A 68323-nucleotide genomic window follows, 5' to 3' on the forward strand; every position below is an offset into this window, starting at 1 on the left:
GGGTAAAGGTTTGAATCGGGTAAAGGTTTGAATAGGGTAAAGGTTCGAATAGGGTAAAGGTTCGAATAGGGTAAGGGTTTGAATAGGGTAAAGGTTCGAATAGGGTAAAGGTTTGAATCTGAGTAAAGGTTTGAATAGGGTAAAGGTTCGAATAGGGTAAAGGTTTGAATCGGGTAAAGGTTTGAATAGGGTAAAGGTTCGAATAGGGTAAAGGTTTGAATCGGGTAAAGGTTTGAATCGGGTAAAGGTTTGAATAGGGTAAAGGTTTGAATCGGGTAAAGGTTTGAATAGGGTAAAGGTTCGAATAGGGTAAAGGTTTGAATCGGGTAAAGGTTTGAATAGGGTAAAGGTTCGAATTGGGTAAAGGTTCGAATAGGGTGAAGGTTTGAATAAGGTAAAGGTTTGAATCGGGTAAAGGTTTGAATAGGGTAAAGGTTTGAATAGGGTAAAGGTTTGAATCTGGTAAAGGTTTGAATCTGGTAAAGGTTTGAATCTGGTAAAGGTTTGAATCTGGTAAAGGTTTGAATAGGGTAAAGGTTCGAATAGGGTAAAGGTTTGAATTGGGTAAAGGTTTGAATCGGGTAAAGGTTTAAATAGGGTAAAGGTTTGAATCGGGTAAAGGTTTAAATCGGGTAAAGGTTTGAATCGGGTAAAGGTTTAAATCGGGTAAAGGTTTGAATCGGGTAAAGGTTTGAATCGGGTAAAGGTTTGAATAGGGTAAAGGTTCGAATAAGGTAAAGGTTTGAATCTGGTAAAGGTTTGAATAGGGTAAAGGTTTGAATAGGGTAAAGGTTTGAATCTGGTAAAGGTTTGAATAGGGTAAAGGTTTGAATAGGGTAAAGGTTTGAATCTGGTAAAGGTTTGAATAGGGTAAAGGTTTGAATCTGGTAAAGGTTTGAATAGGGTAAAGGTTTAAATCGTGTAAAGGTTTGAATGGGGTAAAGGTTTGAATAGGGTAAAGGTTCGAATAAGGTAAAGGTTTGAATCTGGTAAAGGTTTGAATAGGGTAAAGGTTTGAATAGGGTAAAGGTTTGAATCTGGTAAAGGTTTGAATAGGGTAAAGGTTTGAATAGGGTAAAGGTTTGAATCTGGTAAAGGTTTGAATAGGGTAAAGGTTTGAATAGGGTAAAGGTTTGAATAGGGTAAAGGTTTGAATCTGGTAAAGGTTTGAATCGGGTAAAGGTTTGAATCTGGTAAAGGTTTGAATAGGGTAAAGGTTTGAAAAGGGTAAAGGTTTGAATCGGGTAAAGGTTTGAATGGGGTAAAGGTTCGAATAGGGTAAAGGTTTGAATAGGGTAAAGGTTTGAATCTGGTAAAGGTTTGAATCGGGTAAAGGTTTGAATCTGGAAAAGGTTTGAATAGGGTAAAGGTTTGAATAGGGTAAAGGTTTGAATAGGGTAAAGGTTTGAATCTGGTAAAGGTTTGAATAGGGTAAAGGTTTGAATAGGGTAAAGGTTTGAATCTGGTAAAGGTTTGAATCGGGTAAAGGTTTGAATAGGGTAAAGGTTTGAATCTGGTAAAGGTTTGAATAGGGTAAAGGTTTGAATAGGGTAAAGGTTTGAATCAGGTAAAGGTTTGAATAGGGTAAAGGTTTGAATCGGGTAAAGGTTTGAATCAGGTAAAGGTTTGAATAGGGTAAAGGTTTGAATCTGGTAAAGGTTTGAATAGGGTAAAGGTTTGAATAGGGTAAAGGTTCGAATAGGGTAAAGGTTTAAATCGGGTAAAGGTTCGAATAGGGTAAAGGTTCGAATAGGGTAAAGGTTCGAATAGGGTAAAGGTTCGAATAGGGTGAAGGTTCGAATAGGGTAAAGGTTCGAATAGGGTAAAGGTTTAAATCGGGTAAAGGTTCGAATAGGGTAAAGGTTTGAAAAGGGTAAAGGTTTGAAAAGGGTAAAGGTTTGAATAGGGTAAAGGTTCGAATAGGGTAAAGGTTTGGATCGGGTAAAGGTTTGAATAGGGTAAAGGTTTGAATAGGGTAAAGGTTTGAATAGGGTAAAGGTTTGAATCGGGTAAAGGTTTGAATAGGGTAAAGGTTTGAATCGGGTAAAGGTTTGAATGGGGTAAAGGTTTGAATCGGGTAAAGGTTTGAATAGGGTAAAGGTTTGAATCGGGTAAAGGTTTGAATAGGGTAAAGGTTTGAATCGGGTAAAGGTTTGAATAGGGTAAAGGTTCGAATAGGGTAAAGGTTTGAATAGGGTAAAGGTTCGAATAGGGTAAAGGTTTGAATAGGGTGAAGGTTTGAATAGGGTGAAGGTTTGAATAGGGTAAAGGTTCGAATAGGGTAAAGGTTTGAATCGGGTAAAGGTTTGAATCGGGTAAAGGTTTGAATAGGGTAAAGGATTGAATAGGGTAAAGGTTTGAATAGGGTAAAGGTTTGAATCGGGTAAAGGTTTGAATAGGGTAAAGGTTTGAATAGGGTAAAGGTTTAAATCGGGTAAAGGTTCGAATAGGGTAAAGGTTTGAAAAGGGTAAAGGTTTGAAAAGGGTAAAGGTTTGAATAGGGTAAAGGTTCGAATAGGGTAAAGGTTTGAATAGGGTAAAGGTTTGAATCGGGTAAAGGTTTGAATAGGGTAAAGGTTTGAATCGGGTAAAGGTTTGAATAGGGTAAAGGTTCGAATAGGGTAAAGGTTTGAATAGGGTAAAGGTTCGAATAGGGTAAAGGTTTGAATCGGGTAAAGGTTTGAATAGGGTAAAGGCTCGAATAGGGTAAAGGTTTGAATAGGGTAAAGGTTTGAATAGGGTAAAGGTTCGAATAGGGTAAAGGTTTGAATCGGGTAAAGGTTTGAATAGGGTAAAGGTTCGAATAGGGTAAAGGTTTGAATAGGGTGAGGGTTTGAATAGGGTAAAGGTTCGAATAGGGTAAAGGTTTGAATCGGGTAAAGGTTTGAATAGGGTAAAGGTTCGAATAGGGTAAAGGTTCGAATAGGGTAAGGGTTTGAATAGGGTAAAGGTTCGAATAGGGTAAAGGTTTGAATCTGAGTAAAGGTTTGAATAGGGTAAAGGTTCGAATAGGGTAAAGGTTTGAATCGGGTAAAGGTTTGAATAGGGTAAAGGTTCGAATAGGGTAAAGGTTTGAATCGGGTAAAGGTTTGAATCGGGTAAAGGTTTGAATAGGGTAAAGGTTTGAATCGGGTAAAGGTTTGAATAGGGTAAAGGTTCGAATAGGGTAAAGGTTTGAATCGGGTAAAGGTTTGAATAGGGTAAAGGTTCGAATTGGGTAAAGGTTCGAATAGGGTGAAGGTTTGAATAAGGTAAAGGTTTGAATCGGGTAAAGGTTTGAATAGGGTAAAGGTTTGAATAGGGTAAAGGTTTGAATCTGGTAAAGGTTTGAATCTGGTAAAGGTTTGAATCTGGTAAAGGTTTGAATCTGGTAAAGGTTTGAATAGGGTAAAGGTTCGAATAGGGTAAAGGTTTGAATTGGGTAAAGGTTTGAATCGGGTAAAGGTTTAAATAGGGTAAAGGTTTGAATCGGGTAAAGGTTTAAATCGGGTAAAGGTTTGAATCGGGTAAAGGTTTAAATCGGGTAAAGGTTTGAATCGGGTAAAGGTTTGAATCGGGTAAAGGTTTGAATAGGTTAAAGGTTCGAATAAGGTAAAGGTTTGAATCTGGTAAAGGTTTGAATAGGGTAAAGGTTTGAATAGGGTAAAGGTTTGAATCTGGTAAAGGTTTGAATAGGGTAAAGGTTTGAATAGGGTAAAGGTTTGAATCTGGTAAAGGTTTGAATAGGGTAAAGGTTTGAATCTGGTAAAGGTTTGAATAGGGTAAAGGTTTAAATCGTGTAAAGGTTTGAATGGGGTAAAGGTTTGAATAGGGTAAAGGTTCGAATAAGGTAAAGGTTTGAATCTGGTAAAGGTTTGAATAGGGTAAAGGTTTGAATAGGGTAAAGGTTTGAATCTGGTAAAGGTTTGAATAGGGTAAAGGTTTGAATAGGGTAAAGGTTTGAATCTGGTAAAGGTTTGAATAGGGTAAAGGTTTGAATAGGGTAAAGGTTTGAATAGGGTAAAGGTTTGAATCTGGTAAAGGTTTGAATCGGGTAAAGGTTTGAATCTGGTAAAGGTTTGAATAGGGTAAAGGTTTGAAAAGGGTAAAGGTTTGAATCGGGTAAAGGTTTGAATGGGGTAAAGGTTCGAATAGGGTAAAGGTTTGAATAGGGTAAAGGTTTGAATCTGGTAAAGGTTTGAATCGGGTAAAGGTTTGAATCTGGTAAAGGTTTGAATAGGGTAAAGGTTTGAATAGGGTAAAGGTTTGAATAGGGTAAAGGTTTGAATCTGGTAAAGGTTTGAATAGGGTAAAGGTTTGAATAGGGTAAAGGTTTGAATCTGGTAAAGGTTTGAATCGGGTAAAGGTTTGAATAGGGTAAAGGTTTGAATCTGGTAAAGGTTTGAATAGGGTAAAGGTTTGAATAGGGTAAAGGTTTGAATCAGGTAAAGGTTTGAATAGGGTAAAGGTTTGAATCGGGTAAAGGTTTGAATCAGGTAAAGGTTTGAATAGGGTAAAGGTTTGAATCTGGTAAAGGTTTGAATAGGGTAAAGGTTTGAATAGGGTAAAGGTTCGAATAGGGTAAAGGTTTAAATCGGGTAAAGGTTCGAATAGGGTAAAGGTTCGAATAGGGTAAAGGTTCGAATAGGGTAAAGGTTCGAATAGGGTGAAGGTTCGAATAGGGTAAAGGTTTGAATAGGGTAAAGGTTTAAATCGGGTAAAGGTTCGAATAGGGTAAAGGTTTGAAAAGGGTAAAGGTTTGAAAAGGGTAAAGGTTTGAATAGGGTAAAGGTTCGAATAGGGTAAAGGTTTGGATCGGGTAAAGGTTTGAATAGGGTAAAGGTTTGAATAGGGTAAAGGTTTGAATAGGGTAAAGGTTTGAATCGGGTAAAGGTTTGAATAGGGTAAAGGTTTGAATCGGGTAAAGGTTTGAATGGGGTAAAGGTTTGAATCGGGTAAAGGTTTGAATAGGGTAAAGGTTTGAATCGGGTAAAGGTTTGAATAGGGTAAAGGTTTGAATCGGGTAAAGGTTTGAATAGGGTAAAGGTTCGAATAGGGTAAAGGTTTGAATAGGGTAAAGGTTCGAATAGGGTAAAGGTTTGAATAGGGTGAAGGTTTGAATAGGGTGAAGGTTTGAATAGGGTAAAGGTTCGAATAGGGTAAAGGTTTGAATCGGGTAAAGGTTTGAATCGGGTAAAGGTTTGAATAGGGTAAAGGATTGAATAGGGTAAAGGTTTGAATAGGGTAAAGGTTTGAATCGGGTAAAGGTTTGAATAGGGTAAAGGTTTGAATAGGGTAAAGGTTTAAATCGGGTAAAGGTTCGAATAGGGTAAAGGTTTGAAAAGGGTAAAGGTTTGAAAAGGGTAAAGGTTTGAATAGGGTAAAGGTTCGAATAGGGTAAAGGTTTAAATCGGGTAAAGGTTCGAATAGGTTAAAGGTTCGAATAGGGTAAAGGTTTGAATAGGGTGAAGGTTTGAATAGGGTGAAGGTTTGAATAGGGTAAAGGTTCGAATAGGGTAAAGGTTTAAATCGGGTACAGGTTCGAATAGGGTAAAGGTTTGAATCGGGTAAAGGTTCGAATAGGGTAAAGGTTTGAATAGGGTGAAGGTTTGAATAGGGTAAAGGTTCGAATAGGGTAAAGGTTTGAATAGGGTAAAGGTTTAAATCGGGTAAAGGTTCGAATAGGGTAAAGGTTTGAAAAGGGTAAAGGTTTGAAAAGGGTAAAGGTTTGAATAGGGTAAAGGTTCGAATAGGGTAAAGGTTTAAATCGGGTAAAGGTTCGAATAGGGTAAAGGTTCGAATAGGGTAAAGGTTTGAATAGGGTGAAGGTTTGAATAGGGTAAAGGTTCGAATAGGGTAAAGGTTTAAATCGGGTAAAGGTTCGAATAGGCTTCAATAGGGTAAAGGTTTGAATAGGGTAAAGGTTTGAAAAGGGTAAAGGTTTGAAAAGGGTAAAGGTTTGAATAGGGTAAAGTTTCGAATAGGGTAAAGGTTTAAATCGGGTAAAGGTTCGAATAGGGTAAAGGTTCGAATAGGGTAAAGGTTTGAATAGGGTGAAGGTTTGAATAGGGTAAAGGTTTGAATAGGGTAAAGGTTTGAATCGGGTAAAGGTTTGAATAGGGTAAAGGTTCGAATAGGGTAAAGGTTCGAATAGGGTAAAGGTTTAAATCGGGTAAAGATTCGAATAGGGTAAAGGTTCGAATAGGGTAAAGGTTTAAATCGGGTAAAGATTCGAATAGGGTAAAGGTTTGAATCGGGTAAAGGTTTAAATCGGGTAAAGGTTCGAATAGGGTAAAGGTTTGAATAGGGTAAAGGTTTGAATAGGGTAAAGGTTCGAATAGGGTAAAGGTTTGAATCGGGTAAAGGTTTGAATAGGGTAAAGGTTCGAATAGGGTAAAGGTTTGAATAGGGTGAAGGTTTGAATAGGGTAAAGGTTTGAATAGGGTAAAGGTTTGAATAGGGTAAAGGTTTGAATCGGGTAAAGGTTTGAATAGGGTAAAGGTTCGAATAGGGTAAAGGTTTGAATAGGGTGAAGGTTTGAATAGGGTAAAGGTTTGAATCGGGTAAAGGTTTGAATCGGGTAAAGGTTTGAATCGGGTAAAGGTTCGAATAGGGTAAAGGTTCGAATAGGGTAAGGGTTTGAATAGGGTAAAGGTTCGAATAGGGTAAAGGTTTGAATCTGAGTAAAGGTTTGAATAGGGTAAAGGTTCGAATAGGGTAAAGGTTTGAATCGGGTAAAGGTTTGAATAGGTTAAAGGTTCGAATAGGGTAAAGGTTTGAATCGGGTAAAGGTTTGAATCGGGTAAAGGTTTGAATAGGGTAAAGGTTTGAATCGGGTAAAGGTTTGAATAGGGTAAAGGTTCGAATAGGGTAAAGGTTTGAATCGGGTAAAGGTTTGAATAGGGTAAAGGTTCGAATTGGGTAAAGGTTTGAATAGGGTGAAGGTTTGAATAAGGTAAAGGTTTGAATCGGGTAAAGGTTTGAATAGGGTAAAGGTTTGAATAGGGTAAAGGTTTGAATCTGGTAAAGGTTTGAATCTGGTAAAGGTTTGAATCTGGGAAAGGTTTGAATCTGGTAAAGGTTTGAATAGGGTAAAGGTTCGAATAGGGTAAAGGTTTGAATTGGGTAAAGGTTTGAATCGGGTAAAGGTTTGAATAGGGTAAAGGTTTGAATCGGGTAAAGGTTTAAATCGGGTAAAGGTTTGAATAGGGTAAAGGTTTGAATCGGGTAAAGCTTTGAATAGGGTAAAGGTTTGAATCGGGTAAAGGTTTGAATAGGGTAAAGGTTCGAATAGGGTAAAGGTTTGAATAGGGTGAAGGTTTGAATCTGGTAAAGGTTTGAATAGGGTAAAGGTTTGAATTGGGTAAAGGTTTGAATCGGGTAAAGGTTTGAATAGGGTAAAGGTTTGAATAGGGTAAAGGTTTGAATAGGGTAAAGGTTTGAATCTGGTAAAGGTTTGAATAGGGTAAAGGTTTGAATCGGGTAAAGGTTTGAATAGGGTAAAGGTTTAAATCGGGTAAAGGTTTGAATAGGGTAAAGGTTTGAATCGGGTAAAGGTTTGAATAGGGTAAAGGTTTGAATAGGGTAAATGTTTAAATCGGGTAAAGGTTCGAATAGGGTAAAGGTTTGAAAAGGGTAAAGGTTTGAAAAGGGTAAAGGTTTGAATAGGGTAAAGGTTCGAATAGGGTAAAGGTTTAAATCGGGTAAAGGTTCGAATAGGGTAAAGGTTCGAATAGGGTAAAGGTTCGAATAGGGTGAAGGTTCGAATAGGGTGAAGGTTCGAATAGGGTAAAGGTTCGAATAGGGTAAAGGTTCAAATCGGGTAAAGGTTCGAATACGGTAAAGGTTTGAATCGGGTAAAGGTTCGAATAGGGTAAAGGTTTGAATAGGGTGAAGGTTTGAATAGGGTAAAGGTTCGAATAGGGTAAAGGTTTGAATAGGGTAAAGGTTTAAATCGGGTAAAGGTTCGAATAGGGTAAAGGTTTGAAAAGGGTAAAGGTTTGAAAAGGGTAAAGGTTTGAATAGGGTAAAGGTTCGAATAGGGTAAAGGTTTAAATCGGGTAAAGGTTCGAATAGGGTAAAGGTTCGAATAGGGTAAAGGTTTGAATAGGGTGAAGGTTTGAATAGGGTAAAGGTTCGAATAGGGTAAAGGTTTAAATCGGGTAAAGGTTCGAATAGGGTAAAGGTTTGAATAGGGTAAAGGTTTGAAAAGGGTAAAGGTTTGAATAGGGTAAAGTTTCGAATAGGGTAAAGGTTTAAATCGGGTAAAGGTTCGAATAGGGTAAAGGTTCGAATAGGGTAAAGGTTTGAATAGGGTGAAGGTTTGAATAGGGTAAAGGTTTGAATAGGGTAAAGGTTTGAATCGGGTAAAGGTTTGAATAGGGTAAAGGTTCGAATAGGGTAAAGGTTCGAATAAGGTAAAGGTTTAAATCGGGTAAAGATTCGAATAGGGTAAAGGTTCGAATAGGGTAAAGGTTTAAATCGGGTAAAGATTCGAATAGGGTAAAGGTTTGAATCGGGTAAAGGTTTAAATCGGGTAAAGGTTCGAATAGGGTAAAGGTTTGAATAGGGTAAAGGTTTGAATAGGGTAAAGGTTCGAATAGGGTAAAGGTTTGAATCGGGTAAAGGTTTGAATTGGGTAAAGGTTTGAATAGGGTAAAGGTTTGAATAGGGTGAAGGTTTGAATAGGGTAAAGGTTTGAATAGGGTAAAGGTTCGAATAGGGTAAAGGTTTGAATCGGGTAAAGGTTTGAATAGGGTAAAGGTTCGAATAGGGTAAAGGTTTGAATAGGGTGAAGGTTTGAATAGGGTAAAGGTTTGAATTGGGTAAAGGTTTGAATCGGGTAAAGGTTTGAATCGGGTAAAGGTTCGAATAGGGTAAAGGTTCGAATAGGGTAAGGGTTTGAATAGGGTAAAGGTTCGAATAGGGTAAAGGTTTGAATCTGAGTAAAGGTTTGAATAGGGTAAAGGTTCGAATAGGGTAAAGGTTTGAATCGGGTAAAGGTTTGAATAGGGTAAAGGTTCGAATAGGGTAAAGGTTTGAATCGGGTAAAGGTTTGAATCGGGTAAAGGTTTGAATAGGGTAAAGGTTTGAATCGGGTAAAGGTTTGAATAGGGTAAAGGTTCGAATAGGGTAAAGGTTTGAATCGGGTAAAGGTTTGAATAGGGTAAAGGTTCGAATTGGGTAAAGGTTCGAATAGGGTGAAGGTTTGAATAAGGTAAAGGTTTGAATCGGGTAAAGGTTTGAATAGGGTAAAGGTTTGAATAGGGTAAAGGTTTGAATCTGGTAAAGGTTTGAATCTGGTAAAGGTTTGAATCTGGTAAAGGTTTGAATCTGGTAAAGGTTTGAATAGGGTAAAGGTTCGAATAGGGTAAAGGTTTGAATTGGGTAAAGGTTTGAATCGGGTAAAGGTTTGAATAGGGTAAAGGTTTGAATCGGGTAAAGGTTTAAATCGGGTAAAGGTTTGAATCGGGTAAAGGTTTAAATCGGGTAAAGGTTTGAATCGGGTAAAGGTTTGAATCGGGTAAAGGTTTGAATAGGGTAAAGGTTCGAATAAGGTAAAGGTTTGAATCTGGTAAAGGTTTGAATAGGGTAAAGGTTTGAATAGGGTAAAGGTTTGAATCTGGTAAAGGTTTGAATAGGGTAAAGGTTTGAATAGGGTAAAGGTTTGAATCTGGTAAAGGTTTGAATAGGGTAAAGGTTTGAATCTGGTAAAGGTTTGAATAGGGTAAAGGTTTAAATCGGGTAAAGGTTTGAATGGGGTAAAGGTTTGAATAGGGTAAAGGTTCGAATAAGGTAAAGGTTTGAATCTGGTAAAGGTTTGAATAGGGTAAAGGTTTGAATAGGGTAAAGGTTTGAATCTGGTAAAGGTTTGAATAGGGTAAAGGTTTGAATAGGGTAAAGGTTTGAATCTGGTAAAGGTTTGAATAGGGTAAAGGTTTGAATAGGGTAAAGGTTTGAATAGGGTAAAGGTTTGAATCTGGTAAAGGTTTGAATCGGGTAAAGGTTTGAATCTGGTAAAGGTTTGAATAGGGTAAAGGTTTGAAAAGGGTAAAGGTTTGAATCGGGTAAAGGTTTGAATAGGGTAAAGGTTTGAATCTGGTAAAGGTTTGAATCGGGTAAAGGTTTGAATCTGGTAAAGGTTTGAATAGGGTAAAGGTTTGAATAGGGTAAAGGTTTGAATAGGGTAAAGGTTTGAATCTGGTAAAGGTTTGAATAGGGTAAAGGTTTGAATAGGGTAAAGGTTTGAATCTGGTAAAGGTTTGAATCGGGTAAAGGTTTGAATAGGGTAAAGGTTTGAATCTGGTAAAGGTTTGAATAGGGTAAAGGTTTGAATAGGGTAAAGGTTTGAATCAGGTAAAGGTTTGAATAGGGTAAAGGTTTGAATCGGGTAAAGGTTTGAATCAGGTAAAGGTTTGAATAGGGTAAAGGTTTGAATCTGGTAAAGGTTTGAATAGGGTAAAGGTTTGAATAGGGTAAAGGTTCGAATAGGGTAAAGGTTTAAATCGGGTAAAGGTTCGAATAGGGTAAAGGTTCGAATAGGGTAAAGGTTCGAATAGGGTAAAGGTTCGAATAGGGTGAAGGTTCGAATAGGGTAAAGGTTCGAATAGGGTAAAGGTTTAAATCGGGTAAAGGTTCGAATAGGGTAAAGGTTTGAAAAGGGTAAAGGTTTGAAAAGGGTAAAGGTTTGAATAGGGTAAAGGTTCGAATAGGGTAAAGGTTTGGATCGGGTAAAGGTTTGAATAGGGTAAAGGTTTGAATAGGGTAAAGGTTTGAATAGGGTAAAGGTTTGAATCGGGTAAAGGTTTGAATAGGGTAAAGGTTTGAATCGGGTAAAGGTTTGAATGGGGTAAAGGTTTGAATCGGGTAAAGGTTTGAATAGGGTAAAGGTTTGAATCGGGTAAAGGTTTGAATAGGGTAAAGATTTGAATCGGGTAAAGGTTTGAATAGGGTAAAGGTTCGAATAGGGTAAAGGTTTGAATAGGGTAAAGGTTCGAATAGGGTAAAGGTTTGAATAGGGTGAAGGTTTGAATCGGGTGAAGGTTTGAATAGGGTAAAGGTTCGAATAGGGTAAAGGTTTGAATCGGGTAAAGGTTTGAATCGGGTAAAGGTTTGAATAGGGTAAAGGATTGAATAGGGTAAAGGTTTGAATAGGGTAAAGGTTTGAATCGGGTAAAGGTTTGAATAGGGTAAAGGTTTGAATAGGGTAAAGGTTTAAATCGGGTAAAGGTTCGAAGAGGGTAAAGGTTTGAAAAGGGTAAAGGTTTGAAAAGGGTAAAGGTTTGAAAAGGGTAAAGGTTTGAATAGGGTAAAGGTTCGAATAGGGTAAAGGTTTAAATCGGGTAAAGGTTCGAATAGGGTAAAGGTTCGAATAGGGTAAAGGTTTGAATAGGGTGAAGGTTTGAATAGGGTGAAGGTTTGAATAGGGTAAAGGTTCGAATAGGGTAAAGGTTTAAATCGGGTAAAGGTTCGAATAGGGTAAAGGTTTGAATCGGGTAAAGGTTCGAATAGGGTAAAGGTTTGAATAGGGTGAAGGTTTGAATAGGGTAAAGGTTCGAATAGGGTAAAGGTTTGAATAGGGTAAAGGTTTAAATCGGGTAAAGGTTCGAATAGGGTAAAGGTTTGAAAAGGGTAAAGGTTTGAAAAGGGTAAAGGTTTGAATAGGGTAAAGGTTCGAATAGGGTAAAGGTTTAAATCGGGTAAAGGTTCGAATAGGGTAAAGGTTCGAATAGGGTAAAGGTTTGAATAGGGTGAAGGTTTGAATAGGGTAAAGGTTCGAATAGGGTAAAGGTTTAAATCGGGTAAAGGTTCGAATAGGCTTCAATAGGGTAAAGGTTTGAATAGGGTAAAGGTTTGAAAAGGGTAAAGGTTTGAAAAGGGTAAAGGTTTGAATAGGGTAAAGTTTCGAATAGGGTAAAGGTTTAAATCGGGTAAAGGTTCGAATAGGGTAAAGGTTCGAATAGGGTAAAGGTTTGAATAGGGTGAAGGTTTGAATAGGGTAAAGGTTTGAATAGGGTAAAGGTTTGAATAGGGTAAAGGTTTGAATCGGGTAAAGGTTTGAATAGGGTAAAGGTTCGAATAGGGTAAAGGTTCGAATAGGGTAAAGGTTTAAATCGGGTAAAGATTCGAATAGGGAAAAGGTTCGAATAGGGTAAAGGTTTAAATCGGGTAAAGATTCGAATAGGGTAAAGGTTTGAATCGGGTAAAGGTTTAAATCGGGTAAAGGTTCAAATAGGGTAAAGGTTTGAATAGGGTAAAGGTTTGAATAGGGTAAAGGTTCGAATAGGGTAAAGGTTTGAATCGGGTAAAGGTTTGAATAGGGTAAAGGTTTGAATAGGGTAAAGGTTCGAATAGGGTAAAGGTTTGAATCGGGTAAAGGTTTGAATAGGGTAAAGGTTCGAATAGGGTAAAGGTTTGAATAGGGTGAAGGTTTGAATAGGGTAAAGGTTTGAATCGGGTAAAGGTTTGAATCGGGTAAAGGTTTGAATCGGGTAAAGGTTCGAATAGGGTAAAGGTTCGAATAGGGTAAGGGTTTGAATAGGGTAAAGGTTCGAATAGGGTAAAGGTTTGAATCTGAGTAAAGGTTTGAATAGGGTAAAGGTTCGAATAGGGTAAAGGTTTGAATCGGGTAAAGGTTTGAATAGGTTAAAGGTTCGAATAGGGTAAAGGTTTGAATCGGGTAAAGGTTTGAATCGGGTAAAGGTTTGAATAGGGTAAAGGTTTGAATCGGGTAAAGGTTTGAATAGGGTAAAGGTTCGAATAGGGTAAAGGTTTGAATCGGGTAAAGGTTTGAATAGGGTAAAGGTTCGAATTGGGTAAAGGTTTGAATAGGGTGAAGGTTTGAATAAGGTAAAGGTTTGAATCGGGTAAAGGTTTGAATAGGGTAAAGGTTTGAATAGGGTAAAGGTTTGAATCTGGTAAAGGTTTGAATCTGGTAAAGGTTTGAATCTGGTAAAGGTTTGAATCTGGTAAAGGTTTGAATAGGGTAAAGGTTCGAATAGGGTAAAGGTTTGAATTGGGTAAAGGTTTGAATCGGGTAAAGGTTTGAATAGGGTAAAGGTTTGAATCGGGTAAAGGTTTAAATCGGGTAAAGGTTTGAATCGGGTAAAGGTTTAAATCGGGTAAAGGTTTGAATCGGGTAAAGGTTTGAATCGGGTAAAGGTTTGAATAGGGTAAAGGTTCGAATAAGGTAAAGGTTTGAATCTGGTAAAGGTTTGAATCTGGTAAAGGTTTGAATAGGGTAAAGGTTTGAATCTGGTAAAGGTTTGAATAGGGTAAAGGTTTGAATAGGGTAAAGGTTTGAATCTGGTAAAGGTTTGAATAGGGTAAAGGTTTGAATCTGGTAAAGGTTTGAATAGGGTAAAGGTTTAAATCGGGTAAAGGTTTGAATGGGGTAAAGGTTTGAATAGGGTAAAGGTTCGAATAAGGTAAAGGTTTGAATCTGGTAAAGGTTTGAATAGGGTAAAGGTTTGAATAGGGTAAAGGTTTGAATCTGGTAAAGGTTTGAATAGGGTAAAGGTTTGAATAGGGTAAAGGTTTGAATCTGGTAAAGGTTTGAATAGGGTAAAGGTTTGAATAGGGTAAAGGTTTGAATAGGGTAAAGGTTTGAATCTGGTAAAGGTTTGAATCGGGTAAAGGTTTGAATCTGGTAAAGGTTTGAATAGGGTAAAGGTTTGAAAAGGGTAAAGGTTTGAATCGGGTAAAGGTTTGAATGGGGTAAAGGTTCGAATAGGGTAAAGGTTTGAATAGGGTAAAGGTTTGAATCTGGTAAAGGTTTGAATCGGGTAAAGGTTTGAATCTGGTAAAGGTTTGAATCGGGTAAAGGTTTGAATCTGCTAAAGGTTTGAATAGGGTAAAGGTTTGAATAGGGTAAAGGTTTGAATAGGGTAAAGGTTTGAATCTGGTAAAGGTTTGAATAGGGTAAAGGTTTGAATAGGGTAAAGGTTTGAATCTGGTAAAGGTTTGAATCGGGTAAAGGTTTGAATAGGGTAAAGGTTTGAATCTGGTAAAGGTTTGAATAGGGTAAAGGTTTGAATAGGGTAAAGGTTTGAATCAGGTAAAGGTTTGAATAGGGTAAAGGTTTGAATCGGGTAAAGGTTTGAATCAGGTAAAGGTTTGAATAGGGTAAAGGTTTGAATCTGGTAAAGGTTTGAATAGGGTAAAGGTTTGAATAGGGTGAAGGTTTGAATAGGGTAAAGGTTTGAATAGGGTAAAGGTTCGAATAGGGTAAAGGTTTGAATCGGGTAAAGGTTTGAATAGGGTAAAGGTTCGAATAGGGTAAAGGTTTGAATAGGGTGAAGGTTTGAATAGGGTAAAGGTTTGAATCGGGTAAAGGTTTGAATCGGGTAAAGGTTTGAATCGGGTAAAGGTTCGAATAGGGTAAAGGTTCGAATAGGGTAAGGGTTTGAATAGGGTAAAGGTTCGAATAGGGTAAAGGTTTGAATCTGAGTAAAGGTTTGAATAGGGTAAAGGTTCGAATAGGGTAAAGGTTTGAATCGGGTAAAGGTTTGAATAGGTTAAAGGTTCGAATAGGGTAAAGGTTTGAATCGGGTAAAGGTTTGAATCGGGTAAAGGTTTGAATAGGGTAAAGGTTTGAATCGGGTAAAGGTTTGAATAGGGTAAAGGTTCGAATAGGGTAAAGGTTTGAATCGGGTAAAGGTTTGAATAGGGTAAAGGTTCGAATTGGGTAAAGGTTTGAATAGGGTGAAGGTTTGAATAAGGTAAAGGTTTGAATCGGGTAAAGGTTTGAATAGGGTAAAGGTTTGAATAGGGTAAAGGTTTGAATCTGGTAAAGGTTTGAATCTGGTAAAGGTTTGAATCTGGTAAAGGTTTGAATCTGGTAAAGGTTTGAATAGGGTAAAGGTTCGAATAGGGTAAAGGTTTGAATTGGGTAAAGGTTTGAATCGGGTAAAGGTTTGAATAGGGTAAAGGTTTGAATCGGGTAAAGGTTTAAATCGGGTAAAGGTTTGAATCGGGTAAAGGTTTAAATCGGGTAAAGGTTTGAATCGGGTAAAGGTTTGAATCGGGTAAAGGTTTGAATAGGGTAAAGGTTCGAATAAGGTAAAGGTTTGAATCTGGTAAAGGTTTGAATAGGGTAAAGGTTTGAATAGGGTAAAGGTTTGAATCTGGTAAAGGTTTGAATAGGGTAAAGGTTTGAATAGGGTAAAGGTTTGAATCTGGTAAAGGTTTGAATAGGGTAAAGGTTTGAATCTGGTAAAGGTTTGAATAGGGTAAAGGTTTAAATCGGGTAAAGGTTTGAATGGGGTAAAGGTTTGAATAGGGTAAAGGTTCGAATAAGGTAAAGGTTTGAATCTGGTAAAGGTTTGAATAGGGTAAAGGTTTGAATAGGGTAAAGGTTTGAATCTGGTAAAGGTTTGAATAGGGTAAAGGTTTGAATAGGGTAAAGGTTTGAATAGGGTAAAGGTTTGAATCTGGTAAAGGTTTGAATCGGGTAAAGGTTTGAATCTGGTAAAGGTTTGAATAGGGTAAAGGTTTGAAAAGGGTAAAGGTTTGAATCGGGTAAAGGTTTGAATGGGGTAAAGGTTCGAATAGGGTAAAGGTTTGAATAGGGTAAAGGTTTGAATCTGGTAAAGGTTTGAATCGGGTAAAGGTTTGAATCTGGTAAAGGTTTGAATCGGGTAAAGGTTTGAATCTGCTAAAGGTTTGAATAGGGTAAAGGTTTGAATAGGGTAAAGGTTTGAATAGGGTAAAGGTTTGAATCTGGTAAAGGTTTGAATAGGGTAAAGGTTTGAATAGGGTAAAGGTTTGAATCTGGTAAAGGTTTGAATCGGATAAAGGTTTGAATAGGGTAAAGGTTTGAATCTGGTAAAGGTTTGAATAGGGTAAAGGTTTGAATAGGGTAAAGGTTTGAATCAGGTAAAGGTTTGAATAGGGTAAATGTTTGAATCGGGTAAAGGTTTGAATCAGGTAAAGGTTTGAATAGGGTAAATGTTTGAATCTGGTAAAGGTTTGAATAGGGTAAAGGTTTGAATAGGGTGAAGGTTTGAATAGGGTAAAGGTTTGAATAGGGTAAAGGTTCGAATAGGGTAAAGGTTTGAATCGGGTAAAGGTTTGAATAGGGTAAAGGTTCGAATAGGGTAAAGGTTTGAATAGGGTGAAGGTTTGAATAGGGTAAAGGTTTGAATCGGGTAAAGGTTTGAATCGGGTAAAGGTTTGAATCGGGTAAAGGTTCGAATAGGGTAAAGGTTCGAATAGGGTAAGGGTTTGAATAGGGTAAAGGTTCGAATAGGGTAAAGGTTTGAATCTGAGTAAAGGTTTGAATAGGGTAAAGGTTCGAATAGGGTAAAGGTTTGAATCGGGTAAAGGTTTGAATAGGTTAAAGGTTCGAATAGGGTAAAGGTTTGAATCGGGTAAAGGTTTGAATCGGGTAAAGGTTTGAATAGGGTAAAGGTTTGAATCGGGTAAAGGTTTGAATAGGGTAAAGGTTCGAATAGGGTAAAGGTTTGAATCGGGTAAAGGTTTGAATAGGGTAAAGGTTCGAATTGGGTAAAGGTTTGAATAGGGTGAAGGTTTGAATAAGGTAAAGGTTTGAATCGGGTAAAGGTTTGAATAGGGTAAAGGTTTGAATAGGGTAAAGGTTTGAATCTGGTAAAGGTTTGAATCTGGTAAAGGTTTGAATCTGGTAAAGGTTTGAATCTGGTAAAGGTTTGAATAGGGTAAAGGTTCGAATAGGGTAAAGGTTTGAATTGGGTAAAGGTTTGAATCGGGTAAAGGTTTGAATAGGGTAAAGGTTTGAATCGGGTAAAGGTTTAAATCGGGTAAAGGTTTGAATCGGGTAAAGGTTTAAATCGGGTAAAGGTTTGAATCGGGTAAAGGTTTGAATCGGGTAAAGGTTTGAATAGGGTAAAGGTTCGAATAAGGTAAAGGTTTGAATCTGGTAAAGGTTTGAATAGGGTAAAGGTTTGAATAGGGTAAAGGTTTGAATCGGGTAAAGGTTTGAATAGGGTAAAGGTTTGAATAGGGTAAAGGTTTGAATCTGGTAAAGGTTTGAATAGGGTAAAGGTTTGAATCTGGTAAAGGTTTGAATAGGGTAAAGGTTTAAATCGGGTAAAGGTTTGAATGGGGTAAAGGTTTGAATAGGGTAAAGGTTCGAATAAGGTAAAGGTTTGAATCTGGTAAAGGTTTGAATAGGGTAAAGGTTTGAATAGGGTAAAGGTTTGAATCTGGTAAAGGTTTGAATAGGGTAAAGGTTTGAATAGGGTAAAGGTTTGAATCTGGTAAAGGTTTGAATAGGGTAAAGGTTTGAATAGGGTAAAGGTTTGAATAGGGTAAAGGTTTGAATCTGGTAAAGGTTTGAATCGGGTAAAGGTTTGAATCTGGTAAAGGTTTGAATAGGGTAAAGGTTTGAAAAGGGTAAAGGTTTGAATCGGGTAAAGGTTTGAATGGGGTAAAGGTTCGAATAGGGTAAAGGTTTGAATAGGGTAAAGGTTTGAATCTGGTAAAGGTTTGAATCGGGTAAAGGTTTGAATCTGGTAAAGGTTTGAATAGGGTAAAGGTTTGAATAGGGTAAAGGTTTGAATAGGGTAAAGGTTTGAATCTGGTAAAGGTTTGAATAGGGTAAAGGTTTGAATAGGGTAAAGGTTTGAATCTGGTAAAGGTTTGAATCGGGTAAAGGTTTGAATAGGGTAAAGGTTTGAATCTGGTAAAGGTTTGAATAGGGTAAAGGTTTGAATAGGGTAAAGGTTTGAATCAGGTAAAGGTTTGAATAGGGTAAAGGTTTGAATCGGCTAAAGGTTTGAATCAGGTAAAGGTTTGAATAGGGTAAAGGTTTGAATCTGGTAAAGGTTTGAATAGGGTAAAGGTTTGAATAGGGGAAAGGTTCGAATAGGGTAAAGGTTTAAATCGGGTAAAGGTTCGAATAGGGTAAAGGTTCGAATAGGGTAAAGGTTTGAATAGGGTAAAGGTTTGAATAGGGTAAAGGTTTGAATCGGGTAAAGGTTTGAATAGGGTAAAGGTTCGAATAGGGTAAAGGTTTAAATCGGGTAAAGGTTTGAATAGGGTAAAGGTTTGAATCGGGTAAAGGTTCGAATAGGGTAAAGGTTTGAATAGGGTGAAGGTTTGAATAGGGTAAAGGTTCGAATAGGGTAAAGGTTTGAATAGGGTAAAGGTTTAAATCGGGTAAAGGTTCGAATAGGGTAAAGGTTTGAAAAGGGTAAAGGTTTGAAAAGGGTAAAGGTTTGAATAGGGTAAAGGTTCGAATAGGGTAAAGGTTTAAATCGGGTAAAGGTTCGAATAGGGTAAAGGTTCGAATAGGGTAAAGGTTTGAATAGGGTGAAGGTTTGAATAGGGTAAAGGTTCGAATAGGGTAAAGGTTTAAATCGGGTAAAGGTTCGAATAGGCTTCAATAGGGTAAAGGTTTGAATAGGGTAAAGGTTTGAAAAGGGTAAAGGTTTGAAAAGGGTAAAGGTTTGAATAGGGTAAAGTTTTGAATAGGGTAAAGGTTTAAATCGGGTAAAGGTTCGAATAGGGTAAAGGTTCGAATAGGGTAAAGGTTTGAATAGGGTGAAGGTTTGAATAGGGTAAAGGTTTGAATAGGGTAAAGGTTTGAATCGGGTAAAGGTTTGAATAGGGTAAAGGTTCGAATAGGGTAAAGGTTCGAATAGGGTAAAGGTTTAAATCGGGTAAAGATTCGAATAGGGTAAAGGTTCGAATAGGGTAAAGGTTTAAATCGGGTAAAGATTCGAATAGGGTAAAGGCTTGAATCGGGTAAAGGTTTAAATCGGGTAAAGGTTCGAATAGGGTAAAGGTTTGAATAGGGTAAAGGTTTGAATAGGGTAAAGGTTCGAATAGGGTAAAGGTTTGAATCGGGTAAAGGTTTGAATAGGGTAAAGGTTCGAATAGGGTAAAGGTTTGAATAGGGTGAAGGTTTGAATAGGGTAAAGGTTTGAATAGGGTAAAGGTTCGAATAGGGTAAAGGTTTGAATCGGGTAAAGGTTTGAATAGGGTAAAGGTTCGAATAGGGTAAAGGTTTGAATAGGGTGAAGGTTTGAATAGGGTAAAGGTTTGAATCGGGTAAAGGTTTGAATCGGGTAAAGGTTTGAATCGGGTAAAGGTTCGAATAGGGTAAAGGTTCGAATAGGGTAAGGGTTTGAATAGGGTAAAGGTTCGAATAGGGTAAAGGTTTGAATCTGAGTAAAGGTTTGAATAGGGTAAAGGTTCGAATAGGGTAAAGGTTTGAATCGGGTAAAGGTTTGAATAGGTTAAAGGTTCGAATAGGGTAAAGGTTTGAATCGGGTAAAGGTTTGAATAGGGTAAAGGTTTGAATAGGGTAAAGGTTTGAATCGGGTAAAGGTTTGAATAGGGTAAAGGTTCGAATAGGGTAAAGGTTTGAATCGGGTAAAGGTTTGAATAGGGTAAAGGTTCGAATTGGGTAAAGGTTTGAATAGGGTGAAGGTTTGAATAAGGTAAAGGTTTGAATCGGGTAAAGGTATGAATAGGGTAAAGGTTTGAATAGGGTAAAGGTTTGAATCTGGTAAAGGTTTGAATCTGGTAAAGGTTTGAATCTGGTAAAGGTTTGAATCTGGTAAAGGTTTGAATAGGGTAAAGGTTCGAATAGGGTAAAGGTTTGAATTGGGTAAAGGTTTGAATCGGGTAAAGGTTTGAATAGGGTAAAGGTTTGAATCGGGTAAAGGTTTAAATCGGGTAAAGGTTTGAATCGGGTAAAGGTTTAAATCGGGTAAAGGTTTGAATCGGGTAAAGGTTTGAATCGGGTAAAGGTTTGAATAGGGTAAAGGTTCGAATAAGGTAAAGGTTTGAATCTGGTAAAGGTTTGAATAGGGTAAAGGTTTGAATAGGGTAAAGGTTTGAATCTGGTAAAGGTTTGAATAGGGTAAAGGTTTGAATAGGGTAAAGGTTTGAATCTGGTAAAGGTTTGAATAGGGTAAAGGTTTGAATCTGGTAAAGGTTTGAATAGGGTAAAGGTTTAAATCGGGTAAAGGTTTGAATGGGGTAAAGGTTTGAATAGGGTAAAGGTTCGAATAAGGTAAAGGTTTGAATCTGGTAAAGGTTTGAATAGGGTAAAGGTTTGAATAGGGTAAAGGTTTGAATCTGGTAAAGGTTTGAATAGGGTAAAGGTTTGAATAGGGTAAAGGTTTGAATCTGGTAAAGGTTTGAATAGGGTAAAGGTTTGAATAGGGTAAAGGTTTGAATAGGGTAAAGGTTTGAATCTGGTAAAGGTTTGAATCGGGTAAAGGTTTGAATCTGGTAAAGGTTTGAATAGGGTAAAGGTTTGAAAAGGGTAAAGGTTTGAATCGGGTAAAGGTTTGAATGGGGTAAAGGTTCGAATAGGGTAAAGGTTTGAATAGGGTAAAGGTTTGAATCTGGTAAAGGTTTGAATCGGGTAAAGGTTTGAATCTGGTAAAGGTTTGAATCGGGTAAAGGTTTGAATCTGGTAAAGGTTTGAATAGGGTAAAGGTTTGAATAGGGTAAAGGTTTGAATAGGGTAAAGGTTTGAATCTGGTAAAGGTTTGAATAGGGTAAAGGTTTGAATAGGGTAAAGGTTTGAATCTGGTAAAGGTTTGAATCGGGTAAAGGTTTGAATAGGGTAAAGGTTTGAATCTGGTAAAGGTTTGAATAGGGTAAAGGTTTGAATAGGGTAAAGGTTTGAATCAGGTAAAGGTTTGAATAGGGTAAAGGTTTGAATCGGGTAAAGGTTTGAATCAGGTAAAGGTTTGAATAGGGTAAAGGTTTGAATCTGGTAAAGGTTTGAATAGGGTAAAGGTTTGAATAGGGTAAAGGTTTGAATAGGGTAAAGGTTTGAATCTGGTAAAGGTTTGAATAGGGTAAAGGTTTGAATAGGGTAAAGGTTTAAATCAGGTAAAGGTTTGAATAGGGTAAAGGTTTGAATAGGGTAAAGGTTTAAATCGGGTAAAGGTTTGAATAGGGTGAAGGTTTGAATCTGGTAAAGGTTTGACGAGGGTAAAGGTATGAATAGGGTAAAGGTTTGAATAGGGTAAATGTTTGAATAGGGTAAAGGTTTGAATAGGGTAAAGGTTTGAATAGGGTAAAGGTTTGAATAGGGTAAAGGTTTGAATCGGGTAAAGGTTTGAATAGGGTAAAGGTTTAAATCGGGTAAAGGTTTGACGAGGGTAAAGGTATGAATAGGGTAAAGGTTTGAATAGGGTAAAGGTTTGAATAGGGTAAAGGTTTGAATAGGGTAAAGGTTTGAATAGGGTAAAGGTTTGAATAGGGTAAAGGTTTGAATCGGGTAAAGGTTTGAATAGGGTAAAGGTTTGAATAGGGTAAAGGTTTGAATAGGGTAAAGGTTTGAATAGGGTAAAGGTTTGAATCTGGTAAAGGTTTGAATCGGGTAAAGGTTTGAATCGGGTAAAGGTTTGAATCAGGTAAAGGTTTGAATAGGGTAAAGGTTTGAATAGGGTAAAGGTTTGAATCAGGTAAAGGTTTGAATAGGGTAAAGGTTTAAATCGGGTAAAGGTTTGAATCGGGTAAAGGTTTGAATAGGGTAAAGGTTTGAATTGGGTAAAGGTTTGAATAGGGTAAAGGTTTAAATAGGGTAAAGGTTTGAATAGGGTAAAGGTTTGAATAGGGTAAAGGTTTAAATCGGGTAAAGGTTTGAATCGGGTAAAGGTTTGAATCGGGTAAAGGTTTGAATTGGGTAAAGGTTTGAATAGGGTAAAGGTTTGAATAGGGTAAAGGTTTGAAAAGGGTAAAGGTTTGAATAGGGTAAAGGTTTGAATCGGGTAAAGGTTTGAATAGGGTAAAGGTTTGAATCGGGTAAAGGTTTGAATAGGGTAAAGGTTTGAATCGGGTAAAGGTTTGAATAGGGTAAAGGTTTGAATCGGGTAAAGGTTTGAATTGGGTAAAGGTTTGAATAGGGTAAAGGTTTGAATAGGGTAAAGGTTTGAAAAGGGTAAAGGTTTGAATAGGGTAAAGGTTTGAATCGGGTAAAGGTTTGAATAGGGTAAAGGTTTGAATCGGGTAAAGGTTTGAATAGGGTAAAGGTTTGAATCGGGTAAAGGTTTGAATAGGGTAAAGGTTTGAATCGGGTAAAGGTTTGAATAGGGTAAAGGTTCGAATAGGGTAAAGGTTTGAATAGGGTGAAGGTTTGAATCTGGTAAAGGTTTGAATAGGGTAAAGGTTTGAATAGGGTAAAGGTTTGAATCGGGTAAAGGTTTGAATTGGGTAAAGGTTTGAATAGGGTAAAGGTTTGAATAGGGTAAAGGTTTGAAAAGGGTAAAGGTTTGAATAGGGTAAAGGTTTGAATCGGGTAAAGGTTTGAATAGGGTAAAGGTTTGAATCGGGTAAAGGTTTGAATAGGGTAAAGGTTTGAATCGGGTAAAGGTTTGAAGAGGGTAAAGGTTTGAATCGGGTAAAGGTTTGAATAGGGTAAAGGTTCGAATAGGGTAAAGGTTTGAATAGGGTGAAGGTTTGAATCTGGTAAAGGTTTGAATAGGGTAAAGGTTTGAATAGGGTAAAGGTTTGAATCGGGTAAAGGTTTGAATAGGGTAAAGGTTTGAATAGGGTAAAGGTTTGAATAGGGTAAAGGTTTGAATCTGGTAAAGGTTTGAATAGGGTAAAGGTTTGAATCGGGTAAAGGTTTGAATAGGGTAAAGGTTTGAATCTGGTAAAGGTTTGAATAGGGTAAAGGTTTGAATAGGGTAAAGGTTTGAATCGGGTAAAGGTTTGAATCGGGAAAAGGTTTGAATTGGGTAAAGGTTTGAATAGGGTGAAGGTTTGAATCTGGTAAAGGTTTGAATCGGGTAAAGGTTTGAATAGGGTAAAGGTTTGAATAGGGTAAAGGTTTGAATAGGGTAAAGGTTTGAATAGGGTAAAGGTTTGAATCGGGTAAAGGTTTGAATCGGGAAAAGGTTTGAATCGGGTAAAGATTTGAATAGGGTAAAGGTTTGAATAGGGTAAAGGTTTGAATAGGGTGAAGGTTTGAATCTGGTAAAGGTTTGAATAGGGTAAAGGTTTGAATAGGGTAAAGGTTTGAATCGGGTAAAGGTTTGAGAAGGGTAAAGGTTTGAATAGGGTGAAGGTTTGAATCTAGTAAAGGTTTGAATAGGGTAAAGGTTTGAATAGGGTAAAGGTTTGAATCGGGTAAAGGTTTGAATAGGGTAAAGGTTTGAATAGGGTAAAGGTTTGAATCGGGAAAAGGTTTGAATCGGGTAAAGGTTTAAATCGGGTAAAGGTTTGAATAGGGTAAAGGTTTGAATCTGGTAAAGGTTTGAATAGGGTAAAGGTTTGAATAGGGTAAAGGTTTGAATCGGGTAAAGGTTTGAATAGGGTAAAGGTTTGAATAGGGTAAAGGTTTGAATCTGGTAAAGGTTTGAATAGGGTAAAGGTTTGAATAGGGTAAAGGTTTGAATAGGGTAAAGGTTTGAATCTGGTAAAGGTTTGAATCGGGTAAAGGTTTGAATCTGGTAAAGGTTTGAATAGGGTAAAGGTTTGAATCTGGTAAAGGTTTGAAAAGGGTAAAGGTTTGAATAGGGTAAAGGTTTGAATAGGGTAAAGGTTCGAATAGGGTAAAGGTTTGAATCGGGTAAAGGTTTGAATAGGGTAAAGGTTCGAATAGGGTAAAGGTTTGAATAGGGTGAAGGTTTGAATAGGGTAAAGGTTTGAATAGGGTAAAGGTTCGAATAGGGTAAAGGTTTGAATCGGGTAAAGGTTTGAATAGGGTAAAGGTTCGAATAGGGTAAAGGTTTGAATAGGGTGAAGGTTTGAATAGGGTAAAGGTTTGAATCGGGTAAAGGTTTGAATCGGGTAAAGGTTCGAATAGGGTAAAGGTTCGAATAGGGTAAGGGTTTGAATAGGGTAAAGGTTCGAATAGGGTAAAGGTTTGAATCTGAGTAAAGGTTTGAATAGGGTGAAGGTTCGAATAGGGTAAAGGTTTGAATCGGGTAAAGGTTTGAATAGGTTAAAGGTTCGAATAGGGTAAAGGTTTGAATCGGGTAAAGGTTTGAATAGGGTAAAGGTTTGAATAGGGTAAAGGTTTGAATCGGGTAAAGGTTTGAATAGGGTAAAGGTTCGAATAGGGTAAAGGTTTGAATCGGGTAAAGGTTTGAATAGGGTAAAGGTTCGAATTGGGTAAAGGTTTGAATAGGGTGAAGGTTTGAATAAGGTAAAGGTTTGAATCGGGTAAAGGTTTGAATAGGGTAAAGGTTTGAATAGGGTAAAGGTTTGAATCTGGTAAAGGTTTGAATCTGGTAAAGGTTTGAATCTGGTAAAGGTTTGAATCTGGTAAAGGTTTGAATAGGGTAAAGGTTCGAATAGGGTAAAGGTTTGAATTGGGTAAAGGTTTGAATCGGGTAAAGGTTTGAATAGGGTAAAGGTTTGAATCGGGTAAAGGTTTAAATCGGGTAAAGGTTTGAATCGGGTAAAGGTTTAAATCGGGTAAAGGTTTGAATCGGGTAAAGGTTTGAATCGGGTAAAGGTTTGAATAGGGTAAAGGTTCGAATAAGGGAAAGGTTTGAATCTGGTAAAGGTTTGAATAGGGTAAAGGTTTGAATAGGGTAAAGGTTTGAATCTGGTAAAGGTTTGAATAGGGTAAAGGTTTGAATAGGGTAAAGGTTTGAATCTGGTAAAGGTTTGAATAGGGTAAAGGTTTGAATCTGGTAAAGGTTTGAATAGGGTAAAGGTTTAAATCGGGTAAAGGTTTGAATGGGATAAAGGTTTGAATAGGGTAAAGGTTCGAATAAGGTAAAGGTTTGAAAAGGGTAAAGGTTTGAATAGGGTAAAGGTTTGAATAGGGTAAAGGTTCGAATAGGGTAAAGGTTTGAATCGGGTAAAGGTTTGAATAGGGTAAAGGTTCGAATAGGGTAAAGGTTTGAATAGGGTGAAGGTTTGAATAGGGTAAAGGTTTGAATAGGGTAAAGGTTCGAATAGGGTAAAGGTTTGAATCGGGTAAAGGTTTGAATAGGGTAAAGGTTCGAATAGGGTAAAGGTTTGAATAGGGTGAAGGTTTGAATAGGGTAAAGGTTTGAATCGGGTAAAGGTTTGAATCGGGTAAAGGTTTGAATCGGGTAAAGGTTCGAATAGGGTAAAGGTTCGAATAGGGTAAGGGTTTGAATAGGGTAAAGGTTCGAATAGGGTAAAGGTTTGAATCTGAGTAAAGGTTTGAATAGGGTAAAGGTTCGAATAGGGTAAAGGTTTGAATCGGGTAAAGGTTTGAATAGGTTAAAGGTTCGAATAGGGTAAAGGTTTGAATCGGGTAAAGGTTTGAATAGGGTAAAGGTTTGAATAGGGTAAAGGTTTGAATCGGGTAAAGGTTTGAATAGGGTAAAGGTTCGAATAGGGTAAAGGTTTGAATCGGGTAAAGGTTTGAATAGGGTAAAGGTTCGAATTGGGTAAAGGTTTGAATAGGGTGAAGGTTTGAATAAGGTAAAGGTTTGAATCGGGTAAAGGTTTGAATAGGGTAAAGGTTTGAATAGGGTAAAGGTTTGAATCTGGTAAAGGTTTGAATCTGGTAAAGGTTTGAATCTGGTAAAGGTTTGAATCTGGTAAAGGTTTGAAAAGGGTAAAGGTTCGAATAGGGTAAAGGTTTGAATTGGGTAAAGGTTTGAATCGGGTAAAGGTTTGAATAGGGTAAAGGTTTGAATCGGGTAAAGGTTTAAATCGGGTAAAGGTTTGAATCGGGTAAAGGTTTAAATCGGGTAAAGGTTTGAATCGGGTAAAGGTTTGAATCGGGTAAAGGTTTGAATAGGGTAAAGGTTCGAATAAGGTAAAGGTTTGAATCTGGTAAAGGTTTGAATAGGGTAAAGGTTTGAATAGGGTAAAGGTTTGAATCTGGTAAAGGTTTGAATAGGGTAAAGGTTTGAATAGGGTAAAGGTTTGAATCTGGTAAAGGTTTGAATAGGGTAAAGGTTTGAATCTGGTAAAGGTTTGAATAGGGTAAAGGTTTAAATCGGGAAAAGGTTTGAATCGGGTAAAGATTTGAATAGGGTAAAGGTTTGAATAGGGTAAAGGTTTGAATAGGGTGAAGGTTTGAATCTGGTAAAGGTTTGAATAGGGTAAAGGTTTGAATAGGGTAAAGGTTTGAATCGGGTAAAGGTTTGAGAAGGGTAAAGGTTTGAATAGGGTGAAGGTTTGAATCTAGTAAAGGTTTGAATAGGGTAAAGGTTTGAATAGGGTAAAGGTTTGAATCGGGTAAAGGTTTGAATAGGGTAAAGGTTTGAATAGGGTAAAGGTTTGAATCGGGAAAAGGTTTGAATCGGGTAAAGGTTTAAATCGGGTAAAGGTTTGAATAGGGTAAAGGTTTGAATCTGGTAAAGGTTTGAATAGGGTAAAGGTTTGAATAGGGTAAAGGTTTGAATCGGGTAAAGGTTTGAATAGGGTAAAGGTTTGAATAGGGTAAAGGTTTGAATCTGGTAAAGGTTTGAATAGGGTAAAGGTTTGAATAGGGTAAAGGTTTGAATAGGGTAAAGGTTTGAATCTGGTAAAGGTTTGAATCGGGTAAAGGTTTGAATCTGGTAAAGGTTTGAATAGGGTAAAGGTTTGAATCTGGTAAAGGTTTGAAAAGGGTAAAGGTTTGAATAGGGTAAAGGTTTGAATAGGGTAAAGGTTCGAATAGGGTAAAGGTTTGAATCGGGTAAAGGTTTGAATAGGGTAAAGGTTCGAATAGGGTAAAGGTTTGAATAGGGTGAAGGTTTGAATAGGGTAAAGGTTTGAATAGGGTAAAGGTTCGAATAGGGTAAAGGTTTGAATCGGGTAAAGGTTTGAATAGGGTAAAGGTTCGAATAGGGTAAAGGTTTGAATAGGGTGAAGGTTTGAATAGGGTAAAGGTTTGAATCGGGTAAAGGTTTGAATCGGGTAAAGGTTCGAATAGGGTAAAGGTTCGAATAGGGTAAGGGTTTGAATAGGGTAAAGGTTCGAATAGGGTAAAGGTTTGAATCTGAGTAAAGGTTTGAATAGGGTGAAGGTTCGAATAGGGTAAAGGTTTGAATCGGGTAAAGGTTTGAATAGGTTAAAGGTTCGAATAGGGTAAAGGTTTGAATCGGGTAAAGGTTTGAATAGGGTAAAGGTTTGAATAGGGTAAAGGTTTGAATCGGGTAAAGGTTTGAATAGGGTAAAGGTTCGAATAGGGTAAAGGTTTGAATCGGGTAAAGGTTTGAATAGGGTAAAGGTTCGAATTGGGTAAAGGTTTGAATAGGGTGAAGGTTTGAATAAGGTAAAGGTTTGAATCGGGTAAAGGTTTGAATAGGGTAAAGGTTTGAATAGGGTAAAGGTTTGAATCTGGTAAAGGTTTGAATCTGGTAAAGGTTTGAATCTGGTAAAGGTTTGAATCTGGTAAAGGTTTGAATAGGGTAAAGGTTCGAATAGGGTAAAGGTTTGAATTGGGTAAAGGTTTGAATCGGGTAAAGGTTTGAATAGGGTAAAGGTTTGAATCGGGTAAAGGTTTAAATCGGGTAAAGGTTTGAATCGGGTAAAGGTTTAAATCGGGTAAAGGTTTGAATCGGGTAAAGGTTTGAATCGGGTAAAGGTTTGAATAGGGTAAAGGTTCGAATAAGGGAAAGGTTTGAATCTGGTAAAGGTTTGAATAGGGTAAAGGTTTGAATAGGGTAAAGGTTTGAATCTGGTAAAGGTTTGAATAGGGTAAAGGTTTGAATAGGGTAAAGGTTTGAATCTGGTAAAGGTTTGAATAGGGTAAAGGTTTGAATCTGGTAAAGGTTTGAATAGGGTAAAGGTTTAAATCGGGTAAAGGTTTGAATGGGATAAAGGTTTGAATAGGGTAAAGGTTCGAATAAGGTAAAGGTTTGAAAAGGGTAAAGGTTTGAATAGGGTAAAGGTTTGAATAGGGTAAAGGTTCGAATAGGGTAAAGGTTTGAATCGGGTAAAGGTTTGAATAGGGTAAAGGTTCGAATAGGGTAAAGGTTTGAATAGGGTGAAGGTTTGAATAGGGTAAAGGTTTGAATAGGGTAAAGGTTCGAATAGGGTAAAGGTTTGAATCGGGTAAAGGTTTGAATAGGGTAAAGGTTCGAATAGGGTAAAGGTTTGAATAGGGTGAAGGTTTGAATAGGGTAAAGGTTTGAATCGGGTAAAGGTTTGAATCGGGTAAAGGTTTGAATCGGGTAAAGGTTCGAATCGGGTAAAGGTTCGAATAGGGTAAGGGTTTGATTAGGGTAAAGGTTCGAATAGGGTAAAGGTTTGAATCTGAGTAAAGGTTTGAATAGGGTAAAGGTTCGAATAGGGTAAAGGTTTGAATCGGGTAAAGGTTTGAATAGGTTAAAGGTTCGAATAGGGTAAAGGTTTGAATCGGGTAAAGGTTTGAATAGGGTAAAGGTTTGAATAGGGTAAAGGTTTGAATCGGGTAAAGGTTTGAATAGGGTAAAGGTTCGAATAGGGTAAAGGTTTGAATCGGGTAAAGGTTTGAATAGGGTAAAGGTTCGAATTGGGTAAAGGTTTGAATAGGGTGAAGGTTTGAATAAGGTAAAGGTTTGAATCGGGTAAAGGTTTGAATAGGGTAAAGGTTTGAATAGGGTAAAGGTTTGAATCTGGTAAAGGTTTGAATCTGGTAAAGGTTTGAATCTGGTAAAGGTTTGAATCTGGTAAAGGTTTGAAAAGGGTAAAGGTTCGAATAGGGTAAAGGTTTGAATTGGGTAAAGGTTTGAATCGGGTAAAGGTTTGAATAGGGTAAAGGTTTGAATCGGGTAAAGGTTTAAATCGGGTAAAGGTTTGAATCGGGTAAAGGTTTAAATCGGGTAAAGGTTTGAATCGGGTAAAGGTTTGAATCGGGTAAAGGTTTGAATAGGGTAAAGGTTCGAATAAGGTAAAGGTTTGAATCTGGTAAAGGTTTGAATAGGGTAAAGGTTTGAATAGGGTAAAGGTTTGAATCTGGTAAAGGTTTGAATAGGGTAAAGGTTTGAATAGGGTAAAGGTTTGAATCTGGTAAAGGTTTGAATAGGGTAAAGGTTTGAATCTGGTAAAGGTTTGAATAGGGTAAAGGTTTAAATCGGGTAAAGGTTTGAATGGGGTAAAGGTTTGAATAGGGTAAAGGTTCGAATAAGGTAAAGGTTTGAATCTGGTAAAGGTTTGAATCGGGTAAAGGTTTGAATAGGGTAAAGGTTTGAATCGGGTAAAGGTTTGAAGAGGGTAAAGGTTTGAATCGGGTAAAGGTTTGAATAGGGTAAAGGTTCGAATAGGGTAAAGGTTTGAATAGGGTGAAGGTTTGAATCTGGTAAAGGTTTGAATAGGGTAAAGGTTTGAATAGGGTAAAGGTTTGAATCGGGTAAAGGTTTGAATAGGGTAAAGGTTTGAATAGGGTAAAGGTTTGAATAGGGTAAAGGTTTGAATCTGGTAAAGGTTTGAATAGGGTAAAGGTTTGAATCGGGTAAAGGTTTGAATAGGGTAAAGGTTTGAATCTGGTAAAGGTTTGAATAGGGTAAAGGTTTGAATAGGGTAAAGGTTTGAATCGGGTAAAGGTTTGAATCGGGAAAAGGTTTGAATCGGGTAAAGGTTTGAATAGGGTGAAGGTTTGAATCTGGTAAAGGTTTGAATCGGGTAAAGGTTTGAATAGGGTAAAGGTTTGAATAGGGTAAAGGTTTGAATAGGGTAAAGGTTTGAATAGGGTAAAGGTTTGAATCGGGTAAAGGTTTGAATCGGGAAAAGGTTTGAATCGGGTAAAGATTTGAATAGGGTAAAGGTTTGAATAGGGTAAAGGTTTGAATAGGGTGAAGGTTTGAATCTGGTAAAGGTTTGAATAGGGTAAAGGTTTGAATAGGGTAAAGGTTTGAATCGGGTAAAGGTTTGAGAAGGGTAAAGGTTTGAATAGGGTGAAGGTTTGAATCTAGTAAAGGTTTGAATAGGGTAAAGGTTTGAATAGGGTAAAGGTTTGAATCGGGTAAAGGTTTGAATAGGGTAAAGGTTTGAATAGGGTAAAGGTTTGAATCGGGAAAAGGTTTGAATCGGGTAAAGGTTTAAATCGGGTAAAGGTTTGAATAGGGTAAAGGTTTGAATCTGGTAAAGGTTTGAATAGGGTAAAGGTTTGAATAGGGTAAAGGTTTGAATCGGGTAAAGGTTTGAATAGGGTAAAGGTTTGAATAGGGTAAAGGTTTGAATCTGGTAAAGGTTTGAATAGGGTAAAGGTTTGAATAGGGTAAAGGTTTGAATAGGGTAAAGGTTTGAATCTGGTAAAGGTTTGAATCGGGTAAAGGTTTGAATCTGGTAAAGGTTTGAATAGGGTAAAGGTTTGAATCTGGTAAAGGTTTGAAAAGGGTAAAGGTTTGAATAGGGTAAAGGTTTGAATAGGGTAAAGGTTCGAATAGGGTAAAGGTTTGAATCGGGTAAAGGTTTGAATAGGGTAAAGGTTCGAATAGGGTAAAGGTTTGAATAGGGTGAAGGTTTGAATAGGGTAAAGGTTTGAATAGGGTAAAGGTTCGAATAGGGTAAAGGTTTGAATCGGGTAAAGGTTTGAATAGGGTAAAGGTTCGAATAGGGTAAAGGTTTGAATAGGGTGAAGGTTTGAATAGGGTAAAGGTTTGAATCGGGTAAAGGTTTGAATCGGGTAAAGGTTCGAATAGGGTAAAGGTTCGAATAGGGTAAGGGTTTGAATAGGGTAAAGGTTCGAATAGGGTAAAGGTTTGAATCTGAGTAAAGGTTTGAATAGGGTGAAGGTTCGAATAGGGTAAAGGTTTGAATCGGGTAAAGGTTTGAATAGGTTAAAGGTTCGAATAGGGTAAAGGTTTGAATCGGGTAAAGGTTTGAATAGGGTAAAGGTTTGAATAGGGTAAAGGTTTGAATCGGGTAAAGGTTTGAATAGGGTAAAGGTTCGAATAGGGTAAAGGTTTGAATCGGGTAAAGGTTTGAATAGGGTAAAGGTTCGAATTGGGTAAAGGTTTGAATAGGGTGAAGGTTTGAATAAGGTAAAGGTTTGAATCGGGTAAAGGTTTGAATAGGGTAAAGGTTTGAATAGGGTAAAGGTTTGAATCTGGTAAAGGTTTGAATCTGGTAAAGGTTTGAATCTGGTAAAGGTTTGAATCTGGTAAAGGTTTGAATAGGGTAAAGGTTCGAATAGGGTAAAGGTTTGAATTGGGTAAAGGTTTGAATCGGGTAAAGGTTTGAATAGGGTAAAGGTTTGAATCGGGTAAAGGTTTAAATCGGGTAAAGGTTTGAATCGGGTAAAGGTTTAAATCGGGTAAAGGTTTGAATCGGGTAAAGGTTTGAATCGGGTAAAGGTTTGAATAGGGTAAAGGTTCGAATAAGGGAAAGGTTTGAATCTGGTAAAGGTTTGAATAGGGTAAAGGTTTGAATAGGGTAAAGGTTTGAATCTGGTAAAGGTTTGAATAGGGTAAAGGTTTGAATAGGGTAAAGGTTTGAATCTGGTAAAGGTTTGAATAGGGTAAAGGTTTGAATCTGGTAAAGGTTTGAATAGGGTAAAGGTTTAAATCGGGTAAAGGTTTGAATGGGATAAAGGTTTGAATAGGGTAAAGGTTCGAATAAGGTAAAGGTTTGAAAAGGGTAAAGGTTTGAATAGGGTAAAGGTTTGAATAGGGTAAAGGTTCGAATAGGGTAAAGGTTTGAATCGGGTAAAGGTTTGAATAGGGTAAAGGTTCGAATAGGGTAAAGGTTTGAATAGGGTGAAGGTTTGAATAGGGTAAAGGTTTGAATAGGGTAAAGGTTCGAATAGGGTAAAGGTTTGAATCGGGTAAAGGTTTGAATAGGGTAAAGGTTCGAATAGGGTAAAGGTTTGAATAGGGTGAAGGTTTGAATAGGGTAAAGGTTTGAATCGGGTAAAGGTTTGAATCGGGTAAAGGTTTGAATCGGGTAAAGGTTCGAATAGGGTAAAGGTTCGAATAGGGTAAGGGTTTGAATAGGGTAAAGGTTCGAATAGGGTAAAGGTTTGAATCTGAGTAAAGGTTTGAATAGGGTAAAGGTTCGAATAGGGTAAAGGTTTGAATCGGGTAAAGGTTTGAATAGGTTAAAGGTTCGAATAGGGTAAAGGTTTGAATCGGGTAAAGGTTTGAATAGGGTAAAGGTTTGAATAGGGTAAAGGTTTGAATCGGGTAAAGGTTTGAATAGGGTAAAGGTTCGAATAGGGTAAAGGTTTGAATCGGGTAAAGGTTTGAATAGGGTAAAGGTTCGAATTGGGTAAAGGTTTGAATAGGGTGAAGGTTTGAATAAGGTAAAGGTTTGAATCGGGTAAAGGTTTGAATAGGGTAAAGGTTTGAATAGGGTAAAGGTTTGAATCTGGTAAAGGTTTGAATCTGGTAAAGGTTTGAATCTGGTAAAGGTTTGAATCTGGTAAAGGTTTGAAAAGGGTAAAGGTTCGAATAGGGTAAAGGTTTGAATTGGGTAAAGGTTTGAATCGGGTAAAGGTTTGAATAGGGTAAAGGTTTGAATCGGGTAAAGGTTTAAATCGGGTAAAGGTTTGAATCGGGTAAAGGTTTAAATCGGGTAAAGGTTTGAATCGGGTAAAGGTTTGAATCGGGTAAAGGTTTGAATAGGGTAAAGGTTCGAATAAGGTAAAGGTTTGAATCTGGTAAAGGTTTGAATAGGGTAAAGGTTTGAATAGGGTAAAGGTTTGAATCTGGTAAAGGTTTGAATAGGGTAAAGGTTTGAATAGGGTAAAGGTTTGAATCTGGTAAAGGTTTGAATAGGGTAAAGGTTTGAATCTGGTAAAGGTTTGAATATGGTAAAGGTTTAAATCGGGAAAAGGTTTGAATCGGGTAAAGATTTGAATAGGGTAAAGGTTTGAATAGGGTAAAGGTTTGAATAGGGTGAAGGTTTGAATCTGGTAAAGGTTTGAATAGGGTAAAGGTTTGAATAGGGTAAAGGTTTGAATCGGGTAAAGGTTTGAGAAGGGTAAAGGTTTGAATAGGGTGAAGGTTTGAATCTAGTAAAGGTTTGAATAGGGTAAAGGTTTGAATAGGGTAAAGGTTTGAATCGGGTAAAGGTTTGAATAGGGTAAAGGTTTGAATAGGGTAAAGGTTTGAATCGGGAAAAGGTTTGAATCGGGTAAAGGTTTAAATCGGGTAAAGGTTTGAATAGGGTAAAGGTTTGAATCTGGTAAAGGTTTGAATAGGGTAAAGGTTTGAATAGGGTAAAGGTTTGAATCGGGTAAAGGTTTGAATAGGGTAAAGGTTTGAATAGGGTAAAGGTTTGAATCTGGTAAAGGTTTGAATAGGGTAAAGGTTTGAATAGGGTAAAGGTTTGAATAGGGTAAAGGTTTGAATCTGGTAAAGGTTTGAATCGGGTAAAGGTTTGAATCTGGTAAAGGTTTGAATAGGGTAAAGGTTTGAATCTGGTAAAGGTTTGAAAAGGGTAAAGGTTTGAATAGGGTAAAGGTTTGAATAGGGTAAAGGTTCGAATAGGGTAAAGGTTTGAATCGGGTAAAGGTTTGAATAGGGTAAAGGTTCGAATAGGGTAAAGGTTTGAATAGGGTGAAGGTTTGAATAGGGTAAAGGTTTGAATAGGGTAAAGGTTCGAATAGGGTAAAGGTTTGAATCGGGTAAAGGTTTGAATAGGGTAAAGGTTCGAATAGGGTAAAGGTTTGAATAGGGTGAAGGTTTGAATAGGGTAAAGGTTTGAATCGGGTAAAGGTTTGAATCGGGTAAAGGTTCGAATAGGGTAAAGGTTCGAATAGGGTAAGGGTTTGAATAGGGTAAAGGTTCGAATAGGGTAAAGGTTTGAATCTGAGTAAAGGTTTGAATAGGGTGAAGGTTCGAATAGGGTAAAGGTTTGAATCGGGTAAAGGTTTGAATAGGTTAAAGGTTCGAATAGGGTAAAGGTTTGAATCGGGTAAAGGTTTGAATAGGGTAAAGGTTTGAATAGGGTAAAGGTTTGAATCGGGTAAAGGTTTGAATAGGGTAAAGGTTCGAATAGGGTAAAGGTTTGAATCGGGTAAAGGTTTGAATAGGGTAAAGGTTCGAATTGGGTAAAGGTTTGAATAGGGTGAAGGTTTGAATAAGGTAAAGGTTTGAATCGGGTAAAGGTTTGAATAGGGTAAAGGTTTGAATAGGGTAAAGGTTTGAATCTGGTAAAGGTTTGAATCTGGTAAAGGTTTGAATCTGGTAAAGGTTTGAATCTGGTAAAGGTTTGAATAGGGTAAAGGTTCGAATAGGGTAAAGGTTTGAATTGGGTAAAGGTTTGAATCGGGTAAAGGTTTGAATAGGGTAAAGGTTTGAATCGGGTAAAGGTTTAAATCGGGTAAAGGTTTGAATCGGGTAAAGGTTTAAATCGGGTAAAGGTTTGAATCGGGTAAAGGTTTGAATCGGGTAAAGGTTTGAATAGGGTAAAGGTTCGAATAAGGGAAAGGTTTGAATCTGGTAAAGGTTTGAATAGGGTAAAGGTTTGAATAGGGTAAAGGTTTGAATCTGGTAAAGGTTTGAATAGGGTAAAGGTTTGAATAGGGTAAAGGTTTGAATCTGGTAAAGGTTTGAATAGGGTAAAGGTTTGAATCTGGTAAAGGTTTGAATAGGGTAAAGGTTTAAATCGGGTAAAGGTTTGAATGGGATAAAGGTTTGAATAGGGTAAAGGTTCGAATAAGGTAAAGGTTTGAAAAGGGTAAAGGTTTGAATAGGGTAAAGGTTTGAATAGGGTAAAGGTTCGAATAGGGTAAAGGTTTGAATCGGGTAAAGGTTTGAATAGGGTAAAGGTTCGAATAGGGTAAAGGTTTGAATAGGGTGAAGGTTTGAATAGGGTAAAGGTTTGAATAGGGTAAAGGTTCGAATAGGGTAAAGGTTTGAATCGGGTAAAGGTTTGAATAGGGTAAAGGTTCGAATAGGGTAAAGGTTTGAATAGGGTGAAGGTTTGAATAGGGTAAAGGTTTGAATCGGGTAAAGGTTTGAATCGGGTAAAGGTTTGAATCGGGTAAAGGTTCGAATAGGGTAAAGGTTCGAATAGGGTAAGGGTTTGAATAGGGTAAAGGTTCGAATAGGGTAAAGGTTTGAATCTGAGTAAAGGTTTGAATAGGGTAAAGGTTCGAATAGGGTAAAGGTTTGAATCGGGTAAAGGTTTGAATAGGTTAAAGGTTCGAATAGGGTAAAGGTTTGAATCGGGTAAAGGTTTGAATAGGGTAAAGGTTTGAATAGGGTAAAGGTTTGAATCGGGTAAAGGTTTGAATAGGGTAAAGGTTCGAATAGGGTAAAGGTTTGAATCGGGTAAAGGTTTGAATAGGGTAAAGGTTCGAATTGGGTAAAGGTTTGAATAGGGTGAAGGTTTGAATAAGGTAAAGGTTTGAATCGGGTAAAGGTTTGAATAGGGTAAAGGTTTGAATAGGGTAAAGGTTTGAATCTGGTAAAGGTTTGAATCTGGTAAAGGTTTGAATCTGGTAAAGGTTTGAATCTGGTAAAGGTTTGAAAAGGGTAAAGGTTCGAATAGGGTAAAGGTTTGAATTGGGTAAAGGTTTGAATCGGGTAAAGGTTTGAATAGGGTAAAGGTTTGAATCGGGTAAAGGTTTAAATCGGGTAAAGGTTTGAATCGGGTAAAGGTTTAAATCGGGTAAAGGTTTGAATCGGGTAAAGGTTTGAATCGGGTAAAGGTTTGAATAGGGTAAAGGTTCGAATAAGGTAAAGGTTTGAATCTGGTAAAGGTTTGAATAGGGTAAAGGTTTGAATAGGGTAAAGGTTTGAATCTGGTAAAGGTTTGAATAGGGTAAAGGTTTGAATAGGGTAAAGGTTTGAATCTGGTAAAGGTTTGAATAGGGTAAAGGTTTGAATCTGGTAAAGGTTTGAATAGGGTAAAGGTTTAAATCGGGTAAAGGTTTGAATGGGGTAAAGGTTTGAATAGGGTAAAGGTTCGAATAAGGTAAAGGTTTGAATCTGGTAAAGGTTTGAATAGGGTAAAGGTTTGAATAGGGTAAAGGTTTGAATCTGGTAAAGGTTTGAAGAGGGTAAAGGTTTGAATCGGGTAAAGGTTTGAATAGGGTAAAGGTTCGAATAGGGTAAAGGTTTGAATAGGGTGAAGGTTTGAATCTGGTAAAGGTTTGAATAGGGTAAAGGTTTGAATAGGGTAAAGGTTTGAATCGGGTAAAGGTTTGAATAGGGTAAAGGTTTGAATAGGGTAAAGGTTTGAATAGGGTAAAGGTTTGAATCTGGTAAAGGTTTGAATAGGGTAAAGGTTTGAATCGGGTAAAGGTTTGAATAGGGTAAAGGTTTGAATCTGGTAAAGGTTTGAATAGGGTAAAGGTTTGAATAGGGTAAAGGTTTGAATCGGGTAAAGGTTTGAATCGGGAAAAGGTTTGAATCGGGTAAAGGTTTGAATAGGGTGAAGGTTTGAATCTGGTAAAGGTTTGAATCGGGTAAAGGTTTGAATAGGGTAAAGGTTTGAATAGGGTAAAGGTTTGAATAGGGTAAAGGTTTGAATAGGGTAAAGGTTTGAATCGGGTAAAGGTTTGAATCGGGAAAAGGTTTGAATCGGGTAAAGATTTGAATAGGGTAAAGGTTTGAATAGGGTAAAGGTTTGAATAGGGTGAAGGTTTGAATCTGGTAAAGGTTTGAATAGGGCAAAGGTTTGAATAGGGTAAAGGTTTGAATCGGGTAAAGGTTTGAGAAGGGTAAAGGTTTGAATAGGGTGAAGGTTTGAATCTAGTAAAGGTTTGAATAGGGTAAAGGTTTGAATAGGGTAAAGGTTTGAATCGGGTAAAGGTTTGAATAGGGTAAAGGTTTGAATAGGGTAAAGGTTTGAATCGGGAAAAGGTTTGAATCGGGTAAAGGTTTAAATCGGGTAAAGGTTTGAATAGGGTAAAGGTTTGAATCTGGTAAAGGTTTGAATAGGGTAAAGGTTTGAATAGGGTAAAGGTTTGAATCGGGTAAAGGTTTGAATAGGGTAAAGGTTTGAATAGGGTAAAGGTTTGAATCTGGTAAAGGTTTGAATAGGGTAAAGGTTTGAATAGGGTAAAGGTTTGAATAGGGTAAAGGTTTGAATCTGGTAAAGGTTTGAATCGGGTAAAGGTTTGAATCTGGTAAAGGTTTGAATAGGGTAAAGGTTTGTGATCTGGTAAAGGTTTGAAAAGGGTAAAGGTTTGAATAGGGTAAAGGTTTGAATAGGGTAAAGGTTCGAATAGGGTAAAGGTTTGAATCGGGTAAAGGTTTGAATAGGGTAAAGGTTCGAATAGGGTAAAGGTTTGAATAGGGTGAAGGTTTGAATAGGGTAAAGGTTTGAATAGGGTAAAGGTTCGAATAGGGTAAAGGTTTGAATCGGGTAAAGGTTTGAATAGGGTAAAGGTTCGAATAGGGTAAAGGTTTGAATAGGGTGAAGGTTTGAATAGGGTAAAGGTTTGAATCGGGTAAAGGTTTGAATCGGGTAAAGGTTCGAATAGGGTAAAGGTTCGAATAGGGTAAAGGTTTGAATAGGGTGAAGGTTTGAATAGGGTAAAGGTTTGAATCGGGTAAAGGTTTGAATAGGGTAAAGGTTTGAATCTGGTAAAGGTTTGAATAGGGTAAAGGTTTGAATAGGGTAAAGGTTTGAATCGGGTAAAGGTTTGAATCGGGAAAAGGTTTGAATCGGGTAAAGGTTTGAATAGGGTGAAGGTTTGAATCTGGTAAAGGTTTGAATCGGGTAAAGGTTTGAATAGGGTAAAGGTTTGAATAGGGTAAAGGTTTGAATAGGGTAAAGGTTCGAATAGGGTAAAGGTTTGAATAGGGTGAAGGTTTGAATAGGGTAAAGGTTTGAATAGGGTAAAGGTTCGAATAGGGTAAAGGTTTGAATCGGGTAAAGGTTTGAATAGGGTAAAGGTTCGAATAGGGTAAAGGTTTGAATAGGGTGAAGGTTTGAATAGGGTAAAGGTTTGAATCGGGTAAAGGTTTGAATCGGGTAAAGGTTCGAATAGGGTAAAGGTTCGAATAGGGTAAAGGTTTGAATAGGGTGAAGGTTTGAATAGGGTAAAGGTTTGAATCGGGTAAAGGTTTGAATAGGGTAAAGGTTTGAATCTGGTAAAGGTTTGAATAGGGTAAAGGTTTGAATAGGGTAAAGGTTTGAATCGGGTAAAGGTTTGAATCGGGAAAAGGTTTGAATCGGGTAAAGGTTTGAATAGGGTGAAGGTTTGAATCTGGTAAAGGTTTGAATCGGGTAAAGGTTTGAATAGGGTAAAGGTTTGAATAGGGTAAAGGTTTGAATAGGGTAAAGGTTTGAATAGGGTAAAGGTTTGAATCGGGTAAAGGTTTGAATCGGGAAAAGGTTTGAATCGGGTAAAGATTTGAATAGGGTAAAGGTTTGAATAGGGTAAAGGTTTGAATAGGGTGAAGGTTTGAATCTGGTAAAGGTTTGAATAGGGTAAAGGTTTGAATAGGGTAAAGGTTTGAATCGGGTAAAGGTTTGAGAAGGGTAAAGGTTTGAATAGGGTGAAGGTTTGAATCTAGTAAAGGTTTGAATAGGGTAAAGGTTTGAATAGGGTAAAGGTTTGAATCGGGTAAAGGTTTGAATAGGGTAAAGGTTTGAATAGGGTAAAGGTTTGAATCGGGAAAAGGTTTGAATCGGGTAAAGGTTTAAATCGGGTAAAGGTTTGAATAGGGTAAAGGTTTGAATCTGGTAAAGGTTTGAATAGGGTAAAGGTTTGAATAGGGTAAAGGTTTGAATCGGGTAAAGGTTTGAATAGGGTAAAGGTTTGAATAGGGTAAAGGTTTGAATCTGGTAAAGGTTTGAATAGGGTAAAGGTTTGAATAGGGTAAAGGTTTGAATAGGGTAAAGGTTTGAATCTGGTAAAGGTTTGAATCGGGTAAAGGTTTGAATCTGGTAAAGGTTTGAATAGGGTAAAGGTTTGAATCTGGTAAAGGTTTGAAAAGGGTAAAGGTTTGAATAGGGTAAAGGTTTGAATAGGGTAAAGGTTCGAATAGGGTAAAGGTTTGAATCGGGTAAAGGTTTGAATAGGGTAAAGGTTCGAATAGGGTAAAGGTTTGAATAGGGTGAAGGTTTGAATAGGGTAAAGGTTTGAATAGGGTAAAGGTTCGAATAGGGTAAAGGTTTGAATCGGGTAAAGGTTTGAATAGGGTAAAGGTTCGAATAGGGTAAAGGTTTGAATAGGGTGAAGGTTTGAATAGGGTAAAGGTTTGAATCGGGTAAAGGTTTGAATCGGGTAAAGGTTCGAATAGGGTAAAGGTTCGAATAGGGTAAGGGTTTGAATAGGGTAAAGGTTCGAATAGGGTAAAGGTTTGAATCTGAGTAAAGGTTTGAATAGGGTGAAGGTTCGAATAGGGTAAAGGTTTGAATCGGGTAAAGGTTTGAATAGGTTAAAGGTTCGAATAGGGTAAAGGTTTGAATCGGGTAAAGGTTTGAATAGGGTAAAGGTTTGAATAGGGTAAAGGTTTGAATCGGGTAAAGGTTTGAATAGGGTAAAGGTTCGAATAGGGTAAAGGTTTGAATCGGGTAAAGGTTTGAATAGGGTAAAGGTTCGAATTGGGTAAAGGTTTGAATAGGGTGAAGGTTTGAATAAGGTAAAGGTTTGAATCGGGTAAAGGTTTGAATAGGGTAAAGGTTTGAATAGGGTAAAGGTTTGAATCTGGTAAAGGTTTGAATCTGGTAAAGGTTTGAATCTGGTAAAGGTTTGAATCTGGTAAAGGTTTGAATAGGGTAAAGGTTCGAATAGGGTAAAGGTTTGAATTGGGTAAAGGTTTGAATCGGGTAAAGGTTTGAATAGGGTAAAGGTTTGAATCGGGTAAAGGTTTAAATCGGGTAAAGGTTTGAATCGGGTAAAGGTTTAAATCGGGTAAAGGTTTGAATCGGGTAAAGGTTTGAATCGGGTAAAGGTTTGAATAGGGTAAAGGTTCGAATAAGGGAAAGGTTTGAATCTGGTAAAGGTTTGAATAGGGTAAAGGTTTGAATAGGGTAAAGGTTTGAATCTGGTAAAGGTTTGAATAGGGTAAAGGTTTGAATAGGGTAAAGGTTTGAATCTGGTAAAGGTTTGAATAGGGTAAAGGTTTGAATCTGGTAAAGGTTTGAATAGGGTAAAGGTTTAAATCGGGTAAAGGTTTGAATGGGATAAAGGTTTGAATAGGGTAAAGGTTCGAATAAGGTAAAGGTTTGAAAAGGGTAAAGGTTTGAATAGGGTAAAGGTTTGAATAGGGTAAAGGTTCGAATAGGGTAAAGGTTTGAATCGGGTAAAGGTTTGAATAGGGTAAAGGTTCGAATAGGGTAAAGGTTTGAATAGGGTGAAGGTTTGAATAGGGTAAAGGTTTGAATAGGGTAAAGGTTCGAATAGGGTAAAGGTTTGAATCGGGTAAAGGTTTGAATAGGGTAAAGGTTCGAATAGGGTAAAGGTTTGAATAGGGTGAAGGTTTGAATAGGGTAAAGGTTTGAATCGGGTAAAGGTTTGAATCGGGTAAAGGTTTGAATCGGGTAAAGGTTCGAATAGGGTAAAGGTTCGAATAGGGTAAGGGTTTGAATAGGGTAAAGGTTCGAATAGGGTAAAGGTTTGAATCTGAGTAAAGGTTTGAATAGGGTAAAGGTTCGAATAGGGTAAAGGTTTGAATCGGGTAAAGGTTTGAATAGGTTAAAGGTTCGAATAGGGTAAAGGTTTGAATCGGGTAAAGGTTTGAATAGGGTAAAGGTTTGAATAGGGTAAAGGTTTGAATCGGGTAAAGGTTTGAATAGGGTAAAGGTTCGAATAGGGTAAAGGTTTGAATCGGGTAAAGGTTTGAATAGGGTAAAGGTTCGAATTGGGTAAAGGTTTGAATAGGGTGAAGGTTTGAATAAGGTAAAGGTTTGAATCGGGTAAAGGTTTGAATAGGGTAAAGGTTTGAATAGGGTAAAGGTTTGAATCTGGTAAAGGTTTGAATCTGGTAAAGGTTTGAATCTGGTAAAGGTTTGAATCTGGTAAAGGTTTGAAAAGGGTAAAGGTTCGAATAGGGTAAAGGTTTGAATTGGGTAAAGGTTTGAATCGGGTAAAGGTTTGAATAGGGTAAAGGTTTGAATCGGGTAAAGGTTTAAATCGGGTAAAGGTTTGAATCGGGTAAAGGTTTAAATCGGGTAAAGGTTTGAATCGGGTAAAGGTTTGAATCGGGTAAAGGTTTGAATAGGGTAAAGGTTCGAATAAGGTAAAGGTTTGAATCTGGTAAAGGTTTGAATAGGGTAAAGGTTTGAATAGGGTAAAGGTTTGAATCTGGTAAAGGTTTGAATAGGGTAAAGGTTTGAATAGGGTAAAGGTTTGAATCTGGTAAAGGTTTGAATAGGGTAAAGGTTTGAATCTGGTAAAGGTTTGAATAGGGTAAAGGTTTAAATCGGGAAAAGGTTTGAATCGGGTAAAGATTTGAATAGGGTAAAGGTTTGAATAGGGTAAAGGTTTGAATAGGGTGAAGGTTTGAATCTGGTAAAGGTTTGAATAGGGTAAAGGTTTGAATAGGGTAAAGGTTTGAATCGGGTAAAGGTTTGAGAAGGGTAAAGGTTTGAATAGGGTGAAGGTTTGAATCTAGTAAAGGTTTGAATAGGGTAAAGGTTTGAATAGGGTAAAGGTTTGAATCGGGTAAAGGTTTGAATAGGGTAAAGGTTTGAATAGGGTAAAGGTTTGAATCGGGAAAAGGTTTGAATCGGGTAAAGGTTTAAATCGGGTAAAGGTTTGAATAGGGTAAAGGTTTGAATCTGGTAAAGGTTTGAATAGGGTAAAGGTTTGAATAGGGTAAAGGTTTGAATCGGGTAAAGGTTTGAATAGGGTAAAGGTTTGAATAGGGTAAAGGTTTGAATCTGGTAAAGGTTTGAATAGGGTAAAGGTTTGAATAGGGTAAAGGTTTGAATAGGGTAAAGGTTTGAATCTGGTAAAGGTTTGAATCGGGTAAAGGTTTGAATCTGGTAAAGGTTTGAATAGGGTAAAGGTTTGAATCTGGTAAAGGTTTGAAAAGGGTAAAGGTTTGAATAGGGTAAAGGTTTGAATAGGGTAAAGGTTCGAATAGGGTAAAGGTTTGAATCGGGTAAAGGTTTGAATAGGGTAAAGGTTCGAATAGGGTAAAGGTTTGAATAGGGTGAAGGTTTGAATAGGGTAAAGGTTTGAATAGGGTAAAGGTTCGAATAGGGTAAAGGTTTGAATCGGGTAAAGGTTTGAATAGGGTAAAGGTTCGAATAGGGTAAAGGTTTGAATAGGGTGAAGGTTTGAATAGGGTAAAGGTTTGAATCGGGTAAAGGTTTGAATCGGGTAAAGGTTCGAATAGGGTAAAGGTTCGAATAGGGTAAGGGTTTGAATAGGGTAAAGGTTCGAATAGGGTAAAGGTTTGAATCTGAGTAAAGGTTTGAATAGGGTGAAGGTTCGAATAGGGTAAAGGTTTGAATCGGGTAAAGGTTTGAATAGGTTAAAGGTTCGAATAGGGTAAAGGTTTGAATCGGGTAAAGGTTTGAATAGGGTAAAGGTTTGAATAGGGTAAAGGTTTGAATCGGGTAAAGGTTTGAATAGGGTAAAGGTTCGAATAGGGTAAAGGTTTGAATCGGGTAAAGGTTTGAATAGGGTAAAGGTTCGAATTGGGTAAAGGTTTGAATAGGGTGAAGGTTTGAATAAGGTAAAGGTTTGAATCGGGTAAAGGTTTGAATAGGGTAAAGGTTTGAATAGGGTAAAGGTTTGAATCTGGTAAAGGTTTGAATCTGGTAAAGGTTTGAATCTGGTAAAGGTTTGAATCTGGTAAAGGTTTGAATAGGGTAAAGGTTCGAATAGGGTAAAGGTTTGAATTGGGTAAAGGTTTGAATCGGGTAAAGGTTTGAATAGGGTAAAGGTTTGAATCGGGTAAAGGTTTAAATCGGGGAAAGGTTTGAATCGGGTAAAGGTTTAAATCGGGTAAAGGTTTGAATCGGGTAAAGGTTTGAATCGGGTAAAGGTTTGAATAGGGTAAAGGTTCGAATAAGGGAAAGGTTTGAATCTGGTAAAGGTTTGAATAGGGTAAAGGTTTGAATAGGGTAAAGGTTTGAATCTGGTAAAGGTTTGAATAGGGTAAAGGTTTGAATAGGGTAAAGGTTTGAATCTGGTAAAGGTTTGAATAGGGTAAAGGTTTGAATCTGGTAAAGGTTTGAATAGGGTAAAGGTTTAAATCGGGTAAAGGTTTGAATGGGATAAAGGTTTGAATAGGGTAAAGGTTCGAATAAGGTAAAGGTTTGAAAAGGGTAAAGGTTTGAATAGGGTAAAGGTTTGAATAGGGTAAAGGTTCGAATAGGGTAAAGGTTTGAATCGGGTAAAGGTTTGAATAGGGTAAAGGTTCGAATAGGGTAAAGGTTTGAATAGGGTGAAGGTTTGAATAGGGTAAAGGTTTGAATAGGGTAAAGGTTCGAATAGGGTAAAGGTTTGAATCGGGTAAAGGTTTGAATAGGGTAAAGGTTCGAATAGGGTAAAGGTTTGAATAGGGTGAAGGTTTGAATAGGGTAAAGGTTTGAATCGGGTAAAGGTTTGAATCGGGTAAAGGTTTGAATCGGGTAAAGGTTCGAATAGGGTAAAGGTTCGAATAGGGTAAGGGTTTGAATAGGGTAAAGGTTCGAATAGGGTAAAGGTTTGAATCTGAGTAAAGGTTTGAATAGGGTAAAGGTTCGAATAGGGTAAAGGTTTGAATCGGGTAAAGGTTTGAATAGGTTAAAGGTTCGAATAGGGTAAAGGTTTGAATCGGGTAAAGGTTTGAATAGGGTAAAGGTTTGAATAGGGTAAAGGTTTGAATCGGGTAAAGGTTTGAATAGGGTAAAGGTTCGAATAGGGTAAAGGTTTGAATCGGGTAAAGGTTTGAATAGGGTAAAGGTTCGAATTGGGTAAAGGTTTGAATAGGGTGAAGGTTTGAATAAGGTAAAGGTTTGAATCGGGTAAAGGTTTGAATAGGGTAAAGGTTTGAATAGGGTAAAGGTTTGAATCTGGTAAAGGTTTGAATCTGGTAAAGGTTTGAATCTGGTAAAGGTTTGAATCTGGTAAAGGTTTGAAAAGGGTAAAGGTTCGAATAGGGTAAAGGTTTGAATTGGGTAAAGGTTTGAATCGGGTAAAGGTTTGAATAGGGTAAAGGTTTGAATCGGGTAAAGGTTTAAATCGGGTAAAGGTTTGAATCGGGTAAAGGTTTAAATCGGGTAAAGGTTTGAATCGGGTAAAGGTTTGAATCGGGTAAAGGTTTGAATAGGGTAAAGGTTCGAATAAGGTAAAGGTTTGAATCTGGTAAAGGTTTGAATAGGGTAAAGGTTTGAATAGGGTAAAGGTTTGAATCTGGTAAAGGTTTGAATAGGGTAAAGGTTTGAATAGGGTAAAGGTTTGAATCTGGTAAAGGTTTGAATAGGGTAAAGGTTTGAATCTGGTAAAGGTTTGAATAGGGTAAAGGTTTAAATCGGGTAAAGGTTTGAATGGGGTAAAGGTTTGAATAGGGTAAAGGTTCGAATAAGGTAAAGGTTTGAATCTGGTAAAGGTTTGAATAGGGTAAAGGTTTGAATAGGGTAAAGGTTTGAATCTGGTAAAGGTTTGAATAGGGTAAAGGTTTGAATAGGATAAAGGTTTGAATCTGGTAAAGGTTTGAATAGGGTAAAGGTTTGAATAGGGTAAAGGTTTGAATAGGGTAAAGGTTTGAATCTGGTAAAGGTTTGAATCGGGTAAAGGTTTGAATCTGGTAAAGGTTTGAATAGGGTAAAGGTTTGAAAAGGGTAAAGGTTTGAATCGGGTAAAGGTTTGAATGGGGTAAAGGTTCGAATAGGGTAAAGGTTTGAATAGGGTAAAGGTTTGAATCTGGTAAAGGTTTGAATCGGGTAAAGGTTTGAATCTGGTAAAGGTTTGAATCGGGTAAAGGTTTGAATCTGGTAAAGGTTTGAATAGGGTAAAGGTTTGAATAGGGTAAAGGTTTGAATAGGGTAAAGGTTTGAATCTGGTAAAGGTTTGAATAGGGTAAAGGTTTGAATAGGGTAAAGGTTTGAATCTGGTAAAGGTTTGAATCGGGTAAAGGTTTGAATAGGGTAAAGGTTTGAATCTGGTAAAGGTTTGAATAGGGTAAAGGTTTGAATAGGGTAAAGGTTTGAATCAGGTAAAGGTTTGAATAGGGTAAAGGTTTGAATCGGGTAAAGGTTTGAATCAGGTAAAGGTTTGAATAGGGTAAAGGTTTGAATCTGGTAAAGGTTTGAATAGGGTAAAGGTTTGAATAGGGTAAAGGTTTGAATAGGGTAAAGGTTTGAATCTGGTAAAGGTTTGAATAGGGTAAAGGTTTGAATAGGGTAAAGGTTTAAATCAGGTAAAGGTTTGAATAGGGTAAAGGTTTGAATAGGGTAAAGGTTTAAATCGGGTAAAGGTTTGAATAGGGTGAAGGTTTGAATCTGGTAAAGGTTTGACGAGGGTAAAGGTATGAATAGGGTAAAGGTTTGAATAGGGTAAATGTTTGAATAGGGTAAAGGTTTGAATAGGGTAAAGGTTTGAATAGGGTAAAGGTTTGAATAGGGTAAAGGTTTGAATCGGGTAAAGGTTTGACGAGGGTAAAGGTATGAATAGGGTAAAGGTTTGAATAGGGTAAAGGTTTGAATAGGGTAAAGGTTTGAATAGGGTAAAGGTTTGAATAGGGTAAAGGTTTGAATAGGGTAAAGGTTTGAATCGGGTAAAGGTTTGAATAGGGTAAAGGTTTGAATAGGGTAAAGGTTTGAATAGGGTAAAGGTTTGAATAGGGTAAAGGTTTGAATAGGGTAAAGGTTTGAATCGGGTAAAGGTTTGAATAGGGTAAAGGTTTGAATCGGGTAAAGGTTTGAATAGGGTAAAGGTTTGAATCGGGTAAAGGTTTGAAGAGGGTAAAGGTTTGAATCGGGTAAAGGTTTGAATAGGGTAAAGGTTCGAATAGGGTAAAGGTTTGAATAGGGTGAAGGTTTGAATCTGGTAAAGGTTTGAATAGGGTAAAGGTTTGAATAGGGTAAAGGTTTGAATCAGGTAAAGGTTTGAATAGGGTAAAGGTTTGAATAGGGTAAAGGTTTGAATAGGGTAAAGGTTTGAATCTGGTAAAGGTTTGAATAGGGTAAAGGTTTGAATCGGGTAAAGGTTTGAATAGGGTAAAGGTTTGAATCTGGTAAAGGTTTGAATAGGGTAAAGGTTTGAATAGGGTAAAGGTTTGAATCGGGTAAAGGTTTGAATCGGGAAAAGGTTTGAATCGGGTAAAGGTTTGAATAGGGTGAAGGTTTGAATCTGGTAAAGGTTTGAATCGGGTAAAGGTTTGAATAGGGTAAAGGTTTGAATAGGGTAAAGGTTTGAATAGGGTAAAGGTTTGAATAGGGTAAAGGTTTGAATCGGGTAAAGGTTTGAATCGGGAAAAGGTTTGAATCGGGTAAAGATTTGAATAGGGTAAAGGTTTGAATAGGGTAAAGGTTTGAATAGGGTGAAGGTTTGAATCTGGTAAAGGTTTGAATAGGGTAAAGGTTTGAATAGGGTAAAGGTTTGAATCGGGTAAAGGTTTGAGAAGGGTAAAGGTTTGAATAGGGTGAAGGTTTGAATCTAGTAAAGGTTTGAATAGGGTAAAGGTTTGAATAGGGTAAAGGTTTGAATCGGGTAAAGGTTTGAATAGGGTAAAGGTTTGAATAGGGTAAAGGTTTGAATCGGGAAAAGGTTTGAATCGGGTAAAGGTTTAAATCGGGTAAAGGTTTGAATAGGGTAAAGGTTTGAATCTGGTAAAGGTTTGAATAGGGTAAAGGTTTGAATAGGGTAAAGGTTTGAATCGGGTAAAGGTTTGAATAGGGTAAAGGTTTGAATAGGGTAAAGGTTTGAATCTGGTAAAGGTTTGAATAGGGTAAAGGTTTGAATAGGGTAAAGGTTTGAATAGGGTAAAGGTTTGAATCTGGTAAAGGTTTGAATCGGGTAAAGGTTTGAATCTGGTAAAGGTTTGAATAGGGTAAAGGTTTGAATCTGGTAAAGGTTTGAAAAGGGTAAAGGTTTGAATAGGGTAAAGGTTTGAAAAGGGTAAAGGTTTGAATAGGGTAAAGGTTTGAATCGGGTAAAGGTTTGAATCTGGTAAAGGTTTGAAAAGGGTAAAGGTTTGAATCTGGTAAAGGTTTGAATAGGGTAAAGGTTTAAATCGGGTAAAGGTTTGAATGGGGTAAAGGTTTGAATAGGGTAAAGGTTCGAATAAGGTAAAGGTTTGAATCTGGTAAAGGTTTGAATAGGGTAAAGGTTTGAATAGGGTAAAGGTTTGAATCTGGTAAAGGTTTGAATAGGGTAAAGGTTTGAATAGGGTAAAGGTTTAAATCGGGTAAAGGTTTGAATCGGGTAAAGGTTTGAATCGGGTAAAGGTTTGAATTGGGTAAAGGTTTGAATAGGGTACAGGTTTGAATAGGGTAAAGGTTTGAATCGGGTAAAGGTTTGACGAGGGTAAAGGTATGAATAGGGTAAAGGTTTGAATTGGGTAAAGGTTTGAATAGGGTAAAGGTTTGAATAGGGTAAAGGTTTGAAAAGGGTAAAGGTTTGAATAGGGTAAAGGTTTGAATCGGGTAAAGGTTTGAATAGGGTAAAGGTTTGAATCGGGTAAAGGTTTGAATAGGGTAAAGGTTTGAATCGGGTAAAGGTTTGAATAGGGTAAAGGTTTGAATCGGGTAAAGGTTTGAATAGGGTAAAGGTTCGAATAGGGTAAAGGTTTGAATAGGGTGAAGGTTTGAATCTGGTAAAGGTTTGAATAGGGTAAAGGTTTGAATAGGGTAAAGGTTTGAATCGGGTAAAGGTTTGAATTGGGTAAAGGTTTGAATAGGGTAAAGGTTTGAATAGGGTAAAGGTTTGAAAAGGGTAAAGGTTTGAATAGGGTAAAGGTTTGAATCGGGTAAAGGTTTGAATAGGGTAAAGGTTTGAATCGGGTAAAGGTTTGAATAGGGTAAAGGTTTGAATCGGGTAAAGGTTTGAAGAGGGTAAAGGTTTGAATCGGGTAAAGGTTTGAATAGGGTAAAGGTTCGAATAGGGTAAAGGTTTGAATAGGGTGAAGGTTTGAATCTGGTAAAGGTTTGAATAGGGTAAAGGTTTGAATAGGGTAAAGGTTTGAATCAGGTAAAGGTTTGAATAGGGTAAAGGTTTGAATAGGGTAAAGGTTTGAATAGGGTAAAGGTTTGAATCTGGTAAAGGTTTGAATAGGGTAAAGGTTTGAATCGGGTAAAGGTTTGAATAGGGTAAAGGTTTGAATCTGGTAAAGGTTTGAATAGGGTAAAGGTTTGAATAGGGTAAAGGTTTGAATCGGGTAAAGGTTTGAATCGGGAAAAGGTTTGAATCGGGTAAAGGTTTGAATAGGGTGAAGGTTTGAATCTGGTAAAGGTTTGAATCGGGTAAAGGTTTGAATAGGGTAAAGGTTTGAATAGGGTAAAGGTTTGAATAGGGTAAAGGTTTGAATAGGGTAAAGGTTTGAATCGGGTAAAGGTTTGAATCGGGAAAAGGTTTGAATCGGGTAAAGATTTGAATAGGGTAAAGGTTTGAATAGGGTAAAGGTTTGAATAGGGTGAAGGTTTGAATCTGGTAAAGGTTTGAATAGGGTAAAGGTTTGAATAGGGTAAAGGTTTGAATCGGGTAAAGGTTTGAGAAGGGTAAAGGTTTGAATAGGGTGAAGGTTTGAATCTAGTAAAGGTTTGAATAGGGTAAAGGTTTGAATAGGGTAAAGGTTTGAATTGGGTAAAGGTTTGAATAGGGTAAAGGTTTGAATAGGGTAAAGGTTTGAATCGGGAAAAGGTTTGAAGCGGGTAAAGGTTTAAATCGGGTAAAGGTTTGAATAGGGTAAAGGTTTGAATCTGGTAAAGGTTTGAATAGGGTAAAGGTTTGAATAGGGTAAAGGTTTGAATCGGGTAAAGGTTTGAATAGGGTAAAGGTTTGAATAGGGTAAAGGTTTGAATCTGGTAAAGGTTTGAATAGGGTAAAGGTTTGAATAGGGTAAAGGTTTGAATAGGGTAAAGGTTTGAATCTGGTAAAGGTTTGAATCGGGTAAAGGTTTGAATCTGGTAAAGGTTTGAATAGGGTAAAGGTTTGAATCTGGTAAAGGTTTGAAAAGGGTAAAGGTTTGAATAGGGTAAAGGTTTGAAAAGGGTAAAGGTTTGAATAGGGTAAAGGTTTGAATCGGGTAAAGGTTTGAATCTGGTAAAGGTTTGAAAAGGGTAAAGGTTTGAATCTGGTAAAGGTTTGAATAGGGTAAAGGTTTAAATCGGGTAAAGGTTTGAATGGGGTAAAGGTTTGAATAGGGTAAAGGTTCGAATAAGGTAAAGGTTTGAATCTGGTAAAGGTTTGAATAGGGTAAAGGTTTGAATAGGGTAAAGGCTTGAATCTGGTAAAGGTTTGAATAGGGTAAAGGTTTGAATAGGGTAAAGGTTTGAATCTGGTAAAGGTTTGAATAGGGTAAAGGTTTGAATAGGGTAAAGGTTTGAATAGGGTAAAGGTTTGAATCTGGTAAAGGTTTGAATCGGGTAAAGGTTTGAATCTGGTAAAGGTTTGAATAGGGTAAAGGTTTGAAAAGGGTAAAGGTTTGAATCGGGTAAAGGTTTGAATGGGGTAAAGGTTCGAATAGGGTAAAGGTTTGAATAGGGTAAAGGTTTGAATCTGGTAAAGGTTTGAATCGGGTAAAGGTTTGAATCTGGTAAAGGTTTGAATAGGGTAAAGGTTTGAATAGGGTAAAGGTTTGAATAGGGTAAAGGTTTGAATCTGGTAAAGGTTTGAATAGGGTAAAGGTTTGAATAGGGTAAAGGTTTGAATCTGGTAAAGGTTTGAATCGGGTAAAGGTTTGAATAGGGTAAAGGTTTGAATCTGATAAAGGTTTGAGTAGGGTAAAGGTTTGAATAGGGTAAAGGTTTGAATCAGGTAAAGGATTGAATAGGGTAAAGGTTTGAATCGGGTAAAGGTTTGAATCGGGTAAAGGTTTGAATCAGGTAAAGGTTTGAATAGGGTAAAGGTTTGAATCTGGTAAAGGTTTGAATAGGGTAAAAGTTTGAATCTGGTAAAGGTTTGAATAGGGTAAAGGTTTGAATCTGGTAAAGGTTTGAATAGGGTAAAGGTTTGAATAGGGTAAAGGTTTAAATCAGGTAAAGGTTTGAATAGGGTAAAGGTTTAAATCGGGTAAAGGTTTGAATAGGGTGAAGGTTTGAATCTGGTAAAGGTTTGACGAGGGTAAAGGTATGAATAGGGTAAAGGTTTGAATAGGGTAAAGGTTTGAATAGGGTAAAGGTTTGAATATGGTAAAGGTTTGAATAGGGTAAAGGTTTGAATAGGGTAAAGGTTTGAATAGGGTAAAGGTTTAAATCGGGTAAAGGTTTGACGAGGGTAAAGGTATGAATAGGGTAAAGGTTTGAATAGGGTAAAGGTTTGAATAGGGTAAAGGTTTGAATAGGGTAAAGGTTTGAATAGGGTAAAGGTTTGAATCGGGTAAAGGTTTGAATAGGGTAAAGGTTTGAATAGGGTAAAGGTTTGAATAGGGTAAAGGTTTGAATAGGGTAAAGGTTTGAATAGGGTAAAGGTTTGAATAGGGTAAAGGTTTGAATAGGGTAAAGGTTTGAATCGGGTAAAGGTTTGAATAGGGTAAAGGTTTGAATCGGGTAAAGGTTTGAATAGGGTAAAGGTTTGAATAGGGTAAAGGTTTGAATCGGGTAAAGGTTTGAATAGGGTAAAGGTTTGAATAGGGTAAAGGTTTGAATAGGGTAAAGGTTTGAATAGGGTAAAGGTTTGAATAGGGTAAAGGTTTGAATAGGGTAAAGGTTTGAATAGGGTAAAGGTTTGAATAGGGTAAAGGTTTGAATAGGGTAAAGGTTTGAATAGGGTAAAGGTTTGAATCGGGTAAAGGTTTGAATAGGGTAAAGGTTTGAATAGGGTAAAGGTTTGAATAGGGTAAAGGTTTGAATAGGGTAAAGGTTTGAATAGGGTAAAGGTTTGAATAGGGTAAAGGTTTGAATAGGGTAAAGGTTTGAATAGGGTAAAGGTTTGAATCTGGTAAAGGTTTGAATCGGGTAAAGGTTTGAATCGGGTAAAGGTTTGAATCAGGTAAAGGTTTGAATAGGGTAAAGGTTTGAATAGGGTAAAGGTTTGAATCAGGTAAAGGTTTGAATAGGGTAAAGGTTTAAATCGGGTAAAGGTTTGAATCGGGTAAAGGTTTGAATAGGGTAAAGGTTTGAATTGGGTAAAGGTTTGAATAGGGTAAAGGTTTAAATAGGGTAAAGGTTTGAATAGGGTAAAGGTTTGAATAGGGTAAAGGTTTAAATCGGGTAAAGGTTTGAATCGGGTAAAGGTTTGAATCGGGTAAAGGTTTGAATTGGGTAAAGGTTTGAATAGGGTAAAGGTTTGAATAGGGTAAAGGTTTGAAAAGGGTAAAGGTTTGAATAGGGTAAAGGTTTGAAGCGGGTAAAGGTTTGAATAGGGTAAAGGTTTGAATCGGGTAAAGGTTTGAATAGGGTAAAGGTTTGAATCGGGTAAAGGTTTGAATAGGGTAAAGGTTTGAATCGGGTAAAGGTTTGAATTGGGTAAAGGTTTGAATAGGGTAAAGGTTTGAATAGGGTAAAGGTTTGAAAAGGGTAAAGGTTTGAATAGGGTAAAGGTTTGAATCGGGTAAAGGTTTGAATAGGGTAAAGGTTTGAATCGGGTAAAGGTTTGAATAGGGTAAAGGTTTGAATCGGGTAAAGGTTTGAATAGGGTAAAGGTTTGAATCGGGTAAAGGTTTGAATAGGGTAAAGGTTCGAATAGGGTAAAGGTTTGAATAGGGTGAAGGTTTGAATCTGGTAAAGGTTTGAATAGGGTAAAGGTTTGAATCGGGTAAAGGTTTGAATCAGGTAAAGGTTTGAATAGGGTAAAGGTTTGAATCTGGTAAAGGTTTGAATAGGGTAAAGGTTTGAATCTGGTAAAGGTTTGAATAGGGTAAAGGTTTGAATCTGGTAAAGGTTTGAATAGGGTAAAGGTTTGAATCTGGTAAAGGTTTGAATAGGGTAAAGGTTTGAATAGGGTAAAGGTTTAAATCAGGTAAAGGTTTGAATAGGGTAAAGGTTTAAATCGGGTAAAGGTTTGAATAGGGTGAAGGTTTGAATCTGGTAAAGGTTTGACGAGGGTAAAGGTATGAATAGGGTAAAGGTTTGAATAGGGTAAAGGTTTGAATAGGGTAAAGGTTTGAATATGGTAAAGGTTTGAATAGGGTAAAGGTTTGAATAGGGTAAAGGTTTGAATAGGGTAAAGGTTTAAATCGGGTAAAGGTTTGACGAGGGTAAAGGTATGAATAGGGTAAAGGTTTGAATAGGGTAAAGGTTTGAATAGGGTAAAGGTTTGAATAGGGTAAAGGTTTGAATAGGGTAAAGGTTTGAATCGGGTAAAGGTTTGAATAGGGTAAAGGTTTGAATAGGGTAAAGGTTTGAATAGGGTAAAGGTTTGAATAGGGTAAAGGTTTGAATAGGGTAAAGGTTTGAATAGGGTAAAGGTTTGAATAGGGTAAAGGTTTGAATCGGGTAAAGGTTTGAATAGGGTAAAGGTTTGAATCGGGTAAAGGTTTGAATAGGGTAAAGGTTTGAATAGGGTAAAGGTTTGAATAGGGTAAAGGTTTGAATAGGGTAAAGGTTTGAATAGGGTAAAGGTTTGAATAGGGTAAAGGTTTGAATAGGGTAAAGGTTTGAATAGGGTAAAGGTTTGAATAGGGTAAAGGTTTGAATAGGGTAAAGGTTTGAATAGGGTAAAGGTTTGAATAGGGTAAAGGTTTGAATAGGGTAAAGGTTTGAATCGGGTAAAGGTTTGAATAGGGTAAAGGTTTGAATAGGGTAAAGGTTTGAATAGGGTAAAGGTTTGAATAGGGTAAAGGTTTGAATAGGGTAAAGGTTTGAATAGGGTAAAGGTTTGAATAGGGTAAAGGTTTGAATCTGGTAAAGGTTTGAATCGGGTAAAGGTTTGAATCGGGTAAAGGTTTGAATCAGGTAAAGGTTTGAATAGGGTAAAGGTTTGAATAGGGTAAAGGTTTGAATCAGGTAAAGGTTTGAATAGGGTAAAGGTTTAAATCGGGTAAAGGTTTGAATCGGGTAAAGGTTTGAATAGGGTAAAGGTTTGAATTGGGTAAAGGTTTGAATAGGGTAAAGGTTTAAATAGGGTAAAGGTTTGAATAGGGTAAAGGTTTGAATAGGGTAAAGGTTTAAATCGGGTAAAGGTTTGAATCGGGTAAAGGTTTGAATCGGGTAAAGGTTTGAATTGGGTAAAGGTTTGAATAGGGTAAAGGTTTGAATAGGGTAAAGGTTTGAAAAGGGTAAAGGTTTGAATAGGGTAAAGGTTTGAAGCGGGTAAAGGTTTGAATAGGGTAAAGGTTTGAATCGGGTAAAGGTTTGAATAGGGTAAAGGTTTGAATCGGGTAAAGGTTTGAATAGGGTAAAGGTTTGAATCGGGTAAAGGTTTGAATTGGGTAAAGGTTTGAATAGGGTAAAGGTTTGAATAGGGTAAAGGTTTGAAAAGGGTAAAGGTTTGAATAGGGTAAAGGTTTGAATCGGGTAAAGGTTTGAATAGGGTAAAGGTTTGAATCGGGTAAAGGTTTGAATAGGGTAAAGGTTTGAATCGGGTAAAGGTTTGAATAGGGTAAAGGTTTGAATCGGGTAAAGGTTTGAATAGGGTAAAGGTTCGAATAGGGTAAAGGTTTGAATAGGGTGAAGGTTTGAATCTGGTAAAGGTTTGAATAGGGTAAAGGTTTGAATAGGGTAAAGGTTTGAATCGGGTAAAGGTTTGAATTGGGTAAAGGTTTGAATAGGGTAAAGGTTTGAATAGGGTAAAGGTTTGAAAAGGGTAAAGGTTTGAATAGGGTAAAGGTTTGAATCGGGTAAAGGTTTGAATAGGGTAAAGGTTTGAATCGGGTAAAGGTTTGAATAGGGTAAAGGTTTGAATCGGGTAAAGGTTTGAATAGGGTAAAGGTTTGAATCGGGTAAAGGTTTGAATAGGGTAAAGGTTCGAATAGGGTAAAGGTTTGAATAGGGTGAAGGTTTGAATCTGGTAAAGGTTTGAATAGGGTAAAGGTTTGAATAGGGTAAAGGTTTGAATCGGGTAAAGGTTTGAATAGGGTAAAGGTTTGAATAGGGTAAAGGTTTGAATAGGGTAAAGGTTTGAATCTGGTAAAGGTTTGAATAGGGTAAAGGTTTGAATCGGGTAAAGGTTTGAATAGGGTAAAGGTTTGAATCTGGTAAAGGTTTGAATAGGGTAAAGGTTTGAATAGGGTAAAGGTTTGAATCGGGTAAAGGTTTGAATCGGGAAAAGGTTTGAATCGGGTAAAGGTTTGAATAGGGTGAAGGTTTGAATCGGGTAAAGGTTTGAATAGGGTAAAGGTTTGAATAGGGTAAAGGTTTGTATAGGGTAAAGGTTTGAATAGGGTAAAGGTTTGAATCGGGTAAAGGTTTGAATCGGGAAAAGGTTTGAATCGGGTAAAGATTTGAATAGGGTAAAGGTTTGAATAGGGTAAAGGTTTGAATAGGGTGAAGGTTTGAATCTGGTAAAGGTTTGAATAGGGTAAAGGTTTGAATAGGGTAAAGGTTTGAATCGGGTAAAGGTTTGAGAAGGGTAAAGGTTTGAATAGGGTGAAGGTTTGAATCTAGTAAAGGTTTGAATAGGGTAAAGGTTTGAATAGGGTAAAGGTTTGAATCGGGTAAAGGTTTGAATAGGGTAAAGGTTTGAATAGGGTAAAGGTTTGAATCGGGAAAAGGTTTGAATCGGGTAAAGGTTTAAATCGGGTAAAGGTTTGAATAGGGTAAAGGTTTGAATCTGGTAAAGGTTTGAATAGGGTAAAGGTTTGAATAGGGTAAAGGTTTGAATCGGGTAAAGGTTTGAATAGGGTAAAGGTTTGAATAGGGTAAAGGTTTGAATCTGGTAAAGGTTTGAATAGGGTAAAGGTTTGAATAGGGTAAAGGTTTGAATAGGGTAAAGGTTTGAATCTGGTAAAGGTTTGAATCGGGTAAAGGTTTGAATCTGGTAAAGGTTTGAATAGGGTAAAGGTTTGAATCTGGTAAAGGTTTGAAAAGGGTAAAGGTTTGAATAGGGTAAAGGTTTGAATGGGGTAAAGGTTCGAATAGGGTAAAGGTTTGAATAGGGTAAAGGTTTGAATCTGGTAAAGGTTTGAATCGGGTAAAGGTTTGAATCTGGTAAAGGTTTGAATAGGGTAAAGGTTTGAATAGGGTAAAGGTTTGAATAGGGTAAAGGTTTGAATCTGGTAAAGGTTTGAATAGGGTAAAGGTTTGAATAGGGTAAAGGTTTGAATCTGGTAAAGGTTTGAATCGGGTAAAGGTTTGAATAGGGTAAAGGTTTGAATCTGGTAAAGGTTTGAATAGGGTAAAGGTTTGAATAGGGTAAAGGTTTGAATCAGGTAAAGGTTTGAATAGGGTAAAGGTTTGAATCGGGTAAAGATTTGAATCAGGTAAAGGTTTGAATAGGGTAAAGGTTTGAATCTGGTAAAGGTTTGAATAGGGTAAAGGTTTGAATAGGGTAAAGGTTTGAATCTGGTAAAGGTTTGAATAGGGTAAAGGTTTGAATAGGGTAAAGGTTTAAATCAGGTAAAGGTTTGAATAGGGTAAAGGTTTGAATAGGGTAAAGGTTTAAATCGGGTAAAGGTTTGAATAGGGTGAAGGTTTGAATCTGGTAAAGGTTTGACGAGGGTAAAGGTATGAATAGGGTAAAGGTTTGAATAGGGTAAAGGTTTGAATAGGGTAAAGGTTTGCATAGGGTAAAGGTTTGAATAGGGTAAAGGTTTGAATAGGGTAAAGGTTTGAATCGGGTAAAGGTTTGAATAGGGTAAAGGTTTAAATCGGGTAAAGGTTTGACGAGGGTAAAGGTATGAATAGGGTAAAGGTTTGAATAGGGTAAAGGTTTGAATAGGGTAAAGGTTTGAATAGGGTAAAGGTTTGAATAGGGTAAAGGTTTGAATAGGGTAAAGGTTTGAATCGGGTAAAGGTTTGAATAGGGTAAAGGTTTGAATAGGGTAAAGGTTTGAATAGGGTAAAGGTTTGAATAGGGTAAAGGTTTGAATCTGGTAAAGGTTTGAATCGGGTAAAGGTTTGAATCGGGTAAAGGTTTGAATCAGGTAAAGGTTTGAATAGGGTAAAGGTTTGAATAGGGTAAAGGTTTGAATCAGGTAAAGGTTTGAATAGGGTAAAGGTTTAAATCGGGTAAAGGTTTGAATCGGGTAAAGGTTTGAATAGGGTAAAGGTTTGAATTGGGTAAAGGTTTGAATAGGGTAAAGGTTTAAATAGGGTAAAGGTTTGAATAGGGTAAAGGTTTGAATAGGGTAAAGGTTTAAATCGGGTAAAGGTTTGAATCGGGTAAAGGTTTGAATCGGGTAAAGGTTTGAATTGGGTAAAGGTTTGAATAGGGTAAAGGTTTGAATAGGGTAAAGGTTTGAAAAGGGTAAAGGTTTGAATAGGGTAAAGGTTTGAATCGGGTAAAGGTTTGAATAGGGTAAAGGTTTGAATCGGGTAAAGGTTTGAATAGGGTAAAGGTTTGAATCGGGTAAAGGTTTGAATAGGGTAAAGGTTTGAATCGGGTAAAGGTTTGAATTGGGTAAAGGTTTGAATAGGGTAAAGGTTTGAATAGGGTAAAGGTTTGAAAAGGGTAAAGGTTTGAATAGGGTAAAGGTTTGAATCGGGTAAAGGTTTGAATAGGGTAAAGGTTTGAATCGGGTAAAGGTTTGAATAGGGTAAAGGTTTGAATCGGGTAAAGGTTTGAATAGGGTAAAGGTTTGAATCGGGTAAAGGTTTGAATCGGGTAAAGGTTCGAATAGGGTAAAGGTTTGAATAGGGTGAAGGTTTGAATCTGGTAAAGGTTTGAATAGGGTAAAGGTTTGAATAGGGTAAAGGTTTGAATCGGGTAAAGGTTTGAATTGGGTAAAGGTTTGAATAGGGTAAAGGTTTGAATAGGGTAAAGGTTTGAAAAGGGTAAAGGTTTGAATAGGGTAAAGGTTTGAATCGGGTAAAGGTTTGAATAGGGTAAAGGTTTGAATCGGGTAAAGGTTTGAATAGGGTAAAGGTTTGAATCGGGTAAAGGTTTGAATAGGGTAAAGGTTTGAATCGGTTAAAGGTTTGAATAGGGTAAAGGTTCGAATAGGGTAAAGGTTTGAATAGGGTGAAGGTTTGAATCTGGTAAAGGTTTGAATAGGGTAAAGGTTTGAATAGGGTAAAGGTTTGAATCGGGTAAAGGTTTGAATAGGGTAAAGGTTTGAATAGGGTAAAGGTTTGAATAGGGTAAAGGTTTGAATCTGGTAAAGGTTTGAATAGGGTAAAGGTTTGAATCGGGTAAAGGTTTGAATAGGGTAAAGGTTTGAATCTGGTAAAGGTTTGAATAGGGTAAAGGTTTGAATAGGGTAAAGGTTTGAATCGGGTAAAGGTTTGAATCGGGAAAAGGTTTGAATCGGGTAAAGGTTTGAATAGGGTGAAGGTTTGAATCTGGTAAAGGTTTGAATCGGGTAAAGGTTTGAATAGGGTAAAGGTTTGAATAGGGTAAAGGTTTGAATAGGGTAAAGGTTTGAATAGGGTAAAGGTTTGAATCGGGTAAAGGTTTGAATCGGGAATAGGTTTGAATCGGGTAAAGATTTGAATAGGGTAAAGGTTTGAATAGGGTAAAGGTTTGAATAGGGTGAAGGTTTGAATCTGGTAAAGGTTTGAATAGGGTAAAGGTTTGAATAGGGTAAAGGTTTGAATCGGGTAAAGGTTTGAGAAGGGTAAAGGTTTGAATAGGGTGAAGGTTTGAATCTAGTAAAGGTTTGAATAGGGTAAAGGTTTGAATAGGGTAAAGGTTTGAATCGGGTAAAGGTTTGAATAGGGTAAAGGTTTGAATAGGGTAAAGGTTTGAATCGGGAAAAGGTTTGAATCGGGTAAAGGTTTAAATCGGGTAAAGGTTTGAATAGGGTAAAGGTTTGAATCTGGTAAAGGTTTGAATAGGGTAAAGGTTTGAATAGGGTAAAGGTTTGAATCGGGTAAAGGTTTGAATAGGGTAAAGGTTTGAATAGGGTAAAGGTTTGAATCTGGTAAAGGTTTGAATAGGGTAAAGGTTTGAATAGGGTAAAGGTTTGAATAGGGTAAAGGTTTGAATCTGGTAAAGGTTTGAATCGGGTAAAGGTTTGAATCTGGTAAAGGTTTGAATAGGGTAAAGGTTTGAATCTGGTAAAGGTTTGAAAAGGGTAAAGGTTTGAATAGGGTAAAGGTTTGAAAAGGGTAAAGGTTTGAATAGGGTAAAGGTTTGAATCGGGTAAAGGTTTGAATGGGGTAAAGGTTTGAATAGGGTAAAGGTTCGAATAAGGTAAAGGTTTGAATCTGGTAAAGGTTTGAATAGGGTAAAGGTTTGAATAGGGTAAAGGTTTGAATCTGGTAAAGGTTTGAATAGGGTAAAGGTTTGAATAGGGTAAAGGTTTGAATCTGGTAAAGGTTTGAATAGGGTAAAGGTTTGAATAGGGTAAAGGTTTGAATAGGGTAAAGGTTTGAATCTGGTAAAGGTTTGAATCGGGTAAAGGTTTGAATCTGGTAAAGGTTTGAATAGGGTAAAGGTTTGAAAAGGGTAAAGGTTTGAATCGGGTAAAGGTTTGAATGGGGTAAAGGTTCGAATAGGGTAAAGGTTTGAATAGGGTAAAGGTTTGAATCTGGTAAAGGTTTGAATCGGGTAAAGGTTTGAATCTGGTAAAGGTTTGAATAGGGTAAAGGTTTGAATAGGGTAAAGGTTTGAATAGGGTAAAGGTTTGAATCTGGTAAAGGTTTGAATAGGGTAAAGGTTTGAATAGGGTAAAGGTTTGAATAGGGTAAAGGTTTGAATCTGGTAAAGGTTTGAATAGGGTAAAGGTTTGAATCTGATAAAGGTTTGAATAGGCTAAAGGTTTGAATAGGGTAAAGGTTTGAATCAGGTAAAGGTTTGAATAGGGTAAAGGTTTGAATCGGGTAAAGGTTTGAATCAGGTAAAGGTTTGAATCGGGTAAAGGTTTGAATCTGGTAAAGGTTTGAATAGGGTAAAGGTTTGAATAGGGTAAAGGTTTGAATAGGGTAAAGGTTTGAATCTGGTAAAGGTTTGAATAGGGTAAAGGTTTGAATAGGGTAAAGGTTTAAATCAGGTAAAGGTTTGAATAGGGTAAAGGTTTAAATCGGGTAAAGGTTTGAATAGGGTGAAGGTTTGAATCTGGTAAAGGTTTGACGAGGGTAAAGGTATGAATAGGCTAAAGGTTTGAATAGGGTAAAGGTTTGAATAGGGTAAAGGTTTGAATAGGGTAAAGGTTTGAATAGGGTAAAGGTTTGAATAGGGTAAAGGTTTGAATCGGGTAAAGGTTTGAATAGGGTAAAGGTTTAAATCGGGTAAAGGTTTGACGAGGGTAAAGGTATGAATAGGGTAAAGGTTTGAATAGGGTAAAGGTTTGAATAGGGTAAAGGTTTGAATAGGGTAAAGGTTTGAATAGGGTAAAGGTTTGAATAGGGTAAAGGTTTGAATAGGGTAAAGGTTTGAATAGGGTAAAGGTTTGAATCGGGTAAAGGTTTGAATAGGGTAAAGGTTTGAATAGGGTAAAGGTTTGAATAGGGTAAAGGTTTGAATAGGGTAAAGGTTTGAATAGGGTAAAGGTTTGAATAGGGTAAAGGTTTGAATAGGGTAAAGGTTTGAATCGGGTAAAGGTTTGAATAGGGTAAAGGTTTGAATCGGGTAAAGGTTTGAATAGGGTAAAGGTTTGAATTGGGTAAAGGTTTGAATAGGGTAAAGGTTTGAATAGGGTAAAGGTTTGAATCGGGTAAAGGTTTGAATAGGGTAAAGGTTTGAATCGGGTAAAGGTTTGAATAGGGTAAAGGTTTGAATCGGGTAAAGGTTTGAATAGGGTAAAGGTTCGAATAGGGTAAAGGTTTGAATAGGGTGAAGGTTTGAATCTGGTAAAGGTTTGAATAGGGTAAAGGTTTGAATAGGGTAAAGGTTTGAATCGGGTAAAGGTTTGAATTGGGTAAAGGTTTGAATAGGGTAAAGGTTTGAATAGGGTAAAGGTTTGAAAAGGGTAAAGGTTTGAATAGGGTAAAGGTTTGAATCGGGTAAAGGTTTGAATAGGGTAAAGGTTTGAATCGGGTAAAGGTTTGAATAGGGTAAAGGTTTGAATCGGGTAAAGGTTTGAATAGGGTAAAGGTTTGAATCGGGTAAAGGTTTGAATAGGGTAAAGGTTCGAATAGGGTAAAGGTTTGAATAGGGTGAAGGTTTGAATCTGGTAAAGGTTTGAATAGGGTAAAGGTTTGAATAGGGTAAAGGTTTGAATCGGGTAAAGGTTTGAATAGGGTAAAGGTTTGAATAGGGTAAAGGTTTGAATAGGGTAAAGGTTTGAATCTGGTAAAGGTTTGAATAGGGTAAAGGTTTGAATCGGGTAAAGGTTTGAATAGGGTAAAGGTTTGAATCTGGTAAAGGTTTGAATAGGGTAAAGGTTTGAATAGGGTAAAGGTTTGAATCGGGTAAAGGTTTGAATCGGGAAAAGGTTTGAATCGGGTAAAGGTTTGAATAGGGTGAAGGTTTGAATCGGGTAAAGGTTTGAATAGGGTAAAGGTTTGAATAGGGTAAAGGTTTGTATAGGGTAAAGGTTTGAATAGGGTAAAGGTTTGAATCGGGTAAAGGTTTGAATCGGGAAAAGGTTTGAATCGGGTAAAGATTTGAATAGGGTAAAGGTTTGAATAGGGTAAAGGTTTGAATAGGGTGAAGGTTTGAATCTGGTAAAGGTTTGAATAGGGTAAAGGTTTGAATAGGGTAAAGGTTTGAATCGGGTAAAGGTTTGAGAAGGGTAAAGGTTTGAATAGGGTGAAGGTTTGAATCTAGTAAAGGTTTGAATAGGGTAAAGGTTTGAATAGGGTAAAGGTTTGAATCGGGTAAAGGTTTGAATAGGGTAAAGGTTTGAATAGGGTAAAGGTTTGAATCGGGAAAAGGTTTGAATCGGGTAAAGGTTTAAATCGGGTAAAGGTTTGAATAGGGTAAAGGTTTGAATCTGGTAAAGGTTTGAATAGGGTAAAGGTTTGAATAGGGTAAAGGTTTGAATCGGGTAAAGGTTTGAATAGGGTAAAGGTTTGAATAGGGTAAAGGTTTGAATCTGGTAAAGGTTTGAATAGGGTAAAGGTTTGAATAGGGTAAAGGTTTGAATAGGGTAAAGGTTTGAATCTGGTAAAGGTTTGAATCGGGTAAAGGTTTGAATCTGGTAAAGGTTTGAATAGGGTAAAGGTTTGAATCTGGTAAAGGTTTGAAAAGGGTAAAGGTTTGAATAGGGTAAAGGTTTGAATGGGGTAAAGGTTCGAATAGGGTAAAGGTTTGAATAGGGTAAAGGTTTGAATCTGGTAAAGGTTTGAATCGGGTAAAGGTTTGAATCTGGTAAAGGTTTGAATAGGGTAAAGGTTTGAATAGGGTAAAGGTTTGAATAGGGTAAAGGTTTGAATCTGGTAAAGGTTTGAATAGGGTAAAGGTTTGAATAGGGTAAAGGTTTGAATCTGGTAAAGGTTTGAATCGGGTAAAGGTTTGAATAGGGTAAAGGTTTGAATCTGGTAAAGGTTTGAATAGGGTAAAGGTTTGAATAGGGTAAAGGTTTGAATCAGGTAAAGGTTTGAATAGGGTAAAGGTTTGAATCGGGTAAAGATTTGAATCAGGTAAAGGTTTGAATAGGGTAAAGGTTTGAATCTGGTAAAGGTTTGAATAGGGTAAAGGTTTGAATAGGGTAAAGGTTTGAATAGGGTAAAGGTTTGAATCTGGTAAAGGTTTGAATAGGGTAAAGGTTTGAATAGGGTAAAGGTTTAAATCAGGTAAAGGTTTGAATAGGGTAAAGGTTTGAATAGGGTAAAGGTTTAAATCGGGTAAAGGTTTGAATAGGGTGAAGGTTTGAATCTGGTAAAGGTTTGACGAGGGTAAAGGTATGAATAGGGTAAAGGTTTGAATAGGGTAAAGGTTTGCATAGGGTAAAGGTTTGAATAGGGTAAAGGTTTGAATAGGGTAAAGGTTTGAATCGGGTAAAGGTTTGAATAGGGTAAAGGTTTAAATCGGGTAAAGGTTTGACGAGGGTAAAGGTATGAATAGGGTAAAGGTTTGAATAGGGTAAAGGTTTGAATAGGGTAAAGGTTTGAATAGGGTAAAGGTTTGAATAGGGTAAAGGTTTGAATAGGGTAAAGGTTTGAATCGGGTAAAGGTTTGAATAGGGTAAAGGTTTGAATAGGGTAAAGGTTTGAATAGGGTAAAGGTTTGAATAGGGTAAAGGTTTGAATCTGGTAAAGGTTTGAATCGGGTAAAGGTTTGAATCGGGTAAAGGTTTGAATCAGGTAAAGGTTTGAATAGGGTAAAGGTTTGAATAGGGTAAAGGTTTGAATCAGGTAAAGGTTTGAATAGGGTAAAGGTTTAAATCGGGTAAAGGTTTGAATCGGGTAAAGGTTTGAATAGGGTAAAGGTTTGAATTGGGTAAAGGTTTGAATAGGGTAAAGGTTTAAATAGGGTAAAGGTTTGAATAGGGTAAAGGTTTGAATAGGGTAAAGGTTTAAATCGGGTAAAGGTTTGAATCGGGTAAAGGTTTGAATCGGGTAAAGGTTTGAATTGGGTAAAGGTTTGAATAGGGTAAAGGTTTGAATAGGGTAAAGGTTTGAAAAGGGTAAAGGTTTGAATAGGGTAAAGGTTTGAATCGGGTAAAGGTTTGAATAGGGTAAAGGTTTGAATCGGGTAAAGGTTTGAATAGGGTAAAGGTTTGAATCGGGTAAAGGTTTGAATAGGGTAAAGGTTTGAATCGGGTAAAGGTTTGAATTGGGTAAAGGTTTGAATAGGGTAAAGGTTTGAATAGGGTAAAGGTTTGAAAAGGGTAAAGGTTTGAATAGGGTAAAGGTTTGAATCGGGTAAAGGTTTGAATAGGGTAAAGGTTTGAATCGGGTAAAGGTTTGAATAGGGTAAAGGTTTGAATCGGGTAAAGGTTTGAATAGGGTAAAGGTTTGAATCGGGTAAAGGTTTGAATCGGGTAAAGGTTCGAATAGGGTAAAGGTTTGAATAGGGTGAAGGTTTGAATCTGGTAAAGGTTTGAATAGGGTAAAGGTTTGAATAGGGTAAAGGTTTGAATCGGGTAAAGGTTTGAATTGGGTAAAGGTTTGAATAGGGTAAAGGTTTGAATAGGGTAAAGGTTTGAAAAGGGTAAAGGTTTGAATAGGGTAAAGGTTTGAATCGGGTAAAGGTTTGAATAGGGTAAAGGTTTGAATCGGGTAAAGGCTTGAATAGGGTAAAGGTTTGAATCGGGTAAAGGTTTGAATAGGGTAAAGGTTTGAATCGGTTAAAGGTTTGAATAGGGTAAAGGTTCGAATAGGGTAAAGGTTTGAATAGGGTGAAGGTTTGAATCTGGTAAAGGTTTGAATAGGGTAAAGGTTTGAATAGGGTAAAGGTTTGAATCGGGTAAAGGTTTGAATAGGGTAAAGGTTTGAATAGGGTAAAGGTTTGAATAGGGTAAAGGTTTGAATCTGGTAAAGGTTTGAATAGGGTAAAGGTTTGAATCGGGTAAAGGTTTGAATAGGGTAAAGGTTTGAATCTGGTAAAGGTTTGAATAGGGTAAAGGTTTGAATAGGGTAAAGGTTTGAATCGGGTAAAGGTTTGAATCGGGAAAAGGTTTGAATCGGGTAAAGGTTTGAATAGGGTGAAGTTTGAATCTGGTAAAGGTTTGAATCGGGTAAAGGTTTGAATAGGGTAAAGGTTTGAATAGGGTAAAGGTTTGAATAGGGTAAAGGTTTGAATAGGGTAAAGGTTTGAATCGGGTAAAGGTTTGAATCGGGAATAGGTTTGAATCGGGTAAAGATTTGAATAGGGTAAAGGTTTGAATAGGGTAAAGGTTTGAATAGGGTGAAGGTTTGAATCTGGTAAAGGTTTGAATAGGGTAAAGGTTTGAATAGGGTAAAGGTTTGAATCGGGTAAAGGTTTGAGAAGGGTAAAGGTTTGAATAGGGTGAAGGTTTGAATCTAGTAAAGGTTTGAATAGGGTAAAGGTTTGAATAGGGTAAAGGTTTGAATCGGGTAAAGGTTTGAATAGGGTAAAGGTTTGAATAGGGTAAAGGTTTGAATCGGGAAAAGGTTTGAATCGGGTAAAGGTTTAAATCGGGTAAAGGTTTGAATAGGGTAAAGGTTTGAATCTGGTAAAGGTTTGAATAGGGTAAAGGTTTGAATAGGGTAAAGGTTTGAATCGGGTAAAGGTTTGAATAGGGTAAAGGTTTGAATAGGGTAAAGGTTTGAATCTGGTAAAGGTTTGAATAGGGTAAAGGTTTGAATAGGGTAAAGGTTTGAATAGGGTAAAGGTTTGAATCTGGTAAAGGTTTGAATCGGGTAAAGGTTTGAATCTGGTAAAGGTTTGAATAGGGTAAAGGTTTGAATCTGGTAAAGGTTTGAAAAGGGTAAAGGTTTGAATAGGGTAAAGGTTTGAAAAGGGTAAAGGTTTGAATAGGGTAAAGGTTTGAATCGGGTAAAGGTTTGAATGGGGTAAAGGTTTGAATAGGGTAAAGGTTCGAATAAGGTAAAGGTTTGAATCTGGTAAAGGTTTGAATAGGGTAAAGGTTTGAATAGGGTAAAGGTTTGAATCTGGTAAAGGTTTGAATAGGGTAAAGGTTTGAATAGGGTAAAGGTTTGAATCTGGTAAAGGTTTGAATCGGGTAAAGGTTTGAATCTGGTAAAGGTTTGAATAGGGTAAAGGTTTGAATAGGGTAAAGGTTTGAATAGGGTAAAGGTTTGAATCTGGTAAAGGTTTGAATAGGGTAAAGGTTTGAATAGGGTAAAGGTTTAAATCAGGTAAAGGTTTGAATAGGGTAAAGGTTTAATTCGGGTAAAGGTTTGAATAGGGTGAAGGTTTGAATCTGGTAAAGGTTTGACGAGGGTAAAGGTATGAATAGGCTAAAGGTTTGAATAGGGTAAAGGTTTGAATAGGGTAAAGGTTTGAATAGGGTAAAGGTTTGAATAGGGTAAAGGTTTGAATAGGGTAAAGGTTTGAATCGGGTAAAGGTTTGAATAGGGTAAAGGTTTAAATCGGGTAAAGGTTTGACGAGGGTAAAGGTATGAATAGGGTAAAGGTTTGAATAGGGTAAAGGTTTGAATAGGGTAAAGGTTTGAATAGGGTAAAGGTTTGAATAGGGTAAAGGTTTGAATAGGGTAAAGGTTTGAATCGGGTAAAGGTTTGAATAGGGTAAAGGTTTGAATAGGGTAAAGGTTTGAATAGGGTAAAGGTTTGAATAGGGTAAAGGTTTGAATAGGGTAAAGGTTTGAATAGGGTAAAGGTTTGAATAGGGTAAAGGTTTGAATCGGGTAAAGGTTTGAATAGGGTAAAGGTTTGAATCGGGTAAAGGTTTGAATAGGGTAAAGGTTTGAATTGGGTAAAGGTTTGAATAGGGTAAAGGTTTGAATAGGGTAAAGGTTTGAATCGGGTAAAGGTTTGAATAGGGTAAAGGTTTGAATCGGGTAAAGGTTTGAATAGGGTAAAGGTTTGAATCGGGTAAAGGTTTGAATAGGGTAAAGGTTCGAATAGGGTAAAGGTTTGAATAGGGTGAAGGTTTGAATCTGGTAAAGGTTTGAATAGGGTAAAGGTTTGAATAGGGTAAAGGTTTGAATCGGGTAAAGGTTTGAATTGGGTAAAGGTTTGAATAGGGTAAAGGTTTGAATAGGGTAAAGGTTTGAAAAGGGTAAAGGTTTGAATAGGGTAAAGGTTTGAATCGGGTAAAGGTTTGAATAGGGTAAAGGTTTGAATCGGGTAAAGGTTTGAATAGGGTAAAGGTTTGAATCGGGTAAAGGTTTGAATAGGGTAAAGGTTTGAATCGGGTAAAGGTTTGAATAGGGTAAAGGTTCGAATAGGGTAAAGGTTTGAATAGGGTGAAGGTTTGAATCTGGTAAAGGTTTGAATAGGGTAAAGGTTTGAATAGGGTAAAGGTTTGAATCGGGTAAAGGTTTGAATAGGGTAAAGGTTTGAATAGGGTAAAGGTTTGAATAGGGTAAAGGTTTGAATCTGGTAAAGGTTTGAATAGGGTAAAGGTTTGAATCGGGTAAAGGTTTGAATAGGGTAAAGGTTTGAATCTGGTAAAGGTTTGAATAGGGTAAAGGTTTGAATAGGGTAAAGGTTTGAATCGGGTAAAGGTTTGAATCGGGAAAAGGTTTGAATCGGGTAAAGGTTTGAATAGGGTGAAGGTTTGAATCGGGTAAAGGTTTGAATAGGGTAAAGGTTTGAATAGGGTAAAGGTTTGTATAGGGTAAAGGTTTGAATAGGGTAAAGGTTTGAATCGGGTAAAGGTTTGAATCGGGAAAAGGTTTGAATCGGGTAAAGATTTGAATAGGGTAAAGGTTTGAATAGGGTAAAGGTTTGAATAGGGTGAAGGTTTGAATCTGGTAAAGGTTTGAATAGGGTAAAGGTTTGAATAGGGTAAAGGTTTGAATCGGGTAAAGGTTTGAGAAGGGTAAAGGTTTGAATAGGGTGAAGGTTTGAATCTAGTAAAGGTTTGAATAGGGTAAAGGTTTGAATAGGGTAAAGGTTTGAATCGGGTAAAGGTTTGAATAGGGTAAAGGTTTGAATAGGGTAAAGGTTTGAATCGGGAAAAGGTTTGAATCGGGTAAAGGTTTAAATCGGGTAAAGGTTTGAATAGGGTAAAGGTTTGAATCTGGTAAAGGTTTGAATAGGGTAAAGGTTTGAATAGGGTAAAGGTTTGAATCGGGTAAAGGTTTGAATAGGGTAAAGGTTTGAATAGGGTAAAGGTTTGAATCTGGTAAAGGTTTGAATAGGGTAAAGGTTTGAATAGGGTAAAGGTTTGAATAGGGTAAAGGTTTGAATCTGGTAAAGGTTTGAATCGGGTAAAGGTTTGAATCTGGTAAAGGTTTGAATAGGGTAAAGGTTTGAATCTGGTAAAGGTTTGAAAAGGGTAAAGGTTTGAATAGGGTAAAGGTTTGAATGGGGTAAAGGTTCGAATAGGGTAAAGGTTTGAATAGGGTAAAGGTTTGAATCTGGTAAAGGTTTGAATCGGGTAAAGGTTTGAATCTGGTAAAGGTTTGAATAGGGTAAAGGTTTGAATAGGGTAAAGGTTTGAATAGGGTAAAGGTTTGAATCTGGTAAAGGTTTGAATAGGGTAAAGGTTTGAATAGGGTAAAGGTTTGAATCTGGTAAAGGTTTGAATCGGGTAAAGGTTTGAATAGGGTAAAGGTTTGAATCTGGTAAAGGTTTGAATAGGGTAAAGGTTTGAATAGGGTAAAGGTTTGAATCAGGTAAAGGTTTGAATAGGGTAAAGGTTTGAATCGGGTAAAGATTTGAATCAGGTAAAGGTTTGAATAGGGTAAAGGTTTGAATCTGGTAAAGGTTTGAATAGGGTAAAGGTTTGAATAGGGTAAAGGTTTGAATAGGGTAAAGGTTTGAATCTGGTAAAGGTTTGAATAGGGTAAAGGTTTGAATAGGGTAAAGGTTTAAATCAGGTAAAGGTTTGAATAGGGTAAAGGTTTGAATAGGGTAAAGGTTTAAATCGGGTAAAGGTTTGAATAGGGTGAAGGTTTGAATCTGGTAAAGGTTTGACGAGGGTAAAGGTATGAATAGGGTAAAGGTTTGAATAGGGTAAAGGTTTGAATAGGGTAAAGGTTTGCATAGGGTAAAGGTTTGAATAGGGTAAAGGTTTGAATAGGGTAAAGGTTTGAATCGGGTAAAGGTTTGAATAGGGTAAAGGTTTAAATCGGGTAAAGGTTTGACGAGGGTAAAGGTATGAATAGGGTAAAGGTTTGAATAGGGTAAAGGTTTGAATAGGGTAAAGGTTTGAATAGGGTAAAGGTTTGAATAGGGTAAAGGTTTGAATAGGGTAAAGGTTTGAATCGGGTAAAGGTTTGAATAGGGTAAAGGTTTGAATAGGGTAAAGGTTTGAATAGGGTAAAGGTTTGAATAGGGTAAAGGTTTGAATCGGGTAAAGGTTTGAATCAGGTAAAGGTTTGAATAGGGTAAAGGTTTGAATAGGGTAAAGGTTTGAATCAGGTAAAGGTTTGAATAGGGTAAAGGTTTAAATCGGGTAAAGGTTTGAATCGGGTAAAGGTTTGAATAGGGTAAAGGTTTGAATTGGGTAAAGGTTTGAATAGGGTAAAGGTTTAAATAGGGTAAAGGTTTGAATAGGGTAAAGGTTTGAATAGGGTAAAGGTTTAAATCGGGTAAAGGTTTGAATCGGGTAAAGGTTTGAATCGGGTAAAGGTTTGAATTGGGTAAAGGTTTGAATAGGGTAAAGGTTTGAATAGGGTAAAGGTTTGAAAAGGGTAAAGGTTTGAATAGGGTAAAGGTTTGAATCGGGTAAAGGTTTGAATAGGGTAAAGGTTTGAATCGGGTAAAGGTTTGAATAGGGTAAAGGTTTGAATCGGGTAAAGGTTTGAATAGGGTAAAGGTTTGAATCGGGTAAAGGTTTGAATTGGGTAAAGGTTTGAATAGGGTAAAGGTTTGAATAGGGTAAAGGTTTGAAAAGGGTAAAGGTTTGAATAGGGTAAAGGTTTGAATCGGGTAAAGGTTTGAATAGGGTAAAGGTTTGAATCGGGTAAAGGTTTGAATAGGGTAAAGGTTTGAATCGGGTAAAGGTTTGAATAGGGTAAAGGATTGAATCGGGTAAAGGTTTGAATCGGGTAAAGGTTCGAATAG

The sequence above is a fragment of the Myxine glutinosa genome, chromosome 1 (assembly GCF_964187855.1).
Source record: "Myxine glutinosa chromosome 1, kmMyxGlut1.1, whole genome shotgun sequence".
NCBI classification, from domain to species: domain Eukaryota; kingdom Metazoa; phylum Chordata; class Myxini; order Myxiniformes; family Myxinidae; genus Myxine; species Myxine glutinosa.